Genomic DNA, 65,045 nt, shown 5'->3' on the forward strand with positions numbered 1-65,045 from the left:
CACACTCACTATGAGTGGCAGGGCAGTGCTGCAGTGCCAACTCAGGCCTCAAATCCGGGAGGGCCAGTATCCCATCCTCGTCGCCAGTATTAAATATTCAGGAAAAGTCAGAAGCCCAATGTAACTTCGTTTATTCAACAGCTCACTCCATATTAAAACAAGAACACACTCTGAAAGCCAACCAGAACTGCCAGTTGGCAGTTGACAGTTGATAGACCTTGCCATTAGAACTTTCGTCTACCTACGCTCTGCGATTGGTTAGAATCATAACATGTTAAACCCAATACATAACGATAAGCGACCATGTTGGTATCTAAATTCCCGAGGGAGTCCGTTCAAACAGCTCTTACTGCCAGAAAGTTCTGCATGATGTTTAGTCGGAATCTCCCTTCTTGTAACTTAAAGCCATTGGTTGATGTCCTACACTCCAGAGCAGGAGAAAACAAGTTTGCTCCATATTCCATGTGACAGCCCTTGAGATACTGAACCTCTGCTACTGAGCTAGAGCTCTTACAAGAGGTTGGATCCTAAGATAAGCCCCCCCCCACCGAAAGGGTGTTTCAGAGGTGTGGTGGGTGCAGGAGCATGGGGGGGGGGGCTTGGACCAGATCCTAAGCCTGCTCAGCCAGTAGTGAAGGCAGGGGCAGGGGGAAGAGCACCATGGGAGCCACTGGCTTCAGGGCACCCTCCAGTGGGCAGGCCCAGCGTTGCGTGATAACACAGCCTGGAGCATGCTGTGGGATGCTGGTGGCCCGTGGCCTGCAGGGCGCCCCAGCTGAGAGCCAGTGTGGTGTCGTGGTTAAGAGTGGTAGACTCGTAATCTGGGGAACCGGGTTTGTGCCCCCGCTCCTCCACATGCAGCTGCTGGGTGACCTTGGGCTAGTCACACTTCTCTGACGTCTCTCAGCCCCACTCACCTCATAGAGTGTTTGTTGTGGGGGAGGAAGGGAAAGGAGAATGTTAACCGCTTTGAGACTCCTTTGGGTAGTTATAAAGCGGGATATCAAATCCAAACTCTTCTTCTCTTCTTCTTCTTCTTCTTCTTCTTCATCTTCCCAGCCGCGGATGCCCTCCAGCAGGCCCAACGTTGCTGGAAAAAGCAGTATGAGGCACGACTCCAAGAGGGCGCCTGGAAGGGACACTGGTGCGACTGGTGTGCATTGGCCTGCAGGTTTCCCTCCCAAGTCTCATGCGCCCTCCCAGCAACACCCCCTGTGATGGTTTCTTTTCCGACAGCGCAGGGCTGGCCAGGAGGGACGCATTTGCTTCGGCGGCGCACCCTGCCCAATTAGATGTCCCGCTCCCATGGTGGTGGGGGCACACTTGCGTACCCACCCAGGTGCTGGTGGAGGGTTGCTACGCCGGTGGACTCAGCTCAGTCACATGACCTGGCACCCTGAGGATCCTCTCAAACTCCCTGCAATGCAGGAATCTGCCGCTGTACCTTATGGGGATCGAACCTGCAACCTTGGCGTTATCAGCACACCATGCTCTAACCAACTGTGCTATTGGAGAGGGAGAGAGAGAGTGAGTGAAGCTCCCCAAGAGTAATACCTGATGCCAGTTACAGGGAATGTAACTGTAACCTGATACCAGTTGGGACTAGGGAAAGCAGCCTTCTTGGTAGTTTTCTCTAGGTTTCCCTGGGAGAAGATCGCCTTTCCCCTACCTCTCTCCTGGTCTTCTGCTGTCTGATGAACGCCTCTTTTAAAAGAGCATCGGAGTACCAGGCGTCAGCAAACTTTTTCAGCAGGGGGCCAGTCCACTGTCCCTCAGACCTTGTGGGGGGCCAGACTATATTTTGGGGGGGAATATGAACGAATTCCTATGCCCCACAAATAACCCAGAGAAGCATTTTAAATAAAAGGACACATTCTACTCATGTAAAAACACGCTGATTCCCGGACCGTCCGCTGGCCGGATTTAGAAGGCGATTGGGCCGGATCCAGCCTTAGTTTGCCTACCCATGGAGTAAGCCCTGCTTCAAGCTGCCTGTTAATTGTGCTGCTGCTCTTCTTGCTGCTGTTACTTTTATGGAATACACTTTGTGGATATGCTCACAGAGCGATGTGATTCTACCTCTCTGCTTTAGGCTCTTTAAATTGAGCTTTGAATTTTAATTGCCTTTTATTGCCATGTGTGTGTGTATGATTTTGTGTTGTAAAGCTGTCTCGCCTTGGGAGCATTTTTCAGGAGCGGCGAGGTGCAATTTCTAAGTAAAGCTGCAGCATTCATGCTTAGCCGTCCAGACATGCAAAGTAGTCAAAAACAGGCTCGGTAATATGGTAGGTTTTTAATGGTTGATGTTCTATTGCGTTTATCATATTTTGTTGGGAACTGCCCAGAGTGGCTGAGGCAATCCAGTCAGATGGGCGGCATATACAGTAATTATTATTATTATTATTATTATTATTATTATTATTATTATTATTTTGTCGATGCAAGGAAAATTCCCAACACGTAACAAATGGAATTTCTTTGCATAATTCCCCCAATGGCAATATGAACGTACAATTGAAAGGAGGGGGAACACAGGGGACTGGGCAATTAGGAGCTGTAACAAAATGTTGCAGTATAGAGTGCTCCTGTTCAGGATTCCATTCGCCCTTGACTTCGCATTCCATGGCCACTGAGCATGCTCTGTCTTCACTGGGCTTTTTTCTTTCTTTTTTTCTTTTTTGGAGGGTAGTGCTTATTTAGTTTTTTTTTTTTGTGCTACTGCCAACCTATGAGGTTCCCCAAACCTGTTGTTCCCTCATTTCTTTGATAAACATTTTGGTTCACCTTATTTTAATAGGAGCCCATTATTTTAATACAAGCCCGTATTTTAATAGGAGCCCATTATTCAAACACAAAATATTGCTTTACTATGATATGAAGATTTTGAAACCAGGTTGTGTCCATGGCATACATTTAAAGCATATGGATTTCCCCCAAATAATCCTGGGAACTCTTATTTTGTCAAGCGTGCTGGAAATTCTAACTCTGCGAGTGGGGAAAACTACTGTTCCCATGGTTGTTTTTTTGGAGGGGAGGGGAGCCATGTGGTTTAAATTTATGGTACATATGTGGCTGAAAATACAACAACAACAAAAATAATCAAGAATGGTGAGCAGGAACCCAGACATCTCTTTTATTTTCTGGCAACTGGCCCAAAAGGAATTCATCCAGACTTTGTGGTGAGGTGAGGGGAGAGTTAGTTAGCAACCCTCGCTAATATTACTGCCAAGGGTACTGTGCAGACCGGGGAACTGGAGAGAGAGCAGCTGGGAGTGTCTTGCTTTGCTCCAGGCACCATTTAACATGCTTCAAGAGCAGCTGAGGCAAGGCAGCAATGCATTGTGGACAGAGAGGAGAGCCCTGTGCTCTAATGGAGCCATTCTTTTGCTGCCTGCTACATCATGCTGCCTGGAACTGTTGCTTTTCCTGCACTGTAGTTGCCACTGTGCCTGAGGCCTGGCGCTTTAAGCCCATCCTTGTCCTTGGAGACAGCAGGACAGACACGGAGGAGGAGATCCTAATGGCTTGACAGATCCCAATACTTGGCTCTCTCCTTCTGCCTCTTTCTGCAACTCTTCCTCCCCTACCTCTGTCAGCCCTGCCTCTTCATCTTCCCCCAGCCCCTGTGGATGCCACAGACACTCGCCACTTCCCCTAGATTCCCCTCCAGCCCCCTTGCCTCCTCTACACAACCCTCAGAGTCCTGCCTGTCCTCAACATTGGGGCAGCTTCCCACCTCATGCCACTGCTTCTGTGGATCCCAAGGCAGGCCTGCACTTCTGGATGCCTTCCTTGTCCCCACAGCCTGTTGTTCTGACTGTCCCTCCATGACTTGCCTGGACAGCCCATCCACCACCTCTCATTGTGCTGTAGCTCACAGCGCCATCTTTCTGTGGCCACGCAAACTGCAGAATGACGACACTCTTATATGTTTATTATACTGTATATGTAAGAAAAACAGCTTGGAATAGCCAAACTTTTAATGCCTGTTTGAGCCCAACCAGAGAAGAAGTTGGACATACCTCGTGTAAGAAAATACTTTCTTCTGTCTGCCAGTCAAGATCCATTTGCTTGATGGTTACAGCAAGTTAAGCGCATTTCTCAATGCTTCCCGAGTTTGGTTTATTTTAATAGCATGTTGATATTTTCAAAGCATGTACAGTACAGATATTTCCCACAGCATGCTTCCCTGTTTCCTGTTTCGAAACCTATGACCTTTATTCCTGAGAACCTCTTTAAATAGATCCCAGAGAAGGGTACGAGCTGATGTTTTATCATCAAGGGAAATATGTGAAGACAGCCCACACATGACATAGGAATTGGTGGAGGAGGAGGAATGTTCCCATTACCCCAACATGATAAACAATTGCAGCATTTTCTTTTGAAGTTTGGACAGTGTTAGCTTTCATGTGAAAAGGAAGCAAATTCCTCGTTTTCACAACACTGTATGCTGCTGCATCATCTGACGTCAGTCTGCTAATATCCAGAACTAGCGTGTGTCTTTCTGGTATGCACTCATCCTCGGAGCAAAGAGCTTTCAGAGATAGATGTCAGCAGGTTAATCAAACATCACCTAGAACCACTTGGTTTCAATCCCAGCAATGCCAGGGCTCCTAAACCACTGGACATTCCTTACTCATTGATGGAGACCGTTAAGTCGGGCTGGTGTTTATTCTATGAAAGAATGAGTCAGTGCCGGGAACTGCTGGATTCTTTTCTAAAGCACACTTGTTTGTTGAATATATCTGGAAAAACCAAGCCAGGGTGATCAATAAAGCCCCAAAGGGGTAGACCAGTGAAGCAAATAAGCAATTCAACCAATAAAGCAGCCTGTGGGCCTTCCCTCGCTCACTTCCAGGCAGCAACCCCAAGCAAGTGAAGGCCAATTGATTGATTTATTTACTTCACGGCGATCCACATAAATCACACATGAGTGGAATGTGCATAAGGCAGGGTTGCTCGTGTTGGACATAGAAGCTATCCTCGTAGTGTTTGTTGGCATCCGTCTTTCTCAGGAGATAATGGAAGAGTCCGCCTTCGGGGTGCGGTAGTTTGGTCCACTTCTCGAGTGATACAGTGGTACCTTGGTTGTCGAACTTAATCCGTTCCGGGAGTCCGTTCAAAAACCAAGGCGCCGCTTTCGATTGGCTGCAGGAGCTTCCTGCACTCAATCGGAAGCCGCAGAAGCTGCGTCGGACGTTCGGCTTCCAAAAATCGTTCACAAACTGGAACACTCACTTCTGGGTTTGCGGCGTTTGGGAGCCGATTTATTCGGGAGCCAAGCCATTCGACAACCGAGGTACTACTGCACTCTGAGTTCCAAGCACCCATTGAAGCAGGCAGACAGCGGCTGGTCAGCCCTTCATTGACCGCCGGTTGCCCAGCTTAAGGCAGGCGGTAGCTGACCAGGGAGACACAATGAACTCTGCCACCGAGGATGACAACCCATAGTGCTGGTACCTGATGCCGATCAGGTTGAGTGCATAATTCATAACTGCTGGCCCCCTCGTGCTGTTTTTGCTGTGTTAGCAGCACTCTCTGGGGTGCAAGCCTGGGCAGTGTGTACTGTATAGAGGTTCTGGGATGCCCAGACGAAAAGACCCCCCTCTGGGCCATACTGGTGTGGTCCAAAGGAAAGGAAAGCAGCATGTGTGGTGTATTTTTATTTATTTATACCCCATCTTTCCACAGAGGAGTTTTAAGATGGAATACATGGTTCTCCCCCTCCTCAATGTATCCCTGCAACAACCCTGTGAGGTAGGTTAGGTTGAGATATAGCTGCTGGCCAAAGATCACCCAGCAAGCTTCAATGCTGATTGGGGATTTGAACCCAGGTCTTCGTCCAATACTGTAACCACTACACCGTACTGTTTCTCCCTATCTCCAGTCCTAGCGTAAAGGGTATACAGGTTCTGTGAATCTCATGGGCGGCCATTTTGATAAGAACATTAATCTCTTATTCATTCTTTTTTTAAAAAAAACCACAACTTTATTTCTTTTTCTTTTTCTATTATTACATACATCACGTATCCATAACAATCATATTACATTCCCTCTTCCCTCCCCTCCTGGGCCTTCCCCAACTCCCACTTCTGGTTTATTTTTCCCTTATTACACACTGCTATATCTAAAATTACATTATTTTACTTCCGTATCTACTACATATTATTACCAATAAAGTTGTGTTTATTTAAATCCTGCCATCAAGTCACTAGTATCCCTTTGTTTCTGCAAGTAGACTATAAATGGTTCCCATTCTCTTTCAAAGTCACTGTTGTCTTTCTCACGAAGTCTGTCTGTCAATTTTGCCATTTCTGCATAGTTCATCAGTTTTTCTCGCCATTGTTCTTTAGTTGGTATTTCTCCAGTCTTCCAATTTTGTGCTATCAGAATTCTTGCCACAGTTCTTGCATACATAAATAGCGTCCTCATCTCCTTCGGCATGTCTTGGCCTCAAATGCCTAGCAAAAAAGCTTATGGTTGTTTTACAAATGTAATTTTCAACGTTTTCTTCAGTTCATTTCATAGCATTTCCCAGTACAATTTTACCTTTTTACAATCCCACCACATGTGATAGAAAGTACCTTCTGCCTCACATCTCCAACATTCTTTCTTTTCATTCTTGTACATTTTTGCCAGTTTCATCGGTGATATATACCATCTATACATCATCTTCATGTAGTTCTCTCTCAGCAATATACAATCGGTAAATTTCAAATTTACCTTCCACAATTTTATCCAATCATCAAATTGTATATTGTGTCCTATATCCTGTGCCCATTTGATCATTACCAATTTTACTTCTTCATCTTTGGTTCCCCATTCCAATAGGATGTTATATGCCTTTTTTAGTAATTTTGTATTTTCTTCTATCACTTCCTTTTGGAATTTGGAAATCTAATACAAGAAGCCTTTTTTGTTGTCTTCTTTAAATGTGTCCTTCAGCTGTCTATAATGCAACCAACTTTGGAGGTGTTCTTTTATTTCTTCATGTTCTTTCAATTTTACTTTCCCTTCTTGTTCAGCCAATAACTCTCTATATATTGGCCATTCTCCCTTTTTTCCAATGTTTTAAGTGACAATGCTTCAATAGGTGATACCCATCAAGGTGTCTTAGGTTCTAGTAGGTCTTTGTATTTTTCCCATACTTTATACAATGATTTCCTTATTATGTGATTGTGAAATCCTTTGTGTATTTTTAAGTAGGCATGCCATCTGAACCTATTGTCATGTCCTTCCAATTCTGTTATCTCTTCTCTCTCTAACTTGATCCTATCACGGATCCACACTAGAGATGCAACTTCATAGTATAACTTTAAGTCTGGAAGTGAAAAACCGCCTCTTTCTTTCACATCTGTTAGTATTTAATTTTTTATCCTTGGCTTTTTCCCATTCGAGACAAATCTTGAAATCTCTCTTTGCCATTCTTTGAAGCATGCGTTCCCCGTTATTACTGGAATAGTTTGGAAAAGAAATAACATTATTGGAAGTACATTCATTTTAATAGTTGCAAATCTCATTAGGGACAGGTTCATCCTATTCCATGAATCTCTTATTCATTCTTGTGGTTCTAAGCTTTTCCTAAGAATTGTTCTTCTTGATTCTCATGATCTTAAGGAAAATAAATTGTTTAGCTACACGTATTCACCCTTACAACAGAAAGCTAGAGGAAAGGGTCAAGCAAAGCCCTTGGGTTTACACAGGAAACTTCTCCTTAGCTGCCCAGATCTAAATAAGAAACATGAATTTTCCCAGCATGGATAATTTTAGACATGGCAGTCTCCGCTTAAGAAAACCAAATGTGATTGAAATCTTTCAGCATGCAAAAGTGTACACTTGACATGCTACAGATCTGGATAAGCTCTGTTTATCAAGGAAATACATTTTTCAATGCTTGTGATAATGAGTTTTCCACTTGGTACTCCTAAGAAAAAAAAGATGCCTTCTCAATCTGCTTAATAATAATAATAATAATAAGCAATATTCTTTTTGAGTCAAAACATTGCATTCCCCATAGAATGAACAAGACCTGGCCTTGCCTGCTGACGAAGTTATGCAGCTCTTTTTAAAAGGGGAGTCATGTGGGTTTTAAAACAATGTTGTTATGATTTCTGTGCTTTGTACATTATCTTGTGAGGCGGTATATAAATCTTTTCAGAAATAAACAAGCTGCCCTTAGCTCCTTCTAAGGAAGGGCAGGAGACAAATGTACTAGGATAAAATAAATGAAAATAAATAAATTTTCTTTTCTTTCTCCTGCTTTCCCCTCTTGTTTTCCCCTCTTACCTACAGCTCTTTATAGCTTTGATTTTTTTCAAGAGGTTTCCTCCACACACATTCCCCAGTTAGGATTGTTGTTTGTTATATGAAGCTTTCCTTCATATTCTGGAGAAAGAAGACAGTCCATCGCGGCTTGTAGAGTTGGCCTTGAGTGCAATCAATCTACACATTTATTCTTTTTCTTTGCCTGAGCAGTTATTTTGGGTTTTGATGACAGTGTGTGTGTTAGACTGGCCTTCATGAAGAAACCCTACTTGATATATGTGCTTGTCTTTCATAAAACGCCTAAACTCCACAAATTGTCTTGTCAAAACTTATAAGCTGCCTGTCATACCTTCGACTGATTAATTTCCCAGAGACACTGTATTCATAAACCTATTCAAGGTCTCTCTCTCTCTCTCTCTCTCTCTCTCTCTCTCTCTCTGTGTGTGTGTGTGTGTGTGTGTGTGTGTGTCTACAACGTTCTGGGAAGGTGGTTTCAACATGTCATCAACCTGCAGGCTTTGGGCTGTCTGTCTCTCGGGTTTGTATCTTGCAGAGGAGGAGGGGAAAGAATAAAAGTCTGGCTGGAAGATGCTATGACTTCATTTCCATAGGCAATGAGGGGAAGAAAATAACAGGGACATCTCTGGCTTAAGGCTTATCACTGGCAAGTACTGCAAGGAAAAGATGTTCCTTCACTTGTTCATCCATTGAGGGCATGAAGATAATGCTATGGGAACTGAGCTTCTCATAGCCAAAGGATTTTATAAAGTCATTAAAAAAAACAGGTAGATTTTATTTTTAAAAAATTGATGCTGTCCTAAGCCAGGTATGGGAGAATCTGCGGCCATCCAGATATTGTTCGACTGCATGGAATAGGGACCCTGAGCTAGGCCAAAATTTGGCAGGCTCTCTCTCTCTCTCAGACACACATACACCAATCCTTGTGCTAAGCTGGGCATTGGGGAGGAGGCATGAGGGCTCCGACAGGGTTCTAGACCCATTGTATCTTCTTCCCAAAGCTGGACAAGTGCTAACTAGACCAGGGGTAGGCAACCTAAGGCCTGTGGGCCAAATGTGGCCCAATCGCCTTCTCAATCCGGCCCACGGACTGTCCAGGAATCAGTGTGTTTTTACATGAGTAGAATGTGTCCTTTTATTTAAAATGCGTCTCTGGGTTATTTGTGGGGCATAGGAATTGGTTCTTTTCTCTCTTTTTTTCCAAAATATAGTCCGGCCCAGCATATGGTCTGAGGGACGGTGGACCGGCCCATGGCTGAAAAAGGTTACTGATCCCCGAACTAGGCTTTTGGAAGGAGGGAGGACTCTAGGACCCTGTCAGAGCCCTCACGCCTCCTTCCTGTAGCTGGATACCCTCTCCACTAGGTGCCCAGTGAAAATGGTTGTGCTGCCCCCAAATTGCCTCTGCACTGAACAGCTCTGCCAGAGGTCTCCCTGAGGATGCAATGGAGGCAGTGAAGTAGGATCTCTTCTCTGCCCTCACCGCCATGCGGTAGGCCCAGTTATGAGCCTGAACATGTACTCAGTCGGCTCCTAAGCAAGGTATACACCACTTATGCCCCAGCCCTTGCCCAGTCCATCAACCACAGATTCTCAGTATACCAAGGAGTGAAATGGACTCCATAGCACTGGAGTGATTGTGTCAATGGCCCTACAAGTTCCACAGTTCCATAGTGAACCTGCGGCCTCAACAGGATCACTTGCTCCATCCACTGGAAACGCCCCCAGAGCAGTTAGAGATCTGTCTGATTCCAGTCTCCAGAGGATGATGACCATCCTAACTGGTCCCTCAGCCTTTCAAGGGAGAATTGTCACTACAAATCCAAACCTCACCAGGAAGTGGTCGGGCCATGCCCATAGGGTGATAATCAACCCCACCCCTCATTTACAGACCACCACCCCTCATAGCTGTCAACTTTTTTCCTTTTTTAAGGGAAATTCCCTTATTTCGAATAGGATTCCTCGCAAGAAAAGGGAAAAGTTGACAGCTATGCCACCCCTCCCTGCAAGGAGCAAAAACTATATCCTGCTCTATTTGAGACAGGCCCACGGTTGCCACGGAGGCCATGAACTCTCAGGCCAGACCTGAGACATCCTCGGCATGTATGTTGAATTAACTCCAAACCACAATTCTGGGTTCCTCCAACATCACACTTGAGACAACCCAGGTGGGCAGAGATGAGTCGAATCTGACCCGCCCAGGTCTCTGTGATGCTTGCAAAATTGTCTTAGGCTGCTTTTTGCTACATATTAAGCAAGATGACTCGCAGCCTGAAGTTTGGAAATTGAACAATTGAGTGCTTATGCACATATGGGATTTGGCTTAGCCTGCTATTGAGTCAAATCACGTTTAAAGTTTTGCTTTGGCCCTTAGAATAAAATCTAAGTGCAATCAAATTTTTTCCTCCTGTCCTTTTCAACCTTGCAGAATAAAAATATCTACACTTGTGACTCAAATTAAGATGTAAAGATTTCCACTACTTGACATAATCCAAAATGGCAAATTGCAAAACACATTTCTATTTTTAGTGCACCATAAATAGCTTCTGAATATTATCGTTTTTAAAAAATGTCTTTATATTCATTCTGGATCCCTTGCTACATTCCTCAGCTAGAAGTGTGTCCTAAATAAACTCCTTAGAACATACGACTTGCTGAACTCAAAGAGACTAACTTTCTAGCAAACATGAAGTGAATTGCACTGTAAAAGTTATGCCCTGAATTGCTGAGACTTGGCTGGAAACAAACCTACCGAACTTGCACTTTCTGAAACAACACACAAACCTCCTTTGAAATTTGCTGTTACGGTAAAAAAAAACTTGCCAATGCCTTAAATGAGACTTTTTGAGGAATAAACACTCAGGATTATTGAGGCTACAATCATAGCTTCACCTACCTGGGAGTAAAACCCTAAAGGACTGACTTTTGAGTAGGGATGGGTGATTTGATCCATTACGGTTTCTCTCAGCTTCTAATTTTTCCAATCTTAAATCCAGTCTTGTGCATTTCCACATCAGCTTGTGATTTCTATTATTTTTTTAAGGTCCTTGTGAAAACTCACCTGCATTTTAGTGCAAATATCTCCTAATATACTGTACACATGTATGTTTGCATTCTGGCCTAATATATATATATATTTGCAAAACAGTTATTCATAATGCATTTTGTACGTTATTGTCGCCAATATTTACATTTTTATCGATACTTTGCAAGACAGGAATCTCAACTAAAGCATCCAACCCTCTGTTGGCCTCGCCACTTTTCCCCGAGGAAACCCGCATTTTAGAGCTGAATCAGAACAAACAGCAACTGGGCTTTCTGCAGGTTGCAGTTTGTTCCATATTAGCACTAAAGAGTGGGTTTTCTGGGGGAAGCAGTGGGGCAAAGGCTTGGACCCATGTCTAGAAAGCACAGATCAAGCGGGAAACTTCCTAGACTTGTGCTTTCTAGCCACAGGGCAAGGGGAAATGGGGACAAGATCCCAGTTTCATATGCATGGGAAGCCATCTCTTATGGATGTCAGCTGGTTGTTGTATTTGCTAATGGGACAAGGGTGACATTGTGGTCTAAACCAGTGTTCCCCAACCTTGGGCCTCCAGATGTTTTTGGACTACAACTCCCATCATCCCTAGCTAGCAAGACCATTGGTCAGTGATGATGGGAATTGTAGTCTGAAAACAGCTGGAGGCCCAAGGTTGGGGAACACTGGTCTAAACCACTGAGCCTCTTGGGCTTGCCAATAAGAAGGTCGGCAGTTCAAATCCCCGTGATGGGCTGAGCTCCCGTTGCTCTGTCCTAGCTCCTGCCAACCTAGCAGTTCAAAAGCACGCCAGTGCAAGTAGATAAATAGGTACCACTGCAGCAGGAATGTAAACAGCATTTCCATGCGCTCTGGTTTCCGCCACAGTGTTCTGTTGTGCCAGAAGCGGTTTAGTCATGCTGGCCACATGACCCGTAAAGCTGTCTGTAGACAAACGCTGGCTCCCTCAGCCCAAAAGCGAGATGAGCACCGCAACCCCATAGTCACCTTTGACTGAACTTAACCGTCCAGGGGTCCTTTACCTTTACCCTTTTGTATTTACTCTTCACTCGATACTGAAATATGCATGTGATGGTTGGAGTGACTGTTATGTGGCTCTGAAAATCTAGTGGCCAAGAACTTCGGGATACAAATATCAGAAGTGATATTGATACACAAGAGAGTAATAGGATAGGGACTCCAGTACTGGAGGGAAGAACATTCTGGCCTCTGTCACCGAGCAGGGTCACTGAGATGTTGCACTCCCTGACTCCCTGGAAGAAGGTTATGCCAAGGGGAAGACCAATCTGGCCTCATACATCGGCCAGAGAAGAAAGAGCAGCTGGGTGAAGTGGCAGACCAGACCAGCCTCATTCATCAGCTGAAGAAGGAGCAGCTGCGGGAAAAGGCAAGACCAGGCTGGCCTCATCTATCAGAGGAGGAGAAGCTGCACAAAGCTGGAGACCAGGCTGATCTCATTCATCCGCCAAGATGCTCCCGTTCCACACACACACATACCCAACACAAACACACATACAGCCCTAAACAGTGGGCAAACCTCTCTCTCAGGTTCCAATGGGATGGAAAGAGTTTTTTAAAGAAACAAAAAAATGCATGTTCCCCACCCCCACCCCACCTTCTGCCCTGTCAGCACAACCCCAGATTTTTGGATTCCACAAGAAGGTAGAATAATTTGCTTTTTTGGATTTTTTAAAATTGTTCTTTCACGCACAGCAATATCCTACATATTACAGTCTTGGAGCCAGTCCTTCTGAGCAGCTCAGTGCAGCATATCAAATGTTCCCACCAATCAAAGTATTAACAGACTCCCATCTGCAAAGCTTAAGCAAAGAGGCTTCATCGTTTGCCCGCAAAGCCCTCGGCCGCCAAAAACTTTGAAATCAATCCCAGTGTACTGTGCTAGGTGCAAATCGCCGGAACGTAGGGATGCTAACCATCAAAACTTTGATATTTCATGTTTAGTGTTATTGGGAACAGCCAATTGTGGTTTCCATCCAAACCCCTAAAGAGCAGCAATGATCCGGAGCTCTCTGCATTGCAGTTACAAAGGGTTCTTGAATAGTGCACCATCCTGCACCCTAATAATAACTCAGGTGTGCAGATCTCTATCCAAAGCAGCCAAATCTATATGCAACAGGGATGTTTGGGAAGTCGCAGGGTAACCCCAAACTTTGCAGCGCTGCAATAAGACCTCAGCTTGCTTGGTAGTTCTGCCAACTTCAGAAGTGCATGGAAGGGCAGCTGGACCAGGAGAGGTGTTTCTCAGCAGCAGCCCCTAAATTGTGAGCTCCCCACACAGGTGTATCTTGCATCTTCATTGTCTAGCTTTCCGTGTGATGCTGAAGATTCATCTCTATCCTGGCAGTTGAGAGTCAAGTTGACCTGTGATCAATTTGTATAAAGTACTTGGTTTCTTTGCTTGGGCTGCCACCTGGTGGCTCAAATTATTACAAGCGCTTGGCAAACAACTGGAGAGAGAAGCCACGAACTCTGAGATGTTAAAAGCTTGCGTCTCATATGAGGCGATTAAACCCCCAGATTTAATCCCCAAACCAAGCTTGGGAGAACTTTGCCCTGTTCTCTAGTTTATCTGTTGCAGCTGAAATGGCTATCTGGTGGCAACTTAAAGCTAACCAGCCTGGAGAGCTCAGTTGGTTAGACTAGCATAGTGCTGCTGATGCCAAGGTTGCAGGTTTGATCCCCGTATGGGACAACTGCATATTGGACTAGTTGATCCTCAGGGTACCCTTCCAACTCTATGATATAGATGGAGACAATTTATTTTGCTGTAACTGGGCAAATTGTACTTTGGCAGCTATGGCACATTGAACTTCAGGCTTAAGACAACATTTAAAATTGCTCAGACATCTCACTTTCTTATTTTAAAAAAATGCCCAAGACTTTAAAATACTGCCAGCCTTAATGAATAGGTGAAGAATCTATCCACACAACGCTGGCACAAAAACCCTGCAGACACACTACGTAAATGAATGAAAGTTTTCTATTCCCCTGCTTTTTTCTCCCCCCTTCTCTCCCCCCAGTGGCGTAGGGAGGGGGGCGAAGGGGTGGGGGGCCCGGGTACCACTCTGGAGAGGGTGACACTCTGGGTGCCCCTCCCTGGCTCGCCTCCACCCGGACGGGCTTGCTTGGGGCTCGCTCGCCAGCAGCACGCCGATACAGAGCGCTGTGCGCCGATACAGAGCGCTGCGCGCCACCGGCAGACCCCAAGCAAGCCGGTCCTAGGCTGGCCCAGCAGCAGTGCGTCACTCCCAGTGCGCAGGTGCAGCGGCCGCCCAATGCGTGCATCGTACGCTGTGCCTGCGCACTGGGAGCAACGCACTGCCAGTGGGCAAGCCCCGGACGGGCTTGCTCGGGGCTCGCCTGCTGGCAGTGCGCCACTACAGAGCGCTACGCACCACCAGCGGGCCACGAACAAGCCACGGAGCGAGGCCACCCCGCCTGGGGCTTGCCCACCCACCGCCGGCGCTCTGCTCCCAGCACGCATGCGCTTCCTCCGCCCGTCTCCCCCCCCACCTCTCTTCTCCCCCAGCATCATGCTGCCTATAATGGGGGTGTCTCCCATTGAATGTAACTGATCTGTAGAAAGGACTCTATGAATTGAAAACGGAGGCTCCCTACGTACTTTTGTACACTTTTGTGTACTGAGCTTGGATCCTAGAACAATAGGCATGTAGGATCCTAGAATGCAGCAACCTGATTGGTCTGCAGGAGCCGCCCAATCTGGCTCCAGGAGGAAGTGAATCAGCCTATTACTAGAACAATAGGCAGAAGGCAGCAACCTGATTGGCCTGCAGGAGCAGCCCAATCAGGCTCCAAGAGGGGAGTTGAATCAGCCAATCACGTGGGACCCATTGTGTAAATAATATAGCCAGAGGTTTGGGGGGAAATTCATTCGCTGTTTACTATGAGCTGAAATAAAGAGCATGAAATCAATACTCTACTCCGAGTATATTTCATACATGCAGCCTCTTACTGCTGTATAGCTGGAACATGACCCATTGAACAAAGGTAAGAGTCTCATCCCTTTTGTGTGTAAGGGAATATGACTCTCTGGCTGAAAAACGTTCTCCCATCCCTGCAGCATGCATAGGTTTGACTAATGCTGATATTCCCAGTGCAAATGCCTCTCTGGTTTTGGAGCAGGAATCTCCTAAGGAAGCCTATAGACCACTGTCCTCGAGGATACTTTATCACTCCCTGGTTATGTACCAATTCTGGATTTGGGGGAACCAGGGGTGCCAACTTGAATAAAATATAGGGGGAGGTAAGCCCCATCCTGCATCACAAGATCACAAGATGCAGTGTGTACACACCATTTGAATGGCAATGCCCATCAACTTTACGGAGGGTGTCCCCCTCAAAATGTTTTTAAGGAGGGGGAGTCAAAGGACTTCGGCCCCTAGGAGTTGGCTCCTATGGGGGGGAGCATCTGTTTCTTCTTTTTTTCTTCCAGAATTAAAATCCACCATAATGTCTAATCATCTCAGGGTCATGGGTTCGAGACCCACACTGGGCAAAAGATTCCTGCATCACAGGGAGTTGGACTGGATGACCCACAAGGTTCCTTCCAACTCAACAATTCTATGATCTATAATATCAAGTATCCGCTCCTTAACCTGGTACAGTGCAAATGCACGAACAATTAACTGTATGAAAATATACTTTACAGGGAGGAATTCAGCTAACTCTATTTATAACACAGATGGGCACAGACACTAGTCCTTTTGAGTACATTTGCAGAGACTGTGCAGCCCAGACAAAAGGGTTTTCGGAGCAAAAAGAAAACTCCTTGGACGAAAAGACTCTGTTCTTTCCAGATGTTTAACACATTGAGTGTCTGCTGCCACGTCGGATGGAGTCTGGCTGTACACTTTCCCACTTGCTGCAGAAACAATTTTTTCCACTGCTCAGTGACACTAAAAGACATCTTGTAGCCGAGACTTTTCACATGCAAAGTTTCCAGTCTAGCATGTGTTAGGACTGAGAAAAGGCACTCGTGAAGGAGGCTGCAGGAATGAAAGATTTTCATTATATTTCATATTTGCAATCCTTCTGTTGCCCATTACCCACTTCTGATCCTGTGCTCACTCTACTGCAGCTACTGATGCAGGAATACATACACATACACACACACACACACACACACACACACATATATGAAGATACCAATTTTCACTTTCAAAAATGACTTGTGACCCCCAAATGCAGCCATCCTTCAGAATCTCCACTTCCGAAATCTGACTTTTGTGATGCACGTCTCCTAGCAAATCCACAAAAATGTGTATGTTATGGGAAATAGTGTCTAGAAATGCATATATTCCTGAAAATAAAATAGCATTCTACCAAGGACAATTACTTGCAAAATGTGTGTATGGGGGGTGGGGTCCACAAAAAATGCTGGTGAACTTTCGTGAGGACCTTTTAAAATCATCATCATCATCATCATCATCATCACAAACTGATGTGGAAATGTGGAGAACTGAAATGATTAGGAAAATGAGAAACTGCAACAGACAGATTTATCTGTTCCTACATCCAGTCATCTTTCTCCTCAGTCTTCCTCTATGCCATGAAACAAGGGGTAATTTTTATGTGTTTAGTATTTTGACTTTGTGTTTTAAAATACAGTTGTGAATTTTTCTTGGTTTTACTGTTTTATCTTCTTGTAAACCACTTTGAGGGGTGTGTGTGTGTGTGTGTGTGTGTGTGTGTAATCAAGCAACATATAAATTTCTCCAGCTAAGTCATACTCAGAGTAGAACTAATGATATAAATGGGCTTAAGTTATGACTAATGTGGGATATTACCCACAATTCCTGCTAACAATCAAGTGATTGCATAAGCAAGAAAACGGATCCTGCTCTCCCTAAAAAAGAAAGCCAGGATACCCACCACTGTGATGGTAGCAAATTACACTGGTGGCTACACCCATGCAGGTTGTTGGCATCCGTCTGTCTTGAGCGACAATGGAGTGCACCTCTGGTACCTTGTAACTGCTACCTCCTGCATTGGCAGCACCCAAGTCACGTTTCTGGGGTGCAAGCCTAGTCAGTGTGTATGGAGGGCCTGGGCTGCCCAGACAAAAATAACCTGCTCTCTGCCTTGCTGATGTGGTCCAAAGGAAAGCAGAGCAATACCTTTGGCACCAGCTTGGCTGGAGTTGCCAGAAGGAGGCATACATGGCGCCATCCAACTGTCAGGGACTGCACTCCGGAATTGTGTAGGGTTTACTCCTTAGCCTTTTCTTCTCCCAAAGATGTCCAGCAATGCAGAGGGTACATATTTTCCCCTGGAGCTTACTCCATAGCCTTTTCTTCTCCGGAAGATATATCCCACAAGGCAGCAGAGGTTGAGGATCAGAGTTTTCCTTCTCCAGATGGGCTCCCTTCCCAGGTTGATGAGCCCCATCTGCCCCTCATTTCTCTCTACAGAATGTGTAGAAACTGCCTTCTTGACCATTGGACCCACTATTGGTCTTGTCCGCTCAATTCACCTGTCTTTGCATGCAGGGGAAGTCCCTAACTCATGGAGGGTTTGAGACCCATCTGCTACCCTCACCTGGTTTAGCCGGCCAGCTAAAGCCGTTTCAGAGGGTGTGTCCGCTGTCTCATGCTGACAGCTTCTAAGAGCCGCAGGTGAGAGCTGAGTAGCAGGGTGGGGACCAAGGGTGGACAAGCTACTCCTGAAGGAGCACAGTGTGTTCCCCACCAGAGGTATTACCCCTCCGTTAACACCCAATATCCACAGAGAAAATCAGGAAATTTCCCCACAAATTTTTGCTCAAACGTGGGTTGTGTGACTCAACACTGCCCAGAGAGAAGCAATGGGAACATATGCTATATTACTTTATTATTATTATTATTATTATTATTATTACTAAGATTTCCACAAAACAGAAGTTCCAAACACAAAAAACCATATATATATATTTTAAAGAAAGACATTGGGAACAATGTTAATATTCCTTTCTGCTGGAAAACATTCAATCAAACCACAGCAAGTTGTTTTATACTTCAGAAAATAATGATGTGAAAAGCAAGTCCTATCATTTTGCATAATTATATAAAATAACAGCGTGGTGGCTTAGCACTGTGTATGAACCCTATCAGTGCTCCTAACTTCAATGATTTTTTTTTAAACCCCATCTGTTTTATTCATATATCTTGGGGGCGAAAATTCTAAATAAATTGGTGGTACCTTTTGGAAGATAAGAGACATAATTTTATAGATATAAGCAAGTACCTGAGCATTTTAAACAATGAAATAATATTCATGTTCTGTGTGCCCATTTTAGCCATATATCTTTGAAAAGTAAGTCCTTCAGAAATCTTTGAGAAGGAAATTTTATGATGCACAATAAAAAATACTCTCCACCACCCTTAAGTGATTCCTTTTTATTTTCTTTCCAGAAGAGAGAAATAGCCTTATTGGTTTCCTTTCCCAGGGCTCAAATTAGCCCCAAAGGGGCCAATTAAAGCACATTTCCTATTATCTGAGTCTATCTGGCACAATGGTAAAACAAGTGTGGTACCAGCAAACAGATTTCTTTTCTGTGAATAAATATGCATGTACCTGATATGCCATCTCAGAAGAAAAGCAGCTTCTTCCCAACTCACACCTCAGTGTTGCCTCACTGCCTGGGAGAAACAGGCACATATCACTCTTCAATGGGTAAGATTCCTGGAGTTATCCCTTTCCAAATCAGATCCCCAAATTCAAGCAGTCATGCTTGGATATACCAAGAACACAGGAAGCCACATTATAACCCAGTCAGGGCACTGGTCCATGCCGTTCAGTATTGTCTAAACTTCCAGGCAGTAGCTCTCCAGGGTTTCAGACAGAGAGGCTTTTCCAGCCCCACCTGAGATGGCAAGGATTGAACAGGGGACCTTCTGCATGCAAAGCAGATGCTCTCCTCCTTCCTACCCCTTTCTTCTAACCTTTCCCCTTAGGATGACTCATTCTAAAGATAAAGAAGGCTCAATTGGCAACGCCGACCAAGCTGGAATTGTAGAGATCAATGTTTAAGGCATCACGATTTGTGAGATGAAAGTGTTAATGCAACAAGCAAATAATGGCATCCAGGTATTTAGTGAAAATATTAGAAATGAAGCTACAACATAGTGGGATTATAATTATGTTGTGCTGGAAAGTGCTGTTGCAAAGTAAGGTGTGCAAAATGCCTCTAACATTTCTAGAAATGGATTGCTAAACTAAAACTTTGCGTGCTACAGTCTGAAATGAGCTACCAGACAGCCTAATTTCAGAAAGTCACGCATTGTTCCATTATTTGAAATATGTTCTTCTGATTTTCATTGAAACCGATCTAATTTTGACAGGTTTGTCATTCACTGTCCAGGTTTCCCACCGAATCCCTGTTGCCAGCATCCTCCTTGTGACCCGGTGAACACCATTGAGATTTGCAAGACCGCACTGGCTGAACCACCAGCCTGTTTTCTCACTAAAGTTACTGCAGCTCTTCACAGGCTGCTCCTGGAGAGAGCAGGCTGGATTGCAGCCATCATTGTCCATATCAAATGTACTAAAAGGTAACGTGTTCTGGTTGTCTTGTTTTCTGTATCCCCGAAATGCATCACCTAAATTATAGGAACAAAAAAAATAGGGGAAAGTAATTAAACGCATCTGAATTAAGCATTTAACAGTGCAGGTCCTGACTAACTTGGGCCCTACATACTTACTAGCTGGTAACCATGCTTCTGAATACCAATTGCTGGAAACTGCAGGTGGGCAGAGTGCTGTTGTGCTCAGGTCCTGCTTGTGGGTTTCTCAATGGGGCATCTGGTTGGCCACTGTGATGCTGGACTAGATGGGCCACTGGCCCGGTCCAGAACACTCTTGATGATCTTGAGTTACGCTCTTACATAAATTGTCATTCTCCTGCACTTCTTCTGCACATCACAGATTCAGGCAGAGGATGGGAAACAGTCTCTGCTAATCTATATTACACTTAAATAGACACAATAGGAAGTGCTTCATTCATGAATTGCTCCTAGCAGCAATATTTGGAAGCAGATTTATAGGGCAACTTTCTTTTCTGTGGCCTGTTGAATTATCTAACACTGACTTTTACTTCTGCTGTGAGCCAAGTAGGTGTGATGTCACCAAAAAGCTCTTCATGCCTATGAAACACCTACCTAATACTCTTCTACTGGAGGACTCCCACAGCCTAAGCAGGAATTTCTTCCAGAATTCACACACTACCTTTGTAGTCTGAGCTGGCTTTCTGTGACTAAGTATCAAAATATACATAGCTTGACTTTGACTGCCTCATCTTGTTTGCTCTAGTCTCCCAGCAGTACCTATGGCATCTAGACTGGCCAAAAAACATCATCAGTGGAGTCTTTAACAAAGACTTTAAGTAAACCCTTCACTTGCCTTGAAATCATTCTGCCTGTTAACCAAACTGTGTGTAAAGGTTTTGACTCAGATTATTCTGAAATAGCTGGCCTTACCACCTAGCTCCGTGCTATCAGTAAAATCTCAGTTATCTTTTCCTCTAAGAAACAAACAAGGGATTAGTAATGGTGGCTGAGTCCTAGTTTTAGCAACTGCTTGCAACAATCTTTGGCCTATATTAGCTTTCCACAACCTGGCACCCTATAAATGCTAACTCCCATCAGCCCCAGCCACGTGGCCAACGATCAGCAGGAATGATGAAAGTTGTAGTCCAAAACATCTGGATAACGTCTGGTTGGCAAAGGCAGTCCTACATTATGGATGCTCACAATTGTGTATATACACACGTAGTCTTACATTACTAGAAAGACATACAGTAAACTGGGGGTTCTCATGCAATCCCTTCCAGTGTCCCCAGTGTTGATTAAATTATTCCCTTCCCAGATTTACACACCATCTCTCAGCAAAAGGCTCCCAAGGCAGTTCACATAAGCAGCCATAATGTGTAATATGGAAGCTGAAGTACCTTGGCCATGACAACGTTGGTGATCTCAGAGCTTGGAAAATGTGCCTCTGAAATCATGATATTTGCTCCAGTCAAGACACAGGAGCTCCTGGCAGATGCTCTATAGTTTATTGTCTATTTGTGGAATTGCCACCCTATTTTCACATTTGCAGAGCCTATCATTTTAAAGCTAGACCGCTCCTCCCGTCCGAGTCTTACCGGCATTTCCAGAGTAACGTCCTAAATGTATTTTAAAAGAGCAAGCTTCATCCTCTAACCAAAAACTGTCATAAGATGCATATGCATACGTGTCATCTTCAGCCTCCAAGCCCACATAAAGCATGAAGCTGGCTGTTTTCTGGTTTGCTATGTGGAAAATATTTCGGAGGCCGAGCCAAAATTCCCCTGTAAACAGAATTAAAATTAAACTCTAAAAGAACAGAAGTGAAGATTTATTCCCCCCCCCCTCACACACACCTTCAATCTGTTTGCTATTAATCCTGAACCAGTTAAAGGAAGCTATATTTAATTACTGATTTATACCCCGGCTTTTTCCTCTGACACAGACTCAAGGCAGCTTACAGATAAAAATGAGAACTGCTAAAAACACAGAAAAAACTATTATTAAAACAATCATTAAAAACAATTATATATTGATAGAATTAAACTAGCTACATAATCAATCTGATCTATTTAGTTTTTCTACCATAACAAAACAATGATCTGAAACTTCACGTATAGGTTCAGCTGAATATCAATCTGCTCCCTCAGTCACCCCAGAAGTGGGAAATGCTCAATACATGCAGTGGGAAATATCAGTGTATTGTGATTGATATTTTTCCATTAGAATGCTCTGCCCTTGGAGGCCAATGGATCCATTGAGTTTCTAGGCAGCTTGGGGGGATTTTCTAGATACGACAGGCATTCCCCACTTCCCACAGGTATACAGCTCAGGACCTCTACTCTTATTAACTCTCAGACATGTTTGGTTTCTATTCCTCTCACTGTGCAGATATTATGTAGGATTGGTTCATCACATGCCTGTGTTATGCATTCCAGCACCGACTGTTGGAATCACGGGAGCGGATGTTTACTGTACTCTGTTTCCGTTTGTTTTTGCTTTCACTTCTGACTTCTCTCCGAGGAAGACCAGAGAGAGGACACATGTTTTCTTTTGTTTTGCCTTATGCTTAATAAAAGAGCTTCATGCTCACAACCCCAGCCTAGCTCTGACTGCGTTTTATCTCTGCTAGACTCTGGATGTGTGCTAAATGTCTCCAAGATATGAATCACTATAAATCATTGGGGAAGGCTGTTGGAACTCCCTAGAGCTGCACGCTGATGGGAGGGGCAGGCTGGAAACATTCCTGTTGTTTGCCTGGGGGTCGTCCATGCCCCCGGCCGACCCAATAAGATGAATCTACTTCACATGGTTGTTGAAAGGATAAAATGGGAAGGGGACAACCATGTGTGTCACCTTGAGCTCCTTGGAGGAAAGGGGGGGTATAAATATAATAACAAAAATAAACATGGATACACCAGATTTGTATGTCCCTAGCTGGGCTGGAGTAACTAGGAAATGGCCCTAACAAATAACAAATTGCTACCTTCAAGGTCACCAAATCCATTCAAATAGTCAGACCATGTCCTTTGAAATTCAACGAGCCCCTCAGTTCTCTTCTGGATCACTGTCCAGCCCCCTCCTCGAAAATCCATCTCACACAATACCTGAAACGTATATAGATGATGATGGTGAAATCTTTCTGTAAAGAAGCTGGCAAATCCCCCCCCCCCCGCCGCCGCTGCCACCAAATTAAGCAAACACTAACATTTGTACACAATATGGATTTCTACAAATATTGGCTTTCAGTTTTCCACAGTGAGTTCAGTAATTCTTCTCATTTTCCCTTCCCTGTAAAGAGATCTTGGAAAAATTATTGGAAATAATTTGTTCAAGCTAGGTGCAGCAATGTTAAAAACACAGGACACCTAAAAAAATTGTAAGAAAGGAAATAGGTTTTCTGAAGCTTGCAGGGGTTGCAACTTTGGCATGCATATCTGGGGCTTGGAGTCAAATTATTAGTCAATGAGTGTATAGATTCAAAGCTAATTCCTTTATTTTCTTTTTTTAGGTGTCCTCTGTCGATAACATTGTTATAGTTATATATAAATGGAGCAAGGGTATTTTAAGAGTGTGTGAGATAAAGAGAAAGAGAGATGTTTGGACCAAATCCAGCCCTCTCCCAAACAGCTTAGTGGGTGGGATATCAGCTTTTGCAAAGGTGCACAGTCCTGATAACTAAACCAACTAGAAATGAGGGACATACATGTGGCACCCATTTGTGTATGCTGTTTCCAATTGAATTACATGCACTCTCCATGTGAATGGCCTCTAGCAGGCAACTGCTTTTCCTTTTTTGCAAGTTAACTTCTATTCAAGAGTGAGCCATCAGACTTTTCTGCACCTCTCCCGTCTCTGTTCTGAAGTGTCTTCATCTGGCAAACTCCGAAGTTCAAAATCCTTTATTTTCAGTTTTAACCTCCTCCTTAGTTGCTACACATCCTATAACCATGTTTTTCCATTAGTTCTTGATCTCTGGCCAGTGTCATAAGCAAACATTTTTACTTATTTGATGACTTCAACTTCTGTAGACATTGGCAGTCATTCCTAAACACTGGAAAGGTTTTTATTTTTTTTAAAGGAAATATGGAAGCTAATTATCTTAGTTATTTCAAAAGTATCCTCCAGTGCATGCTGAACTATTTCATGATTTATATATTTAACTCCTGCAAGCACAAAATTGAAGTAAGGATTAAAAAAAAAAAACCACCATGGGAATGATAATGTCAATATTAAGCATTTTCTTTTCAGGCCACAATGTTAAACTGAATCGGGGGTGAGGAACTAAGCCTAGGGGCCAGATGTGGCACTCCTCTTAGACTAAGCCCTCTTCTTATCCACACCCACTCTTCCCAGGCCATGCCCTTTATCATCTCTGTTCACACCCTCCTTGAATGTTTTTCCTGGCTGTAATGTGTCCTTGTAGTCCAATACTGCCTCTTGCTTCTCTGGATGGAAGATAAAGGGATGTGTGTATATATATGTGTGTAAAACTAGTCTACTGTACCAAAGTAAAATTTACATTTGTTGCTCTGTCCACTTTTGCTTCTTGAATGCAACACACCTACAAGGTTAGGAGGGAGTAAGACTGGTTTGACAACCTGTCACTCACTCAACATGTCCTGACTACAGCCTGGGTGGCAAAGCAAGGGGTGTGGGGATGAGCTCCCCACTTCTCCCCACCTTGCTTGCTTCCAGAACACCCACAATGGCAACATCACCAACATCAGGGCACCATAATTTGCTCTATGATGCAGTTGTGAGAGAAGAACTCTGCCCCCCCCCGACAGCTCCTAGAGGACTATCTTAGTATCTGCTTCAAAAAGTTTTAGATAGGTTGTGACTAGGGATGGAGGAGAAATTTGATTCAGTATGCATTTAAACCCAAATCTACCAAATTTGCACTTTCTGAAATAATATGTGAATCAAAACACAGCTATCATTCAAAATTTGCATTTATCCGAATTTTGCAATTCAGCCAAGCAATGTGAACCAAAAAAATATATGAATATTGTAACTATAGTGTGCATCTGATTGACATCCTATGCTCTTTTAAAATGAGGGGTTTTGCGGGGGTTATTGGGTTGTTGCTTTTATTTTGATTATGTATTTTGTGGTTTTATATTTTGAATTTATTCAGTGAACCACTGAAAAATAACATACTAAAATACATTGCTTACAAAAATGTGTACATTAGTCAAAACTGAATATAAATGTTAGGAGAAATACACACTAAAAAGCTAAATTTAAGATTGGAAAAATGAGAAACTGAGAGAACCAGAATTGACAGAACCTTCCATCCCCGATTGTGACACTGTCACTACAATGGCCAAGGGAAAGAGACCACCCCTGTTCTTGTGGCAGGACTTTCTTTCCAACCTGCCCTTTATAGTGCCAGGTTTATATCAATGAGAAGTTAGCTAGAGTTTATGTAAAGAGACCTTTCAAAAGTTTGGTTAATTGTGAGTTCTGAATAATAGTTGTAATTCTGCAAGTACTCCTTTAGCCTGTAAACACTTGCCCACCATTTATTCCTTGTGTTCTCGCTACACAGTCCTCCGATTAAAGATCTGGAGTGCACAATCAAAAGCACATTTTCTTAAGTCTTTATTAGTCACACAAGGCTGATCTAGCAAAAGCAACGATCCAAAGACTGATCCCAAGAGGGAGCGTTTGTTTGGCAGGTCAGTTCAGATCTCTGGAACAGTTTTCTGTGCACTGCTGTGACTGCATTCTTGGTTTTCAAAATCATAGTGCAGCTAAGAAGCAAAGCCCCATGTTAAACCCTTTTTTCTCTCTCCCATAGGGGTTGAGGAGAAATTTGATTCTGTTAATTCACAATTTCCAAAATGCTATGAGAAGTGAAACACGTTATCCTTCAAAATCTGCACCTCTTATAGAAGTGAAACACGTTATCCTTCAAAATCTGCACCTCTTAGAATTTTGCAATGCAGTTCTCCTGCCAAGTAATCTGTACAAAAATTCATATGTGCATATAAATGCATATATAAGTGAAAACAAAATACAAAAACACATATTAAGGGAAATTGCTTTGCAAAAATGTGTATATTAGTCAAAGCTGCAGACAAAAATGTGTATATCATCAGAAATCCACACTAAAATGCTGGTGAATTTCCATGAGAACTTTTTTGGGGGGAGGGGGATGAAAAAACTGATGTGGAAATGTGGAGAATTTAAGAATGGAAAAATGAAACTGAAACTGACATGTTTATCCATCCTGAGGGTGTTAATGCAGCCTTGGCAGCTACTTTGTCTTTACTGTTAAAGTGTCATATATAAAATATGTCACATTGGTATTTATTATTTTTTCTTGTCGACTACACAAAAGAAGAGACAGAGCTTCATGCTGTGACAAATGGGTGTTCTGTCTTGTTGGCATTTGTAAATGAATTCAGCGTTTTCTTACAAGCATCACTAGTATTTCATTTACTGTTATTCTGCAATTCAGTGAAAGATCAGCAAGCTTATATCAAACACAGTTAAATAATTAAGCCCCCTCAATTTCGAAGAGACTAGTTTACACAATGCATTTCTTGCTCACATAAGCAGACCTAGTCTTCCCCAATATATATTTGTGTGGGGAAATGAGATAGGGTCATACAGTAAGAGGCTGGAGTTCTGTGGCAGAACACCTGCTTTGCTTGCAAAAGTTCAATCCTGCACATCTCCAGGAAGGACTTGGAAAGACTCCTGTCTGAAACCCTGCAGAACCGATACCAACTGGGTAGTCACTCAGGACTGAACTACATGGACAAATGATTCAGTGTAAGTCAGTTCCCTGTGGGGGAGCATCAGAGGAAGTCAAAGATTGCTCCTTGGGGTAGTTGTGTGCCCCTATATCTGCTCTTCCACCTACTGCTAGTGATAGCGCTGAGCCCTTGGAACACTGCTCAAAGAAAAACAAGTTGGCATAATTAATGAGCTGTCAGTCTCACAAGGTAAGCTTTTCATATGTAGGAAAGCGGCAGTTCTCCCTTCGCCCAGGCTAAACCATGATGCTCAAATGGTACAGCCATCTAAGCTTCCCAAGAGCCGTAGTCTCTCAGGGTGTTTGCTAGCTGGGAAAAATTACAAGCGAAAGGATTGCCTAAGAATTCAACGACTGCTGGTGTGCTAGGATTACACCCCAAAATTATTATACTCAATGGCAACATTGCTCTTCTTTCCTATGAGAGTTGAACCACACCTGCTAGTTTTTAGTTTGGAAAAAAGGGTACTTGAAATGCCTACGAAAAATAGTGAATCAGCCACATTGTACTCATCTGCTTTCCAATGTTTCATGCTACGGTCAGTACATTTCAGTGACTATGTTTCCTCTCCTCTAAGTTACAGTACTTCCAGTTGAACAAACTGACCCCCCCCCCCCAATATCAGATTTAAAATATTGGCACTTGGCGGCAGCTTGGAAAGTGTTAAAACCACTGCTAAAGCGACAGGGACTGCTTTAATGCAGCCATAAGAAGAGGTGGGAAACAACAATCTAAGCAAACAGTAAAAATGAAAAATCTGTATTACCTCAAAGGGATAACTTGATCCTTCTGGATGGATTATGTAGAGACCGCTTGGAGTTTTTGTAACAGAGCCAATGGTATCTTTAATATCGCTGCAATCCAAACCTGGCAGACAACATTACCAGAGGAAGTTCAGGTTCAACTTTGTAAAAAGGAAACAGAGTTAACCTTTTCTCTAACGGTCACTTTCCCCCTGAACTGCCTCCCTCTGGCTTTGACTCCCTGCCAAGGTTTCGGACCCTGTGAATATAAACAAGAACATGGAACGCAGGCTTCTAGGCAAAGTGACAGGTAGGTAAAGGTTAAGCATGCACACACATACACACACACATTAGTTGCACCTGATTGCAGCGCAACATGTCTTTTGACCCATAGATTATTGTACCATTCCAAAGAATTAGTTTACCCACATTTGAGCATAATGTAGCTGTTAATCCGCATTTCCCCATTTGCATTAGACTTGAGTAGTCCACATTGGCATGTATTTGAATACAAGGAGCAACTTCTGTCTTTCCCCTTCATATCCAATCAGATGGGTGACAAAGAAAAAATAATTTATTACTTCTTAAAAAAAAACCTCTCAAAGCAGCTTACAAAAAGAATACAACAATGAAATGATCAATAGACACTTTTGTTTTTGCAAAATCAGTAATGGCAAACCACTCCCCCACCCCCAATCTTTCTTATTTGTACCACTGCCTTACCAGGAGGGGTGATGGAGCAGGAAGAGAAACGGAAAAAGTCAGGAAGCAAAAAGTATTTACCGTGAGACTGAACAGCTCGATGAGGAAATACATCAATTGGTTTTCTAGATAGTTCTGTGTTTAAAAGCATAACCCGGCTCATCAGTTCATTGACCTGTGTGATCACAAGAAAAACCTTAAACCATTCTTAATATTCAGGGGAGCCCAGCATTGCCTTCTTTTCTTTTACTCATAACCTTGAAACAAACATTAACATGGCATGCAATTCAGCCCAAATTAGGTACTTCTACAACCCCAAGAAAAATTACTAAATGGGGCTTAATTTTGAGCAAATATACTGAATATACTGGGTAAATATACTGTACTGTAAATATACATCTGGTGGCACACCCCATTGATTTTGGTCAATTAAGCATGTTTTATGTAGAGCAATCCTAAGAAAAACGTCTCAGAAAGAAGTAACACTGAGCCCAGCAGGAGTTAAAAATTAAGCTGACGACAATAGCCTAAGTATCTCCTAGTAAAATCAGTATGACTGAAGAATGCTTAACTTTGGCTAGCTCATACACATGGTTGATAATTCATATTTTTAAGAATACAGCTGCCATTTTCCACCTATTCACTGACTCATTCAGAATAAATCTGAGGAGGGTCCTACATAAAAAGCTAACAATATATTTGCTGACCTTAATGGCTCCCTCATATCTACACAAAATGGTGTTTGTAGCACTGTAAGAAATCAGTAGTTTCTTCCCAATGCAGAAAACAATAACCAAATACTTGCTGCTGCAAGACAAACTGTTTTTATGAAATGCGCTCACTATATTTGTAAACTGGATTTTGACATTTAGTTCAGCTGAATTAAGATCATTCAGTAGAATTAGTCCTGTACAGAAAGAAATTCATTCTGCAAATAATAACATACCTGATCAGAAAGATAATCGAGAGAAGACTGGTGATCATCCATCATGTTCCGTATCATCTTCTTGGTACTTCTTGCATATTCAACTAGAGAATTCTGCAAGTTCCCTTTAAGCAAACAGACCGTCAGTCATTTAAAAAGTTACTGAAATAATGCAATGACACATAGCAGAGCTTTCTTCAGCAATTAGCGTTGTGTGGTAATATTTCAAGCAAGGTAAAAGCCTGACTACATGTGATGCTAACAATTGTGATGCTAACTATCTGTGTGATTAGCAATCAGGTTGTTGGTTTCTTTTTAATTAAATGCCAGGCACAGGGGACAAACAGCAATCAGCACTGCAGTGCTGGGGCAGGTTTAAGCCTTCCCTCCCCACCTGTGGACTTCCTAAAACTCGCTGCAATAGTAATTAACAGTAGGTTGGAAGTCCCATTCACATCAGTGGGAACTTTCCTCTTTCTAATGATAATGGTGGCATGAGGACATTTACTAAGATCACAGCTAGGGAGAGAAGCCTCAAATCCCCTCTCCTTGCACACGGTGAAGTTGAAAACAATCTCTGCTTCTCCATGTTTGTTTCTTTGTTTTCTAAGCCAACAAGATTACTTAGCACTTCGTTAGCGTCACACACAGTTAGGCCCTAAATCGGCTTCTTTGTAAAAGTGGGATTTAGATGATTTGTGGGTTTGAATCAAATTGCTTAGTGTCTTAAGGTGCTGGGAGTGGCACATTGGAGAGATGATGATACCTCAGTACCTCAGTATCTCCAGTTCAAAGGATTGCAATAAGCAGGGCTAAGAAAGTCATCTGTCAGGATAACCTGAAGAACTACTGCCAAATCAAGTTCTGGGTTTTGCTACTGATATTTAAATCCTAAACAACTGGGATCAGGGTACCTAGCAGTCCCAGTATGGACCAAGGCAATCGTTAAGAACAGGCATAGGCAAACTCGGCCCTCCAGATGTTTTGGGACTACAACTCCCATCATCCCTAGCTAACAGGACCAGTGGTCAGGGATGATGGGAGTTGTAGTCCCAAAATATCTGGAGGGCTGAGTTTGGGGGTGCCTGGTTAAGAATTTTCAAAAATCCATAACCAGTGGATTGCCACTTAGCAACAACATGGAAGTAGGCATTCTCAGTGTAGCACCCACGCTCTGAAATGCCTTCCCTCAGGTTACTCATGAGGTGGAGATAGTAATGATCTTTAACCAATGCTTTAAAATGTGTATGTTCAGTTTCCCTGAACTCAGACCCTTAGTTTTAAATTTTTAGTTTTGCACTCTGCTCAGTTTTAATTGTGATTTACACTTATGTTGTATTTTTATCTTATTTTTATCTACTTTTTAGGAAGCTTTGTTGAGTGTTGTTGCATTTTAATTGCATTTACGTAAATTTCTTAATATAGTAAAAATAGGTAAGTAGTATATTTATTTTTAATAAATAAACTTAACATACAGTGAGTGAAATACAAATAAGTTCAATATCGCATCATTTTAGCAATATCCCAAGTTTGCTTACAACAGTGAATGAAAGGGAAGAGTTTCTAAAATACAAAAGTACATACTACATATGTAATGTTTTTCTTCTCTTAACACTTTAGCTTGAAAATCACATGGCACATGACATTTTTTCTTCTCCTGCGGATTCTCTGAAGATTTATTTTTTGTTCCTGGACTGGCTGCCTCTTCCACAGTGGTTGTGGCAAAAGTACCCTGGAATACCAAACAGAAGGTGTGTGGGGGGGAGAGATCTGTACAGAATGTAGAAAGAACAGGCTCTTGATTATGAAGAATTTTAAAAGATGGCAAATATTTTCATCTCAGAATAAGATGGTTCAGAAGATGTGAAATCTAGGCTGTTAAGTGGGGCAGCGTAGAGGAGCACATGGTGCCAAAAAGCTGCACTGGCTGCCAGTGTTACCAAGCCAAATTCAGGGTGATATATACTGACTAAAGTACTGTCACATTTATGCTTATTTAATATGTGATTAGCTTAGAAAAGAGCCAGCAAATCTCTGCAGCGGTTACATAATTGGGTATTACCCAGTTTGACCCGGGTGATTTCCAGGAATATGTAGCTCAGCCACAGAGCACAAGGTGTAATACAGTACCCCTTGAAGAAGTACCAGTAAAAAAGGGGGCTTTTTCCTCCTCACTGAATGATGAGAAAAACCACAACCAACCCTCAGATGTTGAATTAAGGGTACAGAGCTTAAAAGCACAGGGTGTGACTTTTCAGTCACAGGGCTGTATGGCCAGTACCTTCCAGTTTACAAATTAAATGCTGATGTTTTATATGCTTCCATTTTAGCATAAAAACGAGAAGTTAAGAGAAAGGTTTTAAAAATGGAAATACTGAACTGTTGAACTTCCTGAAGCAAGGAAGAAAATGCCATTGGCTTTCCAAATATTTCCTTCAAATTCCTCTCCTTCCCCATATAAAGAAATATTCTGTTAGCACAGCTCATAGTTTTGATTAGACTGTATTCTTTGCGGCTCTCCTACAGCAATACGGTACTTATTTATTGCTTTAAGGTCACAATCCTAAACACTCTAGGGAGTAAGCTCTATTGAACATAGTGGGACTTACTTGTGAATAAACATATGTACTAAGCATGTTTGTTTGACTTTTTCTATAGACATAGAAACATAGAGAACCTATAAAGTTGCCTTATACTGAGTTAGCCCATTGTTCTACATAGCTTAGTATTGTCTCACAGTGACTAACAGCTCTCCAGAATTTCAGGCTTGGTTTTTCCCCTCAGTGCTGCCTAGAGGTGACAGGGACCTTTTGAGACCTTTTGTATACAAGGTATGAACAAACTGAGCTACAGCTCTTTCCCACAGTATCTTCCCCTTCTGGCAGGAGCAACATCATAAGAATACTGTAAAGCAATTACTAAGGGCAAAGAGCTGTAAGCAGCCAACTATCCAGATTTTAAACAGAGTATTAAGTAATTAGAGAACTGAGATGAGAATGATTCTCAAGAAATTGCCTTACAATGCAATCCTATTATACATGTATACTCAGAAGTAACTTGCATTAAGTGAAATGGGGCTTACTCCCAGGTAAGTGGGTACAGTGGTACCTCGGTTTAAGAACTTAATTCGTTCTGGAGGTCCGTTCTTAACCTGAAACTGTTCTTAACCTGAAGCACCACTTTAGTTAATGGGACCTCCCGCTGCCGCTGCGCCGCCAGAGCACAATTTCTGTTCTTATCCTGAAGCAAAGTTCTTAACCTGAAGCGTTATTTCTGGGTTACCTGAAGCGTATGTAACCTGAGGTACCACCATATAAGATTTTAGCATCAATTACAAACCGACCCTCAACAAAATAGCAATAACATAACCAGATGTTGGTTAAGTAACCTAGAGCTTTAGGATATTTCACACACACACACACAGCCAGAAACATTGTAACACTGAAATGTAATCCTCTCTTAAAAATGTTTTTCAAAACTTCCTACACAAACCCATTGAGAACCTCTAGATGTATTGCAATAGAATGCCCCGTGACACAAGTAAAATAAAAACAAATGATGTTATTTTGTATTTACAGTAGTGTATGTGTGTTTAGAAAACGATCCAAAAATTGCAAAGGCCATTTACTATTTGTGAAGAGGTATGCCTCCAAGTTCAACTTTTATTAATGACCTGATAAAAAGCCATGCCTTCACAGATGTTAATGTCAAAACTCTGTAACTTTAGTAAAGACTTCAGTCTAGCTTTTCAACTAGGCAAGCAACTGCATTTGCTATGTTAGTTGCATTAATATAGTTTCAGCAAGGTCTTTTCAATAGAAACACAACTGCTCTCTATAGACACACAATAGCCCTCCGAAGCAAAAACATGTTGAAAGCAGGATTTCCTTAATCTTATCAAGGCAATACATTGCAAACCTTACCATTGCAGAACATGGCTTGACATTACCAAACACAGTATCAGCCCCAATGAAAAATATATTTAGGAAGATCAGAGAGGATGCACTGAGATGGATCATCTCTGAGTTGAAGAAATGAAAAGGTTTCGAAGAATTTCAAACTGCCTTGGAAAAGACTGTCCACTAACTGATGAAGTCTTGAGTTAAGAATTCAGGAATGTGTACAGCATAAACATTAGCCAGAAAACCAACCCTTTTATGCCCGGACTTCAGAAAACTTACACAAAATTTTATGTAACCCATGTCTGCTTTAATCCAAGAAATTGTAAATCATAAAATCATTTGATCCTAAAAGCAAATATTGCTGACATAAAGCAGTTGCTACTTAATTAAGATCTGAAAATAACTGTTCTTGGAGGGTTGGATCAGCGCCAATTCTGCAGGACGAAGTGCAGGGCTCCTTTTTTATATGGCTTGCCAGTGTCATCAGATCTTTGCCCAGGTCATAGCATCTAGCCACCTGGAGCAAACCACATTGAAAGGTGTTTCTGGAGACTCCCACACCGAAAACGGCTTGCCAGCAAGCCCACCCTCCCCCTCCACCATTCCTCTCTTCATCTCTTCTTCACACTATCTGAAGTGCTACAGATCTTCCTCCCCTCTACCTTCTCTACGTTCCATCCTCGTACATGCTCAGGTCTTCCTCTTTCCCTTTCTCCATGCTGTTTTAAGAAGTGTAGAGAGAAAGAGAAGGCTGCGAGGAAAAATTCAGCCCACAGGATGCCAGCTACCAATCCCTGTTCTTGGGGAGAAAACAGAACAAAATCCTAACTACTGATTTCAGACTCTGACCATCTGGAAATAATATCAGCTTGCACTAACTCACAGGAACAAGAAACACCACTGACCTCAATAAGAAATGGCTTAGGTCCATGGTACCTCAAGGCAGCCTTCACCAACCTGATGCCCTCCAGATGTCTTGGGACTGCAGCGCCCATCAGCCAGCACCAGCACTCATGCTGGCTGGGGCTTATGGGAGTTGTAGTCCAAAACTTCTGGACGGCTCCAGGCTGATGAAGGCTGCCTTTACAGAGGCTCAATGAGGGTGGGGACGTCTTGCCCACCCACAGTCACACCTGAGAGCCAGTGTATCAGTGGTTAGTCTTAAACTAAGACCCGGAAGAGACCAGGGTTTAAATCCCCACTCCTCCATGAAGTTCACTGGGTGAACCTTGGGCCAGTCGCTGCCTCCCAGCCTAACCACCTAACAGGTTTGCTGTGGGGATTAAATGAACAGGGAGAATACAAATTGATGGGACCGCAAACCCAACCCCCTCCAAGGCAGGAATCTCAGCAAACAACTGCCCTTTTTTAGTTTAGGCAGGTTTTTGCCTTACTAAGTTGGAGACTATTACTGTATTAAACCCCCACTCCCTTTGGTAATATCATATTTCTGCAATACGTATTACTGTACCTTGCAGGTTTTCACTTAGAATCACAGAATTGTAGAGTTGGAAGGGACCCCTGAGGGTCATCTAGTCCAACGCACAAGTAAGCTGCCCTGGAGTACTAGGACAGTATGTATAAATATAAAAACGTGGTGGCATAGCCAAGAAAATCAAGAAAAATACTTAACTAACTGAGGTTCTGCCCCCCTAACATGAAGCCTGCCCCTCCCCAACATAAATCCTGGTTACACCCATGTATATAAATGTGACAATGGTATACGTACATGTATTTATTTATTTTTACACACACACACACACACACACACAGGAAGGGTAGGGGCCAGTCAAGCCTTACCTGATTTATTATTAAAAATTATTCCATGGCTAGCTGATTGATTGCATTTATATATCCCTCCCTTTTCTAAGGATTACAAGGTGGCATACCTGGTTTTCTCTCCCTGTACTTTTAATCCCCACAGCAACCCTATATATCAGCCTAACCTCACCTGAGGTGGTTAGGCTCATTGCTTTTTTCTGGGGGTACGCAGGGTACCCCTAAACATTTTGTGAATCTTTGTACTTTTGTCCATTTACTGTATTTATTTTTCCCGATTTGAACTGTAAAACAGTGGTTTTCTTGAGTCGAAATGAGAGTAACCCTAAACATTTTTTAAAAGAAAAAAAAAGCACTGGTTAGGCGTGTGTGTGTGTACACACACATGTACTGTACATATGTATATACAGTATACACACACACATATATGAGTGTGTTTTTACTTTTTGCCTATATATATCGACAAAAACAAAAAACCCTGAACATTCCTTCCCCCCCCCCAAAAAAAGATAAAATATTCGAGGAAAAAGATAATATATTCGACGGCGGGGAAGAGGCTAAACGGCCAGCCCGGAAAGGCCTCTCTGCCTCAGAGTCTCCGCCTCGGCGCGGCCCTTGTCTCCGAGCCGGCCCCTTCGCATGGCGCTCCGCCCCTTCTCCTCCTCCGTCTCCCTTGGTTTCCGTTGCGAAGGAAGCGGCGTCGCCGGTTGCTAAGATGGCGGCTGGGCGGCGGCGCCCTGGAGCCAGGCGAGGGGCTTCGGCGGGCGCTTCTGAGGCGGCGGGGAGGGCTCGCTGGAGCCCCCCCGCTGGGCGCTGACGGGGATCCCGCGAGCGAGACGAAGGGCGGTGAGCGAGGGAGAGAGACAGAGAGAGAAGCCCGAGAGCCGCTGGGTGTGAGGGGACGGTGAAGATGGCGGCGGCGGAGGGCGGCTGAAGGTTCGGGGGCGCGTGGATGGAGCCTGGCGGAGGCGCCAACGGCAACGGCAACGTGATCGGCGGCAACGGCAACTTCTACTACTACTCCAGCTACGGGCGGGCGCCGGCGGCAGCGGCCGGGAGCCAGGCCGCCTCGGCGTGGGAGGCCGAAGGCGCCGCCGAGCCCGCTGCCCCCGGCGCGAGGAGGGGCGTCTCGGAAAGCGCTCCGCCGCGGGGCCTCAGCCGCCGGGCCTTGAGCTCCTTGGGCCCCTCCACGTATCCTCCTTTGGGGCAGGAGGCGAGAGGGCGGGAAAGAAGCGGGGGGGGGGGAGAGAGGAAGGGCGGGAAAGAAGCGCTTGTTGAGGGAACAGGTGTGGTGCTCAGGCCAGGGAGGACCCAGCGAGGACAAAATTTGGCGACTTGGCCCCCTAAATAGTTATTATTTTCACAATAATTTCTTTTGGTACAGTTGCTTCTTAGGGGTCTTCTCAATAGGCTCGCTGAAACTTCACTGAAATATAATAATAATAATAATAATAATAATAATAATAATAATAATAAATAGCCGCCTCCGGGTACAGGGCAGTATATAAATTCAATAAATAATAAATAAAATTAAAAAACAGAAATTGGTTTATTATTATAATTAGTAACAAAAACAGAAGTTGATTTTGTTCTTATTATTATTATTACCATCATCATCAGTGCTTTTCTCCAGAAAAATATGTGTCAGTAATCAACACCATGAAGTTGTTACAGTAAGTACCACATTTTTAAACAACAACAATGAGAGAGAGAGAGAGATGTCGATACTGCGTACCCTTGAGCACCCTGGGGGGGGGGGGGGAGCACAGAAATGAAGAAAAAAAAACACCTTCAATAAATTATACTAAGTAAATGTGGGCTGGGTGTCTAGGGTTTTCGTTACAGTTTCTGTTATCTTTAATGTCATGGTCAGAAATCTAAAGATTCTCCTTGAAAGAGACTTGTCAAAAGAGCGTCACGAGTTGCTAAAGGATCAAAGACTGTTTCGTAATCGAGCACGAAAACATTTTCTAGAAACAAATAAAAGGAGGAGGTATGTAAATGTAAGGCATGCTTGATATTTTAGTTGTGGTGGTAAATAATTGTTTGTGGGATGGAGTGGTTCAAGTTACTTTGAAAGGGCAGTTGGTACAGCCCCTCAAGAAACCCTTCTGAGACAGCTACCTGCTTGGAGCAAGGTGCTTAAGAGGGTCATGGCAGATGGACTTCAGGTGTATTTGGGAAAACATACTATTTAGACCCATTTCAATCTGGCTTCAGGTCCATTTGGGGCATTGGTTGGTTCTTTTCATTGATCAGCTGTATCAGAAGATACACAGAGGGAGCATAGTCTTGTTAGCCCTACTGAATCAGCAGATTTTGATAGTCTGGACCACAGTTTTCTCCTTCATTGGCTCTTGGGGGCTGGCATCAGAGGTACTGTGAAATTCTGCTTCCATATAAAGGCAACGGGGAGACTTCAGCTTGGCCTGATGGCAATTACGGTAGGTTGTGGGAGCCTGCAGGGCTCTGTTCTTTCCCCCATGTTGTTTAACATACGTAATGCTGCTGAGTGAGCTCATCAGGTGATACGGAGCATACATAAGTATGCTAAGGATACTCACCTTGTGTCTCTCCCTACCATCTAAATCTGGAGAGGTTCTGCTGGTGTTAGATCAATGACATGAGGCAGTAATGGGCTGGATAAGGGCCAATAAACAAAGTGAATCATAACAAGTCAGAGGTCAGTGTTTAAATGGTGTTAATGTCCAGTAATTGAGTAGGTGGCCTGTTCTGGCTGGGGTTACATTTGCTCCAAGGAAACAGGTGCACGTTCTGGGGTTGCTGTGTAAGATTGATCTCTGTCACTGGAAGCCCAAGTGGCTTGGAGCTCCGATACCAACTATGGTCATTCCTGGACAGGGACAGTGTGGCTACAGTGATCATGCTTTGATAACCCCAGGTTGGATCACTGTACTGTGCTCTTTATCTGGCTGCCCTTGAAAAAGGTTTGGAACTGCAGCTGATACAGAATGCTACAGCAAGAGCACTGACAGATTTGCCAGCAGAGCTCATAGAGCACCCAGTTCTGAAGATTCTGCATTGCGTGCCTGTATGCTGTTAAGTCAATTTCAAGTGTTTAATGTTGACTTGAATGGTGTGGGAAGGATCCAGTTACCAGAGTGCATCCCTCTGTATACCCCTACCCAGGCCTTACGATCAGCTGAGGAAGCCCTGCTGCATGTTTCATTGCTGTGTGTGATACATGCCTCTGTGACTTATGAAAAGGCCTATTTGATGGTGGCTCCCTGGCTGTGGAATGCTCTTTCACTTAAAATTTGACTGGTGCCTATAGTGATTGAATTTTGTTGCCAAGTAAAAACTACCTCTAGCCAGGCTTTTAATGATGTAGGATATGTTAGGCCACAGATACCTGGAGTAAAAAGTAGTAGTTGTAACAAATTATGGATTTTATATCATTTGAATGTTTTATAGATATTTGTTTTATTTGCTACTTGTTTTATAATTGCAATATCCTGCCCTGGGATCATTTGGTTTGATAGAGTAGAATAAAAATGAAGCAAATAAATAAATTATGGTAATGTTCAAATGATACTCTTTAAACTTAGAATTTCTAAAATGGTGCAGATTAGCTGAGGTCCTAAACCAGGGGGTGCCAAACTTACCTGGCCCCTGGCGCCAATCGGGCAGAGGGCAGGGGAGCGCGCACCCATATGCACACGCACTCGCTTTTTCCGGCGTGGCGCAGCACCAGAAATAGCTTGTGCCCATGCGCAAGCATAATTTCTGGCACACTTCTGGTGCAGCACGGCACCGGAAATAGCTTGTGCTTGTGCGCACGGGCCTCCGCAGACCCGGAAGTGCATGAGAAATTACACTTGCACATGTGCAAGAGCTATTTCCAGCACTGCGCCAGAAATGCGTCAGAAATGACGCTTGCGCGTGCGCACAAGCTATTTCCGGTGCCGCACCGACCCAGAGATGGGCAGCCGCGCCGGTAAGAGCGGGCGGCGGGGTCGTTGGGCACCGGATAATTGGCTCGCGCGGGACCTTATCCGGCCCGCGGACCTTAGTTTGGGGACCCCTGTCCTAAACTAATGATGTATTTCCAGTGTGGCCATGAATATCTAATAAGTAGGAAACCATGGCTTAAAGTTTAAATTAAATATAAATTTATTTCAGGATACGCTGTGTGGCTAGAATAAAGATGATCATGCCTAACACTTAAAGTGGTGGCGTTTGAAATAAGTGCTAAACTAAATCATACCTGGAAGATTGAGTATCTTGTTGTTCACTTCTTGTTACACTCCTGCTTTGCCCTGCTGCAGTCAAGAAATGTTCAGAGTTCATTAGTTTGCACAATGCGAAATAGTATACATTCATGTAACAATAGATTCCTTGAGTCAGTGTCTATGTTATGAACTGCTGCTAGTATTACTTTCTGACATTATACTCTTCTTAGTACAAGAGGCACTTGGTACAGATTTCAACAAGCAGGAACTTGCGATAAATCACAGATTTAGAGAGGGAGTTAAAGAATAGGGGCAATACAGTGGACTTATTTTTATTTAAAATAGTTAAATCCTGCCTTTCCTCAAGGGAGCTAAAGGTGGCCAACAACAATAGATTAAAATGATAAACACATGAGAACAGTAATACCCCCCCCCCAAACAGTAATGAATCCCACCCTGGGACCACTTGATTTAATGAAAAAAGTTGTAGCTTATCCTCAACACAGACCCTATGTCCAAACAGTCACCAAGAAGCTGAAGAATAGGGAGGCACATTCTACCTGATAGGAGGTTGATGGGAAACTAGTCTGCACTTTGTTGGGATTATTTGTACGTAGAATAATGTATAGTTTTCAGGGGTCATATTCTTGCACTGTTAAAAATCAAGCTTCTGTGCCAAACAAAGGAGTACGGTAAATCTCCCCTGAATTCACAAAGCCCCAAAGAAACAGAATATACACTTTAATGTATATATGTTATCCCTTGCTTGATGTGCCAAGAAATATAATAAAAGTACTCTTAGAAAGATTTATTCAAACAGTAAATCTTTATATGTTTTGAATGTAGCTCTTCACTCATTAATATAAGCCATGCATGTCCAGCAAGTAGATCATGATCTACCAGTAGATTACTGGACGTCTGCAGTAGATCACTGGTAGATCATTGGCCTCCCCCCAAAGAAGCTCCCCTAAAAAAAGCTCAACATTTTACCCCCTCCCTGAAAAAACTTAACAACTTTTACCCGAACCCCCCAAACAACTTTGACCTGATCACTGCCAGCTTTTAACTCTGTGAGTAGATCACAGTCTCTTGGGAGTTGGCCACCCCTGATAAAGACTTTTCTGCTAAAAATCTGAAAGATTATTTGTTCTTTATTTGTTCTTTATCCTGGGGGTGTCACATATGCTAACAATCAGATCTAGTTACTCCATGGTAGCTTATTACTTCATTTCCCAGTGTTCAAAGGTGAGCTTGCAGATACCAAGAGGAAAATCAGTGATTGCCATGTCAGGAAATGGGTATTTTAAGTGTGTGTGTGTGTGTGTGGAGACATAGATGGGGAGACAAGGTCTGTGCAATACAAACATGCCAGTGGAGCCAATCCACACTCTTCCTGGCACATGCGAGGAGAGAGGTCAGGACATGACTGAGTTTGAAACGTGCTTCTTAATATGGATCACTGATGTATTTGGATAAAGAAGGATTTAAGCAAAATGGTGTGATCCACTTACCATGGTGATTATTTTTATTGAAAGCTGTAGTTGTTTTTACACAGAGCACTTGAAGAAAAATGGAAAGACGTTGAAGAAAAAGAACAAAAATTCAGAGAACAAATTTTGCTTCAGAGGAAACTGAAACATCAGGAAGCAACTGAAAAGTTCCAGCGTGGTCATATTCCACTTTCACAACGGAAGAAAGTAGAAGGTTTGCATATTGCAAATGCAGCTATATCTATAATGCTTGCATTATAATGTGTGTTAGAAATAGTATTCATTACAGATTAGTATCTGTCAAAAAAAACAAATATTGGAATACCTAGGGGCCATTCCATAAAAGTATATTAAATGAACAAATCTATTTTTTCCTTTAAAAAAATAAATACAGTAGTTTAGAAAGTGAAATAATGTTGTCAAAAAACAAAACACCATGCCCACAAGCATATTGATCCTGCAGAATGTGTTATTGTAAGCTTACTTAGCCATCTGAATAGCCAAAAAGGTCAGGAACAACATGTGCCAGATAATGAGAAATATATGTAAACAGGAGGAAGTCTATAATTTTCATAATACTGTTTGTGTGTGTTGACTGACCCTTGGATTGTTGGGGTTTTGAATAGTGGCTTTCTTACTGCTACTTCTGTTTCATCCCATGTACCCTGTTTCTCCTAAAATAAGACATAGCCATAAAATAAGCCATAGCAGGATTTCTATGCATTTGCGAAATATAAGCCATACCCCGAAAATAAGCCATAGTGACGTGGTACCTCCCATTAAAACAGCCTGGGGAGGCGTGGCTATGCAGCGTACCGATGTGACACGGTTAAAATAAGACATCCCCTGAAAATAAGCCATACTGTGTTTTTTTGAGCAAAAAAATATATAAGACGGTGTCTTATTTTAGGAGAAACACGGTATGCTCTTGGTGGAGCCAATGCAATGCTCTTCATACTGTGCCCACCAGCAATGTGTGGTGTTGCGTAGCCAGGAGAACAATGCGGCTGCATCTTACCAGCTGCTGCTGCCTACCATTATGCACTTGCCTAACCAGGTCTTGGTCTTTGCTCCAACAGCGTAGCAACCCCCACCTGGGGCAGACCAAAGTTGTTGAGGGGTTTTTGTTGTTGTTGTTTTTTAGGAAAGTTGTTGAGCATTCAGGGCAATGGGAAAGGTGGCAGAAAGAAGTAAGAAGTGCTCTGGCCACTTTTAGCTCTGGCCACAGCCTCTGCTTTTGTGCAGCCACTGGTGGGGTTTTCCCATGGGTCATTGGGTGCAAAACAGCTGGCAATCCCTGATCTAGTAACACAGTTGTGAGCACAGAAATAGGTTTCCAGAGGCAGATCTACACTACTGACAGTGTAAAAGGCTGGTGTGCTTTTGGAGCACTGCATCTGTGATGGAAGTTTGGATCTCCAGCCTAAGATTAGCTGTGTCAAAACTGACAATTTTGATTGAGCATTAGTTTTGGGAGGGTGCAGTGCCTCTTCAATGTTAACCACAGCAAAAACCAGTAATTTTAGGGGTGAAGAGACTGTGCAATGTGGAAGACTTTGAATCTTGTGATAATATAACCACTGGCACATGTATTACATAGTGCTGACTTTGATTCTATGATTCAGCCTGCAATCAGTTTCATTTCAGTTTTTCTGCACTTTTGTATGTGATTATTTGCCTTGGAAATCTGGGTGTCGTTAGGTAGGGGTGTGTGTATAATGATGCTGAGGCTTTAATGTTAGTGACCAGGATTGCAAACTGTTTAAACTCATTAATTTCAAATTGCTTCATGTATCATTGAAGTTGGTTTCATATATGAACAAAGTTCATACTTCATTACTGGGCAGTCCTATGAGATGCAATACAGTAATTTTGTATATTTCAGGGTTTTTTAGTATTTAAATACAGGATCCCTATTTCAAACTTGTTTTTAATGACACAGCATAACAGTTGTGAACGATTCACAAACACACCTTTGGTTCTGCTCCAGTCTTTATAATTCTCATGAATGTACTCTCTCGGGGGCATCTAACAGTTGTAAACACAGACAGTGTGATGTCTCAGTCAACTTTCCAAGGTTGAAACTATGTGATATGGTATTTCACTTAAATATTCTTCTCCACTCAGGAAGTCATGAGTGCATCACCTCTGATTCTTGGTGGATGTTTCCTATCCACTGATCAAATGAAAGACAAAAAAACAGCATTGGTAATGATGCATTTTGATTTGACTGTGAAACTTCTCCAGGGATTTCTTACTTGGTTTTTTCATAAAATTTACCGGTATACACAAAATTTATACATCAAAACTTTTGATGGTTAACAAATTAATTTTATTGTGTGCGTGTTTCATCATAATTATTGAATTAAAGGAAGCCACCCATGAATAATATTATTGCTAAAAATATCAATCAATACCAGGCCATAGCTCAGTGGCAAAATGTCTGTTTTGCGTGTAGAAATGAACTGGGAGCCAGAGATTTTCTCCTTTGCGTGGCCTGTTGGGTGCATAAATTATTTAACTGCTGCATTTTATTTATATTACTTTTCAAAACAAGGGTGTACTTTCATATATATTTTTCCTGCTTTTTATTTCATTACTAATATTTTTATGGATCATTAAGCCACCTTTAACGTCATTTATGGCAGAAAGATAGCATGCAATTTAGAAAATAATAATTTTGACCAGACATTTCTTATAGTCACTGCACTCCTCTCCTACCTTTATCAGGGCTTTCTGTTTCCACCAACCAAAAAAACCGCTACTGGCACAATCTACCAGGAAGTTTTTTTTATATGGACCCCATTAAAATGAACTGGACTGAAATAAATAGCAGAAGAAGGCTATTGTGGATTGTGCTCTTTTTTGTCCCTTATATTGAATTTTCCTTGTTGCAATCACATATGCTTAATTTAGGGTTCAGTATAATTTGTAAATTTAGCCTTAATTGTAAATACACAATCATTATTGGATGCCTCAAAAATTCAAAAAACAGTTTAAGAATTGCAGTAATTGTTGGTGCATTTAAATAAGTCAGAGTGTGCAGAGTTTGCAAAGCCATACTGTATGGGAACAACAAGGAAGAAGAAGAAGTTAAGGATTGTAGTAGTAGAGGGCTGGTGTGGGCACAGTTTTAGAATTCTAGGAGTTTTCTAGGGGGTGGGGAAACTGTTCCTTAGTTTTTGTGTTTAAAAGCTTGACATTTTATTAAATATTTCTAAATGCTGTCCTTCTTTTTAATTCCTAGTGCAGAGAAAACCAGAACCTAAATTAGATGAGGCTTTTAAGAAAATTCAAGTAACAGGATTACATTTGTCACCATCCAAAGTCATTGGAAGGTAGATATTTTATTTGTTTAATTCAATCATAAAATTGCTGCAATACTTGTGGGCGGAAGCTAAATGCAAGATCATATAAAATATGTTTTTCTTCATTCCCTAGTGAACAATGTTGGGTGGGGCATGGAAGAACTGCTGGGTAGGAGGATGTCGTGGGAAATTTTCCTTCCATTAACTTCTGTAAATTAACATATTAGAATCCAGGCCCAATTTTGGGTGATCCTTCATTCAACAACTGCCACATCAAATCCCATGTTGTCCAAGGTCCCCACAACACCCCTAAGAAGCTTTTCAGAGGTGCAGGTAGGGGCAGAAAACTTGCTTTCTATGAAGAGGACACATATTTTCCCCAAAAATATGCATTTAGCAAAGCAAAGTAAGAACTTAACGGAGTATATACAATGCAGCTAAATGCAACACCAGCAGAATCACTTTATTCCTAGTTTGGGGCAAATTTTTACTGAAATATGTTTTTCACAAGTACTATACCTTCTATAGTACCTTGTAGCTACTAAATTAATTTTAGTGTGCAGAATGTTTCACTTTAGATGTAATTTTTTACTGTGAAACTTTTCATGAAACTAGTAAAAATGTAGCTGGAAGTGACTATAATGTTTCTTCTCTGCAAGAGCTGCTGACACAACTTCCTCAGCTACTAGAAATGATCCCTTTTCCTGGAAACAGAGCTCAGTGAAAGCTGGCTGTGATAGGATAATGCAGGAAAACAGTGGTTCAAACCCGGACAATTCCCAGCTTCTCTTCCAACAAAATCTGAATGAAATGCAGCAGCAACTACAAGAACAACATTTCAGCAACCTTCAGGTATGATGTCCTGGCAGTTATTTACATCCTCTTAAAGGTGCAATTCATAAACCATCTAAGTAGGAGTACCTAATGTACCAACTTTTTAGACCCATTGCACCTGCTTCAGTGCCAATTTAAGGATCTAGAAGCCCAGGACTTCTATCACCTCGAAAGGTAAAACAGCATGATAACCCCACACACAAGTAGAACTTCATATGAAAGGACATTAAGGTGTTAACAGAGTTGTCCTTATACTAGGCATGTCACCCCTGTGAAGGTGCACATGACTGCTGAGCCAGGTGTGTTGCAGTATCCTCAGCTGAAGTTGCTGTTGCAGTTGCTTTATCAGTCAAAGAGCATCAAAATCAATTCACTAATAATGTTTAGGTTTCTTTGAAGCAACTGTATTCAGTTTGGTCTGCTGCTTGAATTGCAAAGCAATACTATAAACAACTTATTTTTCTTTTGCATCGTTAAATTGCCACTAGGGGCCGCTGGGGATTTTCTGGCAAAGCAGATACAATTTTCCAACTGTTGAAGATAATTAGCAGAAATGGAAGTTGCTTATACAGTCAAACCTCAGTTGTCAAACTTAATCCATTCCAGAAGCCCACTCGCCTTCCGAAATGTTCGACAACCAAGGTGCAGCTTCCAATTGGTTGCAGAAGCTTCCTGAACTCAAGTGGAAGCTGCGTTGGACATTCAACCTCCAAAAAATGTTTGAAAACTGGAGCATTTACTTCTGGGTTTGGGGGCATTTGGGAGCCAAAACGTTCCAAAATGAAGCCGAGGTTTGACTGTAAAATATGTAAGAGTTTAAACATACAGACAAACAAATGCTACAGAGTAACCACTGGCATTGTTTCACTGTGATGCTTTGCTCTAAAACTCACTTTTAATTAAGCAAGGGTGAGTGGAAAGCAATTGTTGAATAGGTGCTGTACTTAGTCAAAATCATTGCAATTGACTACACCATATCTGTATGATTATACATTGTGGTCCTTTGACCTTTCACTTTGCGGTTTTACAGATCTGGTAGGATTATAAAGATTCTTAAAATTCCCCCTTTTAAGACATATAAAAAGGTCACTATGCCAGTCTGAATATTGTTTCCTATTAATATATATCCCTTTAAAATCAAACAAGATTTCAGTTCTAAACCTAATTCACTTCTAAACCAGAATATTGCTGTGATATAGTCACCACAGGGTTTGTATGTACTTTTTTGTGATTTTTGAGGTATAGCGTCTGTTTTCAAATAAAATTCAGGGGCCTGCAATAAAAATTACTGGACTGATATCCACTAATATTTTTTATCCCAAAGAAGCAGGCTTCACTGGTTCTTAATTATAAGAAAGGAAGAGATAAGGTAAACTATTTTTATAAGACTTAAGCTAAAAACAATGAAGCAAAAGCATCATTAGTTTGGATGCTATTGTGGTTTCCAGCTATCTGATTAAAAAAATTAAAACATTTCTATACCTCCCTTCATTTCTCAAAGTGGCTCACAACAAATTTTAAAAATTGTCAAATACCTTTAAAGTACCTTAAAGCAATAAATGCAGCAGCATACAGAAACATACAACAAGGTGGTATTAATGGCTAGCAAAGGCCTGGAAAAACAAGTGAGCTTTTAACAAGCACACATTAGCACTGGTGCTTAACTTATTTTATTCCTGCCAGGTTGTGTATCCCAGGGGCTTTCATAGGTAATTTCTGTCTAAACTTGCAGCACCAGACATTTGTAAAAACATTCAGCTAAATAGAATGAAATTAGAGCTAGAATCAGGCATGTGGCTGCCTATAAATTCAATATACAACTGAAATGAGTTCATCCCTATGCAGAGGTGGCACCCAGAATGCGTGGTGTATGAGAACTTGCGATATTTTTCTAGCACTAAAAATCAGTGGCCAAATAGAAGCTCCAATTAAGAAAACTGGCCGTTTGTGACATTTTTAGCACACTTCATCCTGTATTCAGAATGATATTCTGACTTGCAGAGATGACGTAAAAAAGATATTTGAAATGTATTCTTGAAAAATTCCACATTTTTCTATCAAATTATTCCCAATGTCTTTTTTTCTTTTTGATTTGGTAAAGAGTGTCAACAAGGACATATTGATGTTTATTTGAAATGCAGACCTGAAAATCTTACTACTTTTCACACAAAAAACCATAAGGACCTCCCCGATTTCCCTAATTTTCTCTTAAACTTGACCAAGAAGAAAAGTCTTGGTGATATTTATAAGCTGTTTGCTTTTCTGTCTTAGGATTTTCATCAGGAAGTGAATGAAATAGCCCATACAGAAAGTGTTTGCAGTGTGGACAGTCTTGAGGCTGCAGAACCAAATGAAGGTTGTACAACACCCAGTGAAATATCTTCTTTATCTGCACAGTTGGACTCCTCAGTCCACAATTCAGAGGAATTACAGACTAGAAATAAAAGTTTCTCTGATGAAACTGACATCACTTTTTCTAAAAATGAGCATGTAAATAATTGGCTTACAAATTTAAATACCTCAAATTTCCAGACAACCTCCCCCTTTCGTGATATTTTAATAAAATACAATGTCATACCGTCTGACGAGGACACATGCAGTCCTGATCAGAAATCATTTGTTCAAAGTAGGTCTGAACAAAGAGAGACTGCGAGAGATGCTTCCGATGAGAATCTAACCTTTGCACAAAATGAAAGAGAAGAGAAAAGTTTTCTGTCAAAACGTCCGTCTTCAGGCACAATTAGCACAGAGGGTCCTGTAGCTACTGACAGCCCAGTACACAAAATAAACAAAGCTTGGGCTGTCCCTGATCCTTCAGTTGTTTCACTACAAGAGAGAAATTCTCAGCTTCCCCTGAACAGAACTTCATCAGCACAAGTCTCCTGTCAACAAGCAGCAACCCCTGCGGTCTTTCCTACTACCCCTTACAATAACAGCTTCTCAATTAATTGCATGGAGAAGAAGGGAAATGATCCTTCAGCAAGATGTACTGAAGATATAGAATGTGTGACAAATGCTAAACATGAAAAGGTGGTAACATCTTTGTTTGAAGAGATGTGTAAAGGCTGTATAAATCAACAGAATGCTAATGGGGATAATGAAATGACTAAAAATAGTTTATCTGTGTCTCATGAAGATTCCACTGCTAATTTATCTGATCTTGACCAACAGGGTAACAACCCCAGTGAAGAAAAAGTAGTGAAATTTCCAAAAAGCATCTTGAAAAAAGAATCTAAATATGAGCTTGGCAATTTCAAGGCACTGGTTGTCAACAGGGGGATCAGATTTGGGACTCAGCCTAGAGACAGTGTTGAATTGGCAAAAATGAAAGGGAAAGATGCAGAGCAAAAGAACTGTAAAAAACTTAGGTGGTTTGATGAAATTAACAGAGCAGTGGGTGATGAAAAACATTCAGAACAAAATATCATTGAAATACCTCATGCACAGCCCAGATCACCTGGTTCTCAAATTAGAGCTGCCACTTCTAGAACTAATGTTAGAAGCATTCCCGCTTGCACTCTCAATTCTGTTTTTCCAGAATATCTCCAGGAGAATTCTCAGGCATCTGCAAAAATTGCTACTGTTAAAGACTTAGAAAAAGATAATGGGATGCAGAATGCTTTTGTATCTAAAGGATATCATGTTGCTAGACAAGCATGGATAGCACCAAGAGGTGAAGAAATGCCCCTACTATATAATTGTGAACTAAAAAATCCCAAAAGCAATCCATGTAAAAGTAGAACGAAATTGATCAAAAGACCAAAATCTGCCAAAGCCACATCAAGTTTCACAAGTAAAAACCGAAAGGGCACCATTATCCGACCACAGTCTGCTAGTGAAGCCACAAAGGTTATGAAAACTCAGGGCAAAATCATGGCACCTCACCCACCAAGTAAGCCCATACCAGGCAAAAAAATGGATGAAAATCCAGCAGACAGTGTGCATCAGTCAGGAAATCTTTGGAAAGCTCACACAGATACTGAAAACAGTCATTTCTTGCCTGAAGGTCAAGATTTATGTTCAGATACTACAGATTCTCCATCTTCAGGTACTGCTTGCAATTCACAGATGGCCGCTATGCGACCTTCATATAGCATATTTACCTATGAGCTGTTGAGGAAGAAAAAGGCTACTGGTCAAGCAGTTGCCCGGTGCAACAGCGTTCCAAAAGGAAACTGTGTGTACTCAGAAAATGGATTATGTCGAGATCGCACACCAACTGATGAAGAAATCACAGTTTTGTGGCAAGGAGTGCATCGTGCACTGGCTCAAAAGGATGGTGCTGCTGGTAAGATTTATGAGTTTTCACAGAATTAGAAGGATTTATAAGATAGTATATTTGATAAAATCAGAACTAAGTACAGAGGGCCCATTCAGAGGGACTTTGAAAGAAGTTTAATTTCAGGCATATTGTGCCAATCTTACATTAGGGTCAGAAATAACAAAAGGACAGGAGTGTACTGAAAGAGAAAGACCAGACTGGACATACTTCCTTTCAAAAGCAAGACAAAAATTGTATCTAACAAGTGGTATTCTGCCCATTCCTTGTTTTAGTCAGTCTCTGACCATGACAATTACAAATAGGTGTGACTAGCTCAGCCCTGATGAATGGTGCCACAGTGGATAAAACCACAGTGCCTTTTCTGACTGGAGGATAAAAGCTCCTTTAGAATTTTTAGAGGCAGAGCTGAATCAGGCCATCCCTGGTGCAGCTCTGGGTTTGGAGGAGCCATGAGCAGGCTGCCTCACCCAACCCAGAACCTCCAACTGTTTGGGCTCCCTGATGTTAACAATGCTGCAGCCACCTCCTTCCCCCTCACAAGCAGGCTTATTTGGCAGTGGGCCTAGAGTCAAGTAGGTTATCAGCTCTGATCGACACCTGGTGGCTACCATATTTATCTCCCACAGCGTTGCTGACCTTGACTTGCCAAATGGAATGAAGTAGCCATTTCCCCCCGGTACTTTTTAGTGCCAGCATCACCAGATTAGCCCACTTGCAAGGGGAAGGAGAGGCTGACAACTACAGGAGTTCTCAGTGGCAGCGGGTACTAGAGGCAGTCCAGGCAGGATATCAGCCCTGGTGTCAGGGTACATGTACCCAAGCAGATTTCCCAGTATGTTTTAAGTCTCAGCTCATCTGTAATTTCAAGGTTGGATTACTGCAATGAACTCTTTGTGCGGATATTGAGGATGGTCCCGAGGCTACAGCTAGCACATGACATGATGCCTCGGTCACTTGTGGGAGCAAACTGCCACCAGCATATAACACTTTGCCTGTGGGATCTGCACAGGCTACCAATCTGCTACAAAGCCAAGTTCAAGGTTTTGGTATGAACATATAAGGGCCTATGCAGCTTAGGACCAGGTTACTTGAGAGATTGCCTTACCCACTACATACCTAGTAACGTTAAAGGTAAAGGACCCCTGACAAATGACTCTGGGGTTGCAGCACTCATCTCGCTTTACTGGCCAAGGGAGCCAACGTTTGTCCACAGACAGTTTTTCCGGGTCATGTGGCCAGCATGACTAAGCTGCTTCTAGCGAAACCAGAGCAGCGCATGGAAACGCCGTTTACATTCCCGCCAGAGCGGTACCCATTTATCTACTTGCACTTGGATGTGCTTTTGAACTGCTAGGTTGGCAGGACCTGGGACCAAACAACGGGAGCTCACCCCGTCACAGGGATTCGAACCGCCAACCTTCTGATCAGCAAGCCCTAGGCTCTGTGGTTTTACACCACAGCGCGGCCACTGCATTTTGCAGGAGGATCTCTCCCTGAAGTTCCTAAAATATCAGAATCCCACTACACAGTAATTTGAAGCAAGTGTAGCTGTCACTATTAAGTGAAAAGCATCCCTATTGAGATACAACAGGTGCCCACTATCTGGAGTTTCCAGAAACAACTGAAGATGCTTTTGCTTCACTTTGCCTTTCCAGCTGGATGGCGGGGGCCGGGGGAGGGGACATGTCTCTGCCTTGTGTGTTGTATTGTATTTAAATTTATTTTTACTTGTTTCACTTGTTTTGTTTTATGGTTGTAAATTGCCTGTAAATTTATCTAAAAGGTGATTTATGAATTCAACAACAGTAATAATATTAGTAGCTGTTATCTGATAGATTGCTACTATTGAAATGAAAGTTCATTCTTGCAAATGACTGAGTGCTTTGGCTGTCATCTAGCAGAGTCCTGGACAGTGTGCTTAAACTTGTGGTGCTTCAGTAATGAAGGGAGATTGGATGTGCCTTGAGTGAATGTTTAACTTGCACATTCATACATTGATTTGGTCTAATCATCTGCTGGTAAATTAGGTCTTGCTGCAACTTCACCCCACACGCCTTAAAATAATTGGGTAAAATAATACAGTTGGTTGTAAAATACACACACATTCCTGACTAATTTCTGAACTATTGAGTGGAGTTAGCCTGACAATATAATTTTTAAATCTTCTTGTGTGTTTTTCTTTTCTTTCAGGAGATTCACAACATTGTGTTACGCTCTGCAATAATTCAAATAATGGTGACTTGCAACCCACTAGACCTAATGTGACTCACATCACAATTGATGGTGGCAATCTGATGGGCAGTATTAAATCAGGTGTCAGAGTGAATCCAATATTTGCTTCTCCACCAAGCAGTAAGGTTCTTCCTTTATCATATTTTGTTGGGGGGGGGGGGAAAGAGAAGACAAGAATATATATATAGGCCAAATTTAATTAATATTGAATAATAAAGCTTATATAGTAATATATGTATAGTTAAGGAATATCTTTAGTCAATGAGCCATGTATGAAGTTTGGATTGAGTCTGTACCCTAGTTTCAATTCTGTATTTTCTGCACTGGCAACTTTTTGAGAGTAAATAATCTAGAAGGGTACCTGGGATAGGCATATATGGTTTCCTAAGTACTGAGAGTTCATATTGATAAATTAGACTATGCTGGTATATTCTGAAGTGGTTTCTTCTATAGCTCACATGCTAATCGAGGGCTCTATTCATGAAAATTATTTTGCGCTTGTCTTTTCCAAATGTTCCTTTATACTATCAGCACTAGTATAATTTTTAGTATTTACACCACAAGAGGAAAATTAGAGAATTAGAAATAAGCTAAATTAACAAATATATCCTTAACTTTTAACTCCATTGATTTGAATTCGCTCCCATCAATAAACTAAAGCTCTGTTTAATTAATCTACCAATTAAAGCTTGCAGCTCTAGTTATAAACTTCCCTAAATGTTGACCCATAGCTCAGTGGTAGATTCCAGGTTCAGTCCCCATCATCTCCTGCTAAAAGAATCTGAGATAGTTGGACTAGGAAAGCCCTCTGCTGGAGACCTAAGGCCCAAACTAGATGTGATGGTGGGAGATCTATAATTGGATTGTCTTTTTGTAAAGAGTAAATAGAAGTGGTTTGGAATAGAGCCATGGCACAGGAGGAAGTTTTAATTGTTTTCCTCACCTGGCTTTTCTGATCTACATATTTCTCAAACAACGCACACCCAGAATTGTACATTTGCTCCATGAAGCAAAGCATATATGTACCATACAAGCAGGTTTGCCATCTATCTTGCTCAACATTACTGATATAATCCAAAAATAAACTCAAGTTAAGCCACCTGTATTCCTTTTTCCTGCATATTTATTTATTTGTTACTATGTTTTCCCTATATGCGTTCGAAGTGGCTTATAAACGAAAGTGTATCTGAAGAAGTGTGCATGCACACGAAAGCTCATACCAGGAACAAACTCAGTTGGTCTCTAAGGTGCTACTAGAAAGAATTTTCGATTTTGTTATAAACGAAAGATAACATTGAAACTATAATTATAATTTAAGTATAAGACAATATAACAAGGTGTGTGTTTTGTGGTGCTTTTTTATCCTTTTCAGCTACTTTTGCCATGACAAGACGAAAACAAAGTATTGAAAATAATGAAAATAAACGCAAGGCTCTTTTAGAACAGAGGAGACAAAAGGCAGCCTCTGCAGTATGGAAGCCCACTAGTGTTGGACAGGTACATCTGATAAATTTCTGACTGAAAAATATCAAAATAGCTGTCCTAGGAAAATGGATTCTGTATCTGCAGTTAAAAAAATATGAACAATATGCTGAAGAAAATTAAAATGTTACTTCCAGTAGAAAAGAGATTCTACAGTTATCTCTAGACCTCTTGCTTCCACTTCTCTGATAAGGCAGAATGTAGAGAGAGGGCATTCTGTACATTATAAAGGAAACACTCTGGTGGAGTCATTTCACAAATAACTGTTCAGGTTTACTATATCCTGAATATGCTTGCATATGTAACCTGTTCGTGGGTTATCATAGAGAACTATGTGGGAATCAGAGTTAATAAGCACAGTCTATTAAATTTTTCTGCTATAGTTCAGTATCACCACCATCACAGGCTAATGTCCTCCAGAATACAGCAGCATATGTTATAGGTGTGTGTGTGTGTGTGTGTGTGTGTGTTTTAAGGCTTTTTCATTATTTGATTTTCATTTCAGAGTAACGTTAGCACTTCTGGACCATGAAATGTCAGGATTATTTTTTGAAGCAGTTTATAATAAAATTCTTTTTTTTATAGAATATGACACAAGCTGTGAAGCGAGCACCACCTCATTGTGCAAATGATATAGTGCAAGCCATGGGTGGCATCAGTAATTCTGATGAAGGTAATGCAGCATGTTTCAATCTGACTGTTGCTATGAAATATTATGTTAAGGTTCTGATTATAAACTTATTCATTGCTAAGTATCATGTGTCATTCCCAATTAAGGAATATCTTTGAATTTTGCAAATAAACTCTCATTGGTAGAGTGCTTGGAACAACAAGGTGTTGTACATAAGTCAAAGAAAAAGACACAGTTTTAACACAAGAGGGTTGCAGGTAGTGAGAAATGGTAAAAGGTTTAAGAACAGCTGAGGAAAGCCGCATAAAAAAGCAATTTTTTAAAAGATCGGGTATCTGTCACGTGTCCATTTCTCACAGAAACGTTATAGGAAAGTAATGATAGTCTTACGTCATTTGCTTTCTGAATCAAAAGTGGGGGAAATATTTTGATGCACAGAAAAGGTGTATAGGCATCCTCAAAAACAATTCTAATGTTGCTCGGATAGTTTCATGATGTTCTGTGGGAACAAATATAAAGAAAATTATTCATGAAAGATGCACAAATACATGTTGTTAGCAATGGAGAAAGGCTGTAAAAGGTGGATATTAAAACAAATTGACCCCAGGAGCAAATCCAGTTTTTTGTTTGTTTTCTTTCTAACCTTTTCTACAATACACATTTCTGTTATTAGTTTCAGACAGTACTACACAGTTTATGCTGGCAGAAAACTTAGCAAACACATCAGCTACAGAAAGTGACATCTTGATTGATTTGGACACAGTTCAACCATACAAACAGACTACAGTGCTAAACAGACCTGCACGGCAAGGAATGAGTGCATTGTCATTTGAAGAGCACAAAGTTCTTCAGTCACTCGACCGCATTAATCAAAAGCTACTTAGTAAGTAGTCAGCAGATCATGCTATGAAATTCACCAAGGTACTAACTCTATCAATACAACTCTCTGCCTGTCTTCTTGGTAGTAGGTTCCACTGAGATCAGTGGGTCTTCCATTAAGTGCACGTGGGTTTGCAGTTTAAATGTAAATATGTAATACTGCCAGAATAATCATTCCAGCTTCCAACTGTGTTGTCTCCCAGTTTTCTAATAAATATACCATGCAGTGGCATAATAATTACTTAGTTACAAGGTTATGTGATAGTGGAACTGCTGTTCCTAGATGCTTTATTTAGCTTACAGTGCAGAAGATGGGAATGTGACAAGCTACCTTTCATTTCCCTAGTCAAATAGTTGCCCCCATTTGCAGCCGTATGGCATGTATGGAAGAATCGCATGGCAAGGCCAGTTTTTGCACATAAGCACTTCAAAAGCAGATTGGAGCCTCTGTGAAGATGGCAGATATAGGGGAGTTCTCTAGGCATGAGGACTCCCATACAACTATTATTGGGGTATTCGTTTGGTCAAGCAAAAGTCCATTCTTTTCAAAAGACAATATCCAAAGTTGCTTCAAACCTTACAAGTTATCCAATAATAGGTATGATCTCAACAATTTTCTATCCTTCCTGCCTCTCTCATGCTTTAAGACCAGAATGTTTTGCTACTCACACTCTATTTCAAACTCTATTTTGATTTATGACAGATCTGAGATTAGGTAGGGGATATTGACAGAAGGAGGAGATAAGAAGTTCAGAATCCTTTGTCATTTGCTTTTGAACTCACCCCTGTCAGAGGATAAGCTACCTCATTCCACAGGGTAGCCCATCAAATGATGGCCGCCAGACTTAATTCTGAAAGGGGTGCCTGCCAAGTGGAATTGGTGGAAGAGTGCCCCTGGCTACAGTGCCACCTTGTTCGTGGATCCCAAAGTACTACATGCCTGCAAACTGAGTAGCCAGAAAAAGCTGAGCTGAACGCTTGAGAACACAACAGAGCTTTGTACTAGAAGAGTTCATATCTCGTTTCCCACGGTGGCCATTCAAGTGCCTTTTGGAAGCCCCCAAGCAGGGGTTATTGCTCTGTAGCAACTGGCACTTAATATCCCACCACTTCATAGTTTCATAAAGCATAGTTTCATACACCGTCATGAATTGTAGACATTTATAGACCTCTCTACAAATTTGAAATAAAAAAATAGAAATGAAATAAAACTAATGCTTATGGAGCCCTGAAAGGGAACAAAAACTGTAGGTAACATAGTCTGTATTATTTACAATCTGAAGGAAGAATAAATTATTGTACACCTTGTTTTTCCCCACCATAAACTTGAAATTTCTTATTTTATACAATTTTAGATGTCCATGAAACCATGAAAAAAATCCCATCCTCCACAAATGTTTTACAGACTCTTTCCCCTTTGGTAAGCATACCCATTTGCTCTTCCATTGTAAAATGCATATGGACAATATGTTGTTTGTTTATGATAAAGATGCAGCAGAGATAATCATCCACTTGTACTCTTTCAAAGACATATGGTTGCCTGCTGTCTGAACCAAAATGCTGGACTACATGGATTTTAATCTGATCCAGCAAGATGTGTTCGTCTAATGTCCTGTAATAACTGTGTGCTAATGCATGTAACAGTGTCCTGGATGCCTTTTAAAAAGAAAAGAAACAAAGCTGTTTCAAGATAGTATGCGAGAATTTAAGGCAGAGAATAGACAGGAGAGATTACTTAATACTTTTCCCATCTGCCATTTCCCCATTCCAATTTCCCCCCCAGCTTAGTGGCTCCTCTGCAAAGGAGGCAACTGGAGATCCATCTCAGACTTGCAGTATGTGTACAGACCCAAACCTGGTCTCTGTACCTCAAGACTGATTCCCTGTAAATCTGGGCAGAGTCCAGCCTGCTGTTGGTCTCAAGATGCATAAAGGCCTCAACCCAACTGCCTATTTCTTTAGCTATTAATGAAACCCCAGAGAGTGATGCTTGTCTCAGCCAACATTCAACGTCCTCCAGTAGCACTTCAGCACCTCTATCCTAGAACTGTTTGCAACCCCTCTAAATGTAAAGTACTCCATGCCAAGGTTCATTTTGAACAGGGTGGAGGAATTAGATCCAGCCCACTTGCCCTAGATGAAAGGCTTCCTTTAATTAAGCCTTTCCTCTTGTCCCTCTCCATTCAAGTCTCTTGAGAAGGGTAAGTGGGGAAGAAGCCTTGGTCATCCTCATAGCCTCTCAATGGAATAGACTCCCTCGGGAGGTTGTGGACTCCCCTTCGTTGGAGGTTTTCAAGCAGAGGTTGGATGGCCATCTGTCATGGATGCGTCTCCACCCCCATTATTCAGCCCAGACACTGAGGTCCAGCTCTGAGGGCCTTCTGGTGCTTCCCTCACTGCAAGAAGTGAAGCTACAGGGAACAATGCAGAGGGCCTTCTCAGTAGTGGTGCCTGCCCTGTGGAACACCCTCCCATCAGATGTCAAGGAAATAAACAATTATCTGACTTTTAGAAGACATCTGAAGGCAGCCCTGTTTAGGGAAGATTTTAATGTTTGAAGTTTTCTTCTGTTTTTAGTGTTCTGTTGGGAGCTGCCCTGAGTGGCTGGGGAAACAGCCAGATAGGTGGCGTATAAAAAATAAAATAAAATTATTATTGTTGTTGTTGTTGTTAGTTGAGATTCCTGCATTTCAGGAGTTTGGACTAGATGACCCTCAGGATCCCTTCCAACTCTCCAATTCTATGATTCAGTGGCCCAGAAGATAGGTTGGCCACTTGTCAAATCTCAGACCCACTAAGAGCCTAGTCCCTCAATCTACCAGACATTTTGTCTCTAGGTCTGTTGCACCCAGATTCTGTTTGGCTGCACTTACCCACTTGGTGACTGAATAACTGGCCATACTCAAAAAAGGTGCCTGCTACAGTATTTTCATCCAGGAAACCTTAACGTTGCTTCAGGACTATCTGTACTTGGGCTTGAAACCCTTAGCCTCTTCAACCAGTTTGGAGACCCTGCAGGCTGCAGTTATGAAGACCATGAAGATCACTGTTAAGGATAAATAACAGCTTTAGTGGTTCTTCTTTCAGTGGCTATAAAAGGGTGAGGTAGTGAGAGCCTTGAGGACTCTACATAGTGATTCCAGAACAGAGAACCTGTGCCTCACCAGCAAGCTAAGGTGGATATAAAGATAGGTTCACAGGAATGCTTTTTTATCTGCTTTGAGTCACTCTACACAGAGATCTAACCTTCATTCAGAAAGCAAGTTCAGTCTCCTATCCATCACAGCAAGGTAGTCTGTTATTGTTGGCTGATTAATATCCTACAGCCTTTTAAATATGTCTGTGGGAAGGTGGGGGTTGTTTTGATTTAATTATTGACTTGTGTTTTATTTTGTATTTTATTCTGTGAAGTGCCCAGAGATCTTTTGATGAATGGTGGTATATAAATTTAATAAACTAATAAATATTAATAATAATAATATATTGTCAGAGTACTTTAAGCTGTTTTTGTTGTGTTTTCTCTTGGTCTTCCAGGTTGCATCTCCCTCATACATGGACATCATCCCTACCATGCAGAGATACAAAAGCACATCAGCTGACCCTCGAAACCTAACGCAGAGAAGATACTGATTTGCACTGACAGAGGATATTGAACTGGGATCTATTTTAATATATTCTCAGCTGCTATCTTTGTAACATAATTATTTGCAACATGCCTTAAATGCTATTAAAAACAACTCAAACAAAATAAAGATGTAACGCAAGTATTGATTGCTTGTTACCTAGTTTACCTTTAGGGCAAAATATATATTTTTTATATTGCACTTTATTGTAAAATATATTGTATTTTTTTAAAAGAATGGAATACCTCACTTTTAAATGAGTGCTGTTGTTTATAAATTTGCTGTACATTTTTAATTTAAAAAGAAAAGAAATTATTTTGCTATTGATTAAAAATTATGTACAAGTTCATCTCCCAACTTTATTGCTTTCATTAACTGCTAATAAATTTCTACTACATTTGTAAAAGGTATGTTGTAGAAAATGATAATCAATTATCTGCAGAGCTAACCAGGTTAATAGTTTCATAATGGTTCTACTCCTAGATTCAGAAAACAATACTTTAAAGTCATAACAATGATAGTTTGCTCAAGCGGCTACTTACTGCAGCTTACTTACTCAGTGTCCTAAAAGAAAAATGATATGGCTCACTGAATTACTTGAAGATAACTGAACAATGGTGAAGGCTTTTGAAATATCAGTTGTTTCATCTTTTATCCAGTTGCTGTACAAAACCACTGAGAGTTAACTCCCATAAGTTTTACTGCTGAAATTTACCCTACATTTTCAATTACTTTTTAAGACTTGTTTTTATTTTGACATGTCATTTTTTACATGTAGGTATATTCCTGACTAAAACAAACATATATTGTAGAGTCAGAATGGATGTACCAGTGTGTGAGAGGTTTTATCCCAATACAGGAAAGGATTGCATTTGGGAATCCAGGACTCTGCATGACAAAGTGAGAAGCCCTGACAGCTTAAAGGTTTTCATAACAGTACTGGCATTTTCGTGGCAATTGGAGACTATGGAGAGACTGATGGTAATCTTCAAAGATACAAGTGTTTCCTAAGAGGGACTGTGGATTGGTTGTCCTGGTCTTCTGTAAACAATGTGAGAAATAATTAGAACAAATGGAACCACACCAATTTAGGATTTGTGTGTGTTTAACCTTTAGACTAAGTAAATCCCGTTTTATAGCTCTGACAGGCTCCCAAAATGACTTACAAATTGGGAAGATATTTCTAGCTTTCCAAGAAAGATTTGAGGAGACCCTGGACAAAGTGCCCTCTTGTGGATCTCCTAATCTATTGGTGAGCCCTGGCAGCAGTGTCATGTAACAATGCTCCAAACACCACCTGACAGCTGCCATCTCAGTTTTCTACAATGCTGCAGGCTGATGATACATTGGGGAAAATTAAAATGGTAACTGGACCCAGCCACTCAGAGCACTAGACCAGGAAAACAAATTCAAGGATACCATAGGTCAGGCAACCCCCTGCAGCTGCCCAATAATGTCTGGTGCTGTTGCCAACCGTGTGTCCAAGCAAAATGAGGAGGCAGATAGACTACAAGTATGACAGCATAATGTAAGAGCAAACATACATTCCAAATACAATACAGTTCTGTAAAATTGTCTCCTATTAGGAAAAACATATTTTCGCAGGTGATCGATTACTATCCTTTCTCCAGTCTGCAACTCAAGAGAGTGAGAAACCATAGCTCCCTTCCAAAACACACCCTCTAGATCTAACATACAGAATAAACATTTCCCCTTTTCTCGTGGAAAAAACTCATACTTGTCTTTTTTGCCATATAAGTCAATTTTGCTAGAACTCGCAAGTCTTTACCACACTTCCAGCATCTTCACTGAACAGTTCTTACTGCTTTTTTGCATTCTGCAACCTACTCGGTGCTTTTTTTCTAAAAAAATATATTTAGGGGTACTGTATGTTTCCTGATTTGAACTCTAAAATTGTGATTTTCTTTACAGTAAGTAAATGGACCAAAGTACAAAGATTCACAAAATGTTTAGGGGTATGCGCACCCTCGCGTCCCCCCAGAAAAAAGCTCTGCACCTACTCATCAATTTATAACACTTTTTTCTTGCTGTCATATTCAGCGAAGAGACCTTATAGTTTGCTCTCTGAGAATATTGTCTGAGATGTCAAAAATATTACAGCTTTTTGTTTCTTCAACATTTCTGGACTTTCCTCTGCTAATGCCATTATTTCATGTTCTCGTATTTCAGCAGTTTTCTGAGGGCGAAATAGATTGAAAGCTTATCGTTTATTTTGTTGTTGGTTTTACAATGCAACATTCGCTGCATAGGTTTTAGTTTTGCTCCATGAAAAATAACTGCTTCATATCTGGGCAGATTATAATTCTTTCCGAGATGTATCTCTCAAATATAAGCTTTGTCCCCATTGTTTTTCTAACGTTGGCTTCTCAGCTTACATTTTGTATTGCTGATCAAGCAAATTGACACAGAACTCAAGTTGATGCTTCTTCAATATGATGCAGCAACTTCAATCCCAATTCTAAACCTTATTTATAGCAAACTGACTTCAGAATCATCAAGCTTATTTGTTGCTTTACACAAGCTTATCTACTTAGAAATGACAGCAAAATCATAGAATCTTAGAATTGTAGAGTTAGAAGGGACCCTGAGGATCATCTAGTCCAGGGGTGTCCAAACTTTTTTTTTAGGATTGAAGTTGCTGAGCTTTCTTTAGAATTTTACCCCAGGACATATACTGCCACAAGGGCCGGATTAAATCGAACAGTGGGTCGGATTAGGCTCCCGAAATGGACTTTGGACACGCTTGATCTTGTCAACTATGTAGCTGTCCCATTCAGAGATCAAACCTGCAACCTTGGCATTATCAGCACCGCACCCTAACCAAATGAGCTGTTGTAGGGTTTTACCAATTTCTGCCTGGACGCTGCTAGAGACAGCAGTTTTTCGGATATGTATGGCAACCCTAAAGGCATTCAGTACAAACCCACAATACAACATAAGAAAATAAAAATAATTCAAGGCAAAGCACAATGCAAGGCAACCAAGCATGACAAATTTAGGCCCATTAATTTTAGTGGAAGTATAAACCAGTATGCTTGTGAATACCATTTGCTAGAAACTGCAGGAGGGGAGAGTGCTGTTGTGCTCAAGTCCTGTTTGCATCCTTCCCGTTGGTATGACCTGACTGGCCAATGTGAGAACAGGATCCATAAAATCAGATGGACCACTGGCCTTATCCAGCATGCTCTTCGTATGTTCTTACTACTTTTGTGTCAGGATTATTCAGAACCCTCGGGTTATTCCTAGGTTCCTAGATTTCAGAGTTTTTAATCTCTCATCTGACTGTGATATGAATCTTTCAGTCAACACTTTTGTCACTTTCGGGGCATCAATCTAAGGCCTTTTAAATGGGATAGCAGAGGAAGAATAAATCAGCCATGAGCCAGAGCATATATTTTAGCCGATGTCTGCACTGAGATTCTGATTGTTGATTGGAGCATATTATTTATTACACCATTCATTCCAAGGGCCTAAATGGCTGCCAACTTGCTTGAGGGTTTATTTTTAAAAGGTTCAATTAAATCTCTTTGCACTCTCCGCATTTCAAGGTCTTATCCTGGGTTAAATGCAGGGAACTGGGTAAAAGGCCTTTCTTAAAACACACACACACACACACACACACACACACACACACACACACACACATGTATTGGTCCTAGGTATCTTGCAAAACCTGAATTTTCAAAGACTGACTTTGGAGCAAGAGAACCTTCCAGAAGGAAGGTGTGTCATTTACCTGGTACAGTGGTACCTTGGGTTAAGAACTTAATTTGTTCCGGAGGTCCGTTCTTAACCTGAAACAGTTCTTAACCTGAAGCACCACTTTAGCTAATGGGACCTCCCGCTAGTGCTGCGCCGCTAGAGCATGATTTCTGTTCTTATCCTGAAGCAAAGTTCTTAACCTGAAGCGTTATTTCTGGGTTAGCGGAGTCTGTAACCTGAAGTGTATGTAACCTCAAGCACCACTGTATTCAACTGGCTCCAGTGAAAATCCTTACTCTGCAAGGAATGATTTCTTTTTCATTAGAAAAACACAAAGCATTTCAAAGGGTTTTCTTGCTATTCCTTCAACAGCCTCTTAGAACAGGGGTAGCTAAGTCTCTTTAGTCTGAGGGCTGCATTCACCTTTGACCAACCCTGGGGTGGGGGGCAACACATACCATTGGTGGATGTGGCCAAAAGTGGGTGTAGCTACTCCACACTCCTATGTATTTATTTGGAGCATTTGCAACTGCTTTTCAGCCAAGATGTCTCCCAGAGCAGTTTACATCTGCCTTCTTTTTCTTTCACAGCACCTCCCATCCATCTTCGGATATATACACCTCTTCAAGTTCTCTCTTCTATTCTCTGCTATTTGCTTCTTGCATCCACATAAGTACTGCTGTTAATTGCAGACAGTTCACCCACCTTCATTTTTTTTTTAAATTGTAGGGTCTCCACTCTAACACTGCTTCATTCCACCAGACCCTACATATGACCAGAGGTTCACATGACTTAGGGTGCTTTCAAACTATCACTATTTTCGGGTGGACACATTTGGGTTGGATTGGAAGGTCTTCTTATGCAACAAACCAACAAATATCAGACTTTCTGCAAGAAGGAAAAGTAGTGGGGGGGGGACGCACCGGAAAGTGTGGATAACGCTTGCATTGATGCAATGTCATCAAAGCTCCCTCCTTGCAAACAAATAAAAATGAATGTTCATTAAATAGCCAATAGTTGTCTACTCTCTCGGCAAACAAATCAAGATGAATGCCCAATACGCAAATCATCTGGATTCAACACTTGATACTTAGCCAAAAGGCCAAGAAGCGATACACAAATCATCTGGAAGCCCCTTTAACTGAAGACTGTATGGACTTTTATAGCCATGTTGAAGGCATACAATGAATGCATTGTTGCAGTGAACAGTTTTTGGGGGGAAACTGCTTTCTTTCGCTGCCAAGCACACCCAGATATTTCTATTATTTTCCTCTCAAGCATCTCCTACCTAGAGTTTCCATGGGGCATCAAAGCACCTGCTACAGTACTTGGAAAAGCTGGGGGTTGAACCCAGAACCTTCTGCATTCAAAGCAGATGCTCTACCACTGAGCCATAGCTCCTCCCTAAAAAGCCTGTGGAGCTGAAAAGACCTAGCAGACTGAGCGCAGGATGACATTTGGTTGCCTCCGTTTTATAACTCTTCATAAATTTTCTTTGAACCAGTGTAAACTACAGACAAAGAAAACAGGATTTTGCAATAAAAGCTATTTTTGGAAAAGCTGGACAAAGAAACTGCAGGGCTTCCTGCTCAGCAGTTAAAAGAAGCAGTAGGAACACGCTTTGGAACATAGGGACGTAAAAGGTCTCCTTGTACTAAGTCAGGCCATTGGCTCATCTAGTTCAGTATCATCTACACCAGGGGTCAGCAACCTTTTTCAGCCTTGGGCCACAGACCATGTGGTGGGCCAGATTATATTTTGAAAAAAATAATAATGAACAAATTCCTATACCCCACAAATAACCCAGAGATGCATTTTAAATAAAGGGACACATTCCACTCATGTAAAAAAACACAGATTCCTGGGCCGTCCATGGGCCAGATTGAGAAGGCGATTGGGCCACATCTGGCCCCTGGGCCTTAGGTTGCCTAACCCTGGTCTATACTGACTGGCAGCAGCTCAGAGTTTCAAGCATGGGACTTTCTCAGCAATAGCTGGAGACACCAGGGATTAAACCGGGGGCCTTCTGCATGCAAAGCAGATCATTTACCACTAGACCATAGATCCTCTTATCCCCACAGTTCAGGTGACCCAACCCATCCCAATTCCCCACTAGTCCAAAGGGTTAGTTGTAAAATATGCAAGTAAGTGTGAGTTTAAGAAGAGTATTATTGTTGTTGTTGTTGTTGTTATTTCACCCTATTCTTCCTCCCACAGAAGCCCAGGGTGGCAAAGCAGCCAAACAGTGGAATTGACAATAATAGGAACAGTTAAAAAGATTAAGAGCATCTAAAAGCATTTTAATACAGCCGCATATCCGCGCAGGTAATACTGTCAAGGTTGTTGGAAACAGTCTCTTCCAGCCATCATTTTTTGAGTGAACATGTTTGAATTCCTCCTGAATGTTAATTTCGAGGGAGATAGGTGCACATTACTAGGGAGGACAGTCCACAAATGGGGGGGCACCACTGAGAAAGCCCTGCCGTGGGTCAGCACCAAGCAGGCAGCAACCAGAAGCAGCAAAGTGTCCTCCACCACAGCTGCAAAAGATGCACAACAGGGAAGCAACAGAGCCCTGGCGTTAACAAGATCAAGGGTAGTAGTAGTAGTAGTAGTAGTAGTAGTAAGGCTGACGGTGTGTGTGGTTAGAATGCATATCAGATGTGTGTAGGGGGGGGGGTTACTTAATGCCATCCCTTGAATTTCACTTGTAATTTTAAGGTGTAAGTGGGAGTTGCCTAAGCCCCATGAATAGGTGGAATATCTAATTATGGGGGCAATTTGATGAGGGAAGGAGCCAAATGGCAGTTGTTCCCAGCCAATAAGGCATAGGGGACCTTTCTGTGCCACCCTTCTGTCTGACAAAGCAAGGTATAACAGCCACTGATGGAAACTCGGGGTCGGCATATCTGAAAGTAAGTGATGGAGGACATAAACCCAGGTGAGTTTTGAAGTGCACAGATTGAGCAGCTTCTGCAGAAAGAAGACGTTTTAATTTATTTCATTCATTTCTCAACCACCTTTCCCAAGACAATTTACAACAATTATAATAAAACCAAACAAATTTCCCATATTAAAAACTGATTTCCTGTTTCCTTGAATCCCACCTGAGGGCGGGGACCATTCAAAGTCTCCCTTGCAAGAACAGGTGTAGACTCACCTGTGCTTCCGGCCAACATCCTGCACGTGCCTTCCTTGGCCTTTCGCCGCCTAAGGATCTGGAACAACCAGCTGGAGAAGTGAACACACCCTGACTCAATGGCTGATCAGACAGCTGACACAATGACTCGAGTGGGCGAAGCCTCTTGCAGCTGATCTATATCTCCAAAGCTCTACTATATCTGTTCCTGTGCATTATTCTTATAGAACACAATGTTCCAACTCCTTTCTCTGTATGAAAGTAACTGCTGGAAGCCAGTTGCAGCTGCAACTGCTTCCAGTGCAACTCTGATGATGAACATACTTACGTGGGATGAGCAGATTGATGGACATAACTATACCAGCAACCTCACAGGGAAAAGCTGAAGTTCTAATCAATCTGTTCCTAACTGTGCTTAATGTTTATACCACCAGATCATCACACTATCTATTACTCAGAAGTAAAAGGTAAAGGTAAAGGGCCCCTGGACAGTTACTGTAAGTCCAGTCAAAGGCGACTAT

General features: G+C 41.9%; 2 protein-coding genes and 1 non-coding gene across 6 annotated transcripts; 1 reads left to right on the top strand and 2 right to left on the bottom strand.

The window, feature by feature from the left end:
* Nucleotides 1-19,602: 19,602 nt before the first annotated feature.
* Nucleotides 19,603-33,949, bottom strand: ANGPTL5 (angiopoietin like 5). 2 transcript variants are annotated; one of them, XM_033146172.1, is made up of 8 exons: nucleotides 33,835-33,949; nucleotides 30,612-30,759; nucleotides 29,049-29,152; nucleotides 28,184-28,277; nucleotides 27,424-27,524; nucleotides 22,874-22,994; nucleotides 21,486-21,671; nucleotides 19,603-19,941 (listed from the first exon to the last, which is right to left on the bottom strand). In XM_033146172.1, exons 1-8 carry the CDS (start codon nucleotides 33,922-33,924, stop codon nucleotides 19,631-19,633), a joined length of 1,155 nt encoding a protein of 384 aa, XP_033002063.1. In that variant the 5' UTR covers nucleotides 33,925-33,949; the 3' UTR covers nucleotides 19,603-19,630. The 2 variants fall into 2 exon arrangements, with proteins under 2 accessions (XP_033002063.1, XP_033002062.1); XM_033146171.1 differs by lacking the exon at nucleotides 33,835-33,949 and adding an exon at nucleotides 32,951-33,476.
* A 1,316-nt stretch (nucleotides 33,950-35,265) lies between these two features.
* CEP126 (centrosomal protein 126) lies at nucleotides 35,266-58,072 on the top strand. Of its 3 annotated transcripts, XM_033146167.1 has the most exons (12): nucleotides 35,269-35,899; nucleotides 36,582-36,701; nucleotides 40,457-40,605; nucleotides 43,639-43,729; nucleotides 44,359-44,551; nucleotides 46,805-48,821; nucleotides 51,006-51,167; nucleotides 52,420-52,544; nucleotides 53,115-53,202; nucleotides 53,834-54,043; nucleotides 55,395-55,459; nucleotides 57,574-58,072. In XM_033146167.1, the coding sequence occupies exons 1-12, from the start codon at nucleotides 35,661-35,663 to the stop codon at nucleotides 57,667-57,669; spliced, it is 3,555 nt and encodes a 1,184-aa protein (XP_033002058.1). In that variant the 5' UTR covers nucleotides 35,269-35,660; the 3' UTR covers nucleotides 57,670-58,072. The 3 variants fall into 3 exon arrangements, with proteins under 3 accessions (XP_033002059.1, XP_033002058.1, XP_033002060.1); XM_033146168.1 differs by lacking the exon at nucleotides 53,834-54,043 and having other exon boundaries at nucleotides 35,266-35,899; XM_033146169.1 differs by lacking the exons at nucleotides 35,269-35,899; nucleotides 36,582-36,701; nucleotides 40,457-40,605 and having other exon boundaries at nucleotides 43,644-43,729; nucleotides 44,361-44,551.
* A 4,642-nt stretch (nucleotides 58,073-62,714) lies between these two features.
* Nucleotides 62,715-62,786, bottom strand: TRNAS-UGA. Its single transcript has one exon. It is a non-coding gene; the product is annotated as a tRNA-Ser (tRNA).
* Between the last annotated feature and the right edge of the window lie 2,259 nt (nucleotides 62,787-65,045).

The sequence above is a fragment of the Lacerta agilis genome, chromosome 4, assembly GCF_009819535.1.
Source record: "Lacerta agilis isolate rLacAgi1 chromosome 4, rLacAgi1.pri, whole genome shotgun sequence".
NCBI classification, from domain to species: domain Eukaryota; kingdom Metazoa; phylum Chordata; class Lepidosauria; order Squamata; family Lacertidae; genus Lacerta; species Lacerta agilis.

Bases quoted from the DNA above. Each gene is read 5' to 3' on its own strand.
- ANGPTL5 (XM_033146171.1), bottom strand. From the start codon at position 33,046: ATGATCCATCTCAGTGCATCCTCTCTGATCTTCCTAAATATATTTTTC. The intron at 27,525-28,183 runs GTAAATACTTTT...GTTGTCTGCCAG, and splicing joins TCGAGCTGTTCAGTCTCACG to GTTTGGATTGCAGCGATATT. The intron at 22,995-27,423 runs GTAATACAGATT...TATACGTTTCAG, and splicing joins GATCAAGTTATCCCTTTGAG to GTATTGTGTGAGATGGATTT.
- CEP126 (XM_033146167.1), top strand. From the start codon at position 35,661: ATGGAGCCTGGCGGAGGCGCCAACGGCAACGGCAACGTGATCGGCGGC. The intron at 40,606-43,638 runs GTTTGCATATTG...TTTAATTCCTAG, and splicing joins ACAACGGAAGAAAGTAGAAG to TGCAGAGAAAACCAGAACCT. The intron at 53,203-53,833 runs GTAATGCAGCAT...TTCTGTTATTAG, and splicing joins CATCAGTAATTCTGATGAAG to TTTCAGACAGTACTACACAG.